The sequence below is a fragment of the Solea solea genome, chromosome 4 (assembly GCF_958295425.1).
Source record: "Solea solea chromosome 4, fSolSol10.1, whole genome shotgun sequence".
Lineage (NCBI taxonomy): Eukaryota > Metazoa > Chordata > Actinopteri > Pleuronectiformes > Soleidae > Solea > Solea solea.
The window spans coordinates 7855276-7924550 of NC_081137.1; the positions used below are offsets into that span (position 1 = coordinate 7855276).

Genomic DNA, 69275 nt, shown 5'->3' on the forward strand with positions numbered 1-69275 from the left:
AATGTAATGGGTCCATGTCATTGAAATGAGGCTTAGTAGTTTTAGCATAATCAGATACAGACAGCAAGCTAGTGTCACCACACTATCTTTATAATCCATCAGGGTAGTTTTCTAGTTCAGTACATACATTCATTTATTCATGCATATTTAAATATAAACTTTAATTTAATTTAATTCAATTGTTTTCAAGTTTATACAAACTGATATCCCAGTAACTCAAAATCAAAGTGCGGGTGTCCAGGCGGGCGACGGTCTCGTCAGTGGCTGTTAGGAGCTCTGTTTTTGACAAGGTGGTTGGTACATCACATTTGCATTGATCTTGGATTCTATCATCCGTCTCTGTTCCAGACGAGAAACAATTTCTGTTTGTAATACTAAATAAAATAATTTGGGCAATACAAGTTAAGATACTGCGAGAGCAGGAACAGGTGTAATTGGTATTACATCATTGACCCCGGCACTGCAGGGATTGATTTGGAGAACAGAGAAGGTGTAGTCCTGCTATAAATGTGTAACACGTCTTGGGAAGCGGAGGGAAAGAAATTGATATCAGAATTCATGTATGAAGTCATGAATCATGAAATATTGAATAATGTATTTACAGTTCCTGCAGTGCGACGACCTATCATCCACATCCACCTGCTGTGCTGCCATTTCTGACCTGAATTGCATCCGTTGATAATTATGTTTGACTGGATTATTACATATCTAAATTCATCCATGCACCATTACTCCTGTAGTTGACCAGGGACGCAGAAATTATTAAAAACCTGCCCTTGGTGAAACCCGGGGGGAATTTTTTATTTAGTGTTTCATTTAAAATATGATGTAGAGTCTGGTTTAAATCAAGGGTGACTGACTGACTTATTTACATTTGTTATGGCCAGCGAGCAACATAACTGCTACCAGCAAAGTCGCTGAAAAACCAAGAGCAAGAAGGGTATCCACATTGCAAGAATTAAAAACAGAGGAGTAAAAGCATTTTGCTGATGGAGATGTTCCATCTGACTCACTCAGCTCAAAGTTCCCAGTGTCATGTGAAGTTGGATGGGGAGGAGGGTTTGTGTGTAACCTTAGATTTATTGTGTCTGCTCTGGGTCCTTTCAGCACCTGTCCCAAACGGCCAACTAATCCCATTCCCAAGACATATCCCTCTCTCCCCCCACTGTGCACAGACATGACACATCTGTCTAAGCCGTGATCCAAGGCCTGCTATGTTTCTGGGACACATCACATGCCACTTGACTTGGAGGATGTGGTTACTGCACAGCTCTGCCTGACTGAGCTTGGCACTGAGCTTCTTCTTCAAATTAGTAATTAAAGCCATTAACTCGTCAAGAGTTAGTTCACTGCCATTAAATGGCAAGTGAGAAGTAGACTGGTGGCTATTCAATACATTCTTACATCCAGATTGTCCTCAGCCAGCAAAGCAGTAGACTACACCCACTTCTTATTGAAAGTCTATGAGCATGATCACCCTCCCCCCTCCCCCCACACTCTCTATCCTCATATAACCTCAGTCATAATGTTTCCTTCGTGGTAAAGACCAGAAGACAGTTTGGTGGAAAATGTCACAGAGATTATCCTGCAGGAGACAAAGTGTCCCCACACTGAGGTGGAAAGAGGAAGGAGTAGTTGTTTTGACGATGGCGTGCAGACCAGTGCACGACTTCTCAGTCTAAGCCAACAACTTCATCAACAGCCAATCACAGGACCCTTTTGCACGCTCACTTACACAAATGTCACGGATGTACAGACTGCTTCTGAAAACATGTTTTCTATTTATTACACACATTTTAGCGCATGTTATTTTTGTACGATTTTCGTTGCAATCTTCCCCCGCCGTATCAGTGGATGCAAATGTCTCCTCCATCTGTATGCTGCATTGATACACTGCTTTACCTGAACTGATCAGCCAGCTGAGAGCTCCTCGGGCCACATACTGGCAGCAGAGAAGTGAAACGCTCACTGCGGTTTCTGCACTATGACTGAAGATGAAAGAAGGCCTGTCTGCTGTGTAACCGTAATGTTAACTTTTTTTCAGTTAACTTTATGTATAAATATGTAGTGGAGGATCTGACAGTTCAAAATGACAATACTAGAACAGAACCACGTAAAGGTTTTGCAGCTTTTCAGACATCACTGACCTATACTATACATGTTTTTTTGTGTATGATCTTCAGTTGCCTTTTGCTCTTTCTTACAATCAGTGTTGTCAAAAAGCATGTGTATCAGACTCTTGTGCTATCATGTTGCCGTCAGATACTTATTTGTTTAATGGGTTGTGTTGCATTCAAACTTGTTTACAATCCTTTTTTGGTTTTTGACCACATTTGTCGGATGTTTGTGAGCAGCTCATTAAAAAACACAAAAAACAGATTGTTTTATTAATAATAAGAAATTATTAAATTGTGTTAGTGATCTGGATAGCGATCACTACTGTACATTGTACTGATACTGTGTGTTTATGTGCTCTATGTGTGGCCACATGAGTCCAATAACGTACTTGCTTGCTGAAATGAGACCACCTGCAAATATAATCTTTGTGATCGCATGCATTGAGAATGCACTGGGAGAATTCACTGTGATCTGCATGTGACTGGATAACTAGGGACACGTGTCAATGCCACGTCTGAATGGGGATAAGTGTGCAATGCATCAAAACAAAACAAATAGACAAGCAAACAGAAATAGTGTGTAGTTGTTATAAAACAGGCAGTTAAATTAAAATAAACCATTATATGAAAAAAAACCAAATAGATTAATAATAAAATTTCTGATTATGTGTCTACGATCTCAGTACAGGCTCATACAGAGCCTGTGTCAGAGAGGTGAAGGCTGCTCTCTCACTCTGCATGCTGCACAACAAAAAAGTCGAGCACATTTGGCATATTTTCCTTTTCAATTACACAGCTGTCCCAAAATTCTGTCTCAGCAGGTTCATCACACACTCCACTGCTCCTTACCTGCAGGACCTCTGTGTGTGTGTGTGTGTGTGTGTGCGCACGTGTGTTGGAAATGGTTAAGTGAAATACTGTAGAGGCAAGATGAAAAAGACATCAGAAGAGACTGTGTGTGTGTGTGTGTGTGTGTGTGTGTGTGTGTGTGTGTGTGTGTGTGTGTGTGTGTGTAAGAGAGGAAGGCTGAATGAAAGGGATGGACTATACGGTCCATCTCTGCACCTCTTTCAACCTGCTCAGTGAGCCATGTGCCCGGCCTTGTAAACTGCAGTGCTACTTGATTACTTTGTCAGTCTCCGTAAGTGGCTTTTGCTCTGTGGAGAAAATTGGGAGACATGTCCAACAGAGAGTGTCCAACAGTGTGTGTGTGGGAAGTGCAGAGAGGTGAGTGGAAACTGCATCCAAATGAAGGGAAATTGGATTCTGCTGTTATGTGAAATATTAATTGAGAATCATCATCCATATCAAGTTTGTAGACATGTCCAATGGAAATGTGTGTCATGCAGCTCTCCAGTAGAAGATCCATCCCCTCTCTGCTGTGAACCTAGTGTAGTTGAACACTTCTCTTTGTAATTCCCACTTCCCTGTGGGGAACCAGAGACTTTTAATCTCAAACCAACTTCCCAGTTTAATTCTTCTTTTGAAAAATCCTTTGAGGGTATCTTTCAAAGAGAGGGAAAGAAGGATTTGGTCGATCAAGTTCATTGTCAGATTTAGAGGAATTATGATGCTAGTGGCAAATCACTACAGGAAAAACAAAACACACTTGCTCTGATCAAATTATTTATATGGTGGGTGTTAAATTATAGTTTTTCTCTGTATGTGAGTATTTTCTTTCTGGGTGAATCCAGTCAAACAGTGCCACCCCTTGGCAAAATTGGGTACTTGATACTTTCAATCCCCCCTCTACCTAAATGCCTGTTCAGTGCATATTCTTGTAGAACAGATGCCAACTTACCCTGCAAAAATACACAACGGAGGCCAAATAAGCAAATAAGTGTAACAGCAAAAACTGATTTTTAAAATACAGATCTTGTACAGTCTTTGTTATTATGCCCATTCAACTTCTGTCTGGTTGCAGGAATGATAATAGCGTTAAAAAAGCTCTTATAACACAAAATAATCTACATATTATTATTGCTATTACACACACCATCATCTTTTCCTCAAGAACGTTCTGAAGAACATTTAATAAGAATGTGCACTATGCTATTTCTGGTCACATGTTAAAGTGAAACGTAAAAATGTATTGGTACTGCTCCTGTATTCTGTAGTTTTAATGCTCTAGTCATAGATAAGATATCTGTGGACTGTGGAGCAAAAAAGTGAGAATTTGAATATCATACATAAAGAAGCTGTGCTTGTACTCCCGTGTAGTGTGGTGGAATCCAGTGATGCTGGTGATTTTGACAGACAGGAACATGATGAGGCACTTCAGCTATGCGCCAGTGAAGCAGGGCCAAGCGTCGAGGCCAGTGGCAGGAGCTGGGCAGGCAATCAAATAAGACATATTATAATACAAGAATGAGTCATAATGTCCCTGCTCTCTCACAACTCATGACTGAGTTAGATATTGATGAAATAAGTTGCCGCTGCTCCTGGGAAAGCAAATGCAGAGGATATTGGCAGAACAGGGGCGTGAGATTAGCAGAGCATAAAAGAGCCTTTCTGAGACATGAATACAGATTGACTGTCTGACAGCTGTTAATATACAGCGTCCTCAGGCTTACATCATCAGCAATGTTTTAGTTATTCATTGTTTAGAAGGTTGAATAGTTTGCTGAATAATTCAACCACCATGGTGTATTCAGCAATTTAACATTTTACGTTGTCATGACATATCAATAACTTAATCGTGACTTGCTGAAAAAATGTCACGGCCGTACCTCCACTGCAGTCATGCAGGCTCATTGTGGTCTAATTATAGGATCAACAAAAAGGAGCCCAAGCACAAACACTGGTTAGCAGCATAGACAATTAGAGGTCAAACACAAGTGAAGACTTTAACTTATGTTTGTAGCACTGGCACCATAAACAAAGGATATTCATCCAAAATTATGAACAAAACAACTAAACCCACTACATTCATTTGATTGGACGATGGACATCACATTTCTATTATTCATCCTCTTATTTTAACCCCTTGAATATAAGTTTTACTGCATAGTGAGAACGGTCAAGCAGGTTTGTCTGTGTTTTCCATGGTGGCCGCAGCCTTATTAGCTCACATGTGCTTCCCATGTGGGGCACATGTTACTGAAACCATATGGGACCTCATAATTAACCCACTTAGTACCCATTTAGAAGCTGGAAAGGATACTAGGTGGGCATGGGCTTGAAGTGGGCAAACATGGTTTGGCCACCATGAAAACCATGGACACGCCCGCTGGGTTACCATATTGTCAGTCCAAATATAAACTTATGGGGCCCACATGGACATGCTGGCTGGGCAGGTGACAGAACAGTAAACCCTGGACTAATGGAATTCCCAGGCAACAGCTAAACATAGAAACACAGTCCTGTTCATGTCTCTATCCAGTATACAGTGACAGGTGAAGACAACTCAGCATTACTCCTGCTATTCTAAATGGAAAGAACAGGTGTGAAAGTTAAATATTTGTTTTATATTATTTTAGCATTTCAGCATTGATTCAATGACACAAACCTGCCATAAAAAGGACACTAACACACGTACACATGTTTGTCTTTAAGCTTGTCTTAATGTATTACATTCACATTTAACCTTGGCCATCACACCTGGATGTCAGACCAAGTAAGTAACCCTAACCCTTAAACCAAGTTATAACCCTTTGTACTCTCAAAGAGTGGGATCCAGCAAACATAATGTTTCTTACATTGTGGCTCAGTGTATAGATGACCTTTACTACTACAACAAGGAGTGTCTTTGCCAAACTGAGCACAGACTGTGGCGCTACTACAGTAAAGCACTTCTGACCTCTTGTGGCTGAAATGAGTATTGCATTTCAAGCAAATATTTAATCAAAACAATTACAGTATAAAAGAAATCCATAAATATATAGAATAAGATTGTGTTACTAAGTAAAACATGTTCTTGAATTTAGTTTAAGATGCATTTTCATGTTTCTAAATGTGCTATTTATTCTGTAATCAGTGTACATGAAAGCAAATAGTGAAAATGAGTCAAACAAAAAACAAGAAGGGACAATTAGAGGATAAAAAATATATCCTCTAAATTTTTGAATGTTCATATTTTTATATTTTTAAAAAAAGGGGGGGGGGGAATCCAAGGTCAGTTCTTTCAGTGTTTCAGAATAAAACCTAGTTTAATTTGAAAAATGGTGGATTTAAGTATGAGACATTTACATGATTATGAAACTTTCCTTTCATAATCTTTTCAAATCTTTTCAAATCTTTTCCTAAAAACACATTTCCCCACATTCTTCTGTAAATTGTAAAAACTACTACTAAACTTCAAAACCATATTCCACATAAATCTAGAAAAAGGTCACATGAACTAATTTAAAGAAAACATTTACAACTGTTTCTATGCCAGTATTACTGATAAACAGGGTTCCGTTTATTGTTTCGTCCAATGAGGAAAAGGAAGTGACGTCATACTAGATGGGCGTGGCCGCGTCTTTGTAACTTCCACCAATAACGTACTTGCTTGCTAAAATATGAAAATGGCGGCTCTGTGTAGTGAGTTTGGGGACCTGGTTCAAATCAAGAAACAGCTCATATCAGTGATTTCGCTTTGTAAAGAAAGAGGACTTCTGCACAGCGCGAAGTGGTGAGACTTAATGTGTCTGACTTGCCGTTAATATTGATGTCTGTGCGCTTGGTTAGCTCAGGAACATTGGTCGTCAACGACTACTTCACCAGTCTGTTAAACTGCCTATCAAGCTATCAGCCTGCTATGCTCAGGTTCTCCAGGACTGGAAACTCATATACAAACAAAACTTTACACCACATACGGGGCTGATATATGGAATTATAAAAGCATATTAATCAATAGAACATGTGATGGAGAAGGGTATCTGGTCAGGCATACACTTTATTTGGTAACAGTGGTAATATATCAGAATCAGTCAACGGTATTTATATTATATTATTTGTACATATAAACATACAAGGAATTTGACTTGGTGCATTTAAATAGAATACAATTAGAAAATAAAAACCTGTGATAAAAAAAATGTGTACAGTAACACAAATGTACATACGGTGCAGTGGGTTACAATGAATTATGTTTTTTAATATGGTTTGCGTTAATATGACAAATCATCTGCATTTGCTAACATAAATATAATGATATAATAATAACACACTGATATTATGCATTTATCAGTAAATATAATATTGCTTGTACTAACTAGCAGTACACAGTGTTTAAGGCAGTCACACAAGCAATGATTTTTCTGGTTCAACACACCCTATTCAAATGGTCAGCTCATCAAAAGCCTGAATATAAACCCATTCATTTGAATCAGGTGCGTTGCAGCAGGGCAACATCTAAAACATGCCGGACAGTGGGTCTCTGGGGACCAGGATTGGAATAGACTGTTATTCCACAGGTTTTTGACAGTTATTATCTAAATTGTAATTCTAAGAATGAATCTTGGCCTCAATTTGTCTTCTGTTATCTGTTCCAAAAACACACCACAATCATATAACCATAAGAACCACTTACATTTTTCTTTCCAAATCCACCAAAGATTTTCCACCATTTTAAAATAATGACCTGTCTAATTATTTCTTAATCTCTTAATAAACCATCCCTATATTCAATTTATACCTAAATGAGATATAAAAAATATAACTTCATGAATATTTATGCAACTTGATTCCTGACTGACCGCTTGTGTGTATTTTATTGTATCATATTTTCCTTTATTTCATATATTATTTTACAAGTTTTGCTTACATATCACTGCTCAGTTTGTTTGCAAAGTGACTGAATCTGAAAAAAAACTGCCCTTCTGTATTGTGTCATTATTATGATTTACTAAACCAGTATATAAAATCACTGATGTTACAAGTCATCTAAATAATTTGTCATTAAATGATGACTTGTGATATCAATCCAAATGAACACAAACATTGTTATATTATAGAAGGTTTGCTGTATTTAGGGAGCAGAACTAAAGCTAAAATAGCTAAAATAAATGAGATGAAATAGTTTATGTCTTACTTTACTGCCAGTTTTCTGTCTAAAGATGTAGGCTAAGGTATTGTGTTATAGTTATTGTTGTCCTTGTAGGAAAATGCTTACGCTTCCAGTTGTTGTTGTTGTTGTTTACTTTTCAGGGCTTCTGAACTGGCATTTGCCTTGGACCGTCTGCCCAAGGATGAGTTACCACCAGCTGCACCTTTTACTGAGGTATATTCACTCACTGATTTCCCCCCAACATTTTATTTGTGTGTGCACTTGTATGAGATATTACATTACCCAGTCTGTCTTTAGCAGCTTAGCTTTTGCTTCACTGAAGATGTATTTGAATCCAAGGCTGCACATTATGTAGGGTTTCATCATATCATCACAAATAGATACATATTCTGTATATGAGTTCTGTTTTTCTTCATCAAGATTGATAGATAGTATGTCAGTTTGATTGAAAGATGGATGTTTTTATTTCCAAGTTCAACTGTGTGAATGTTTGGCCATACTTAAATAATGGCTTTGAACCCACTTGTTATAAATAATGCTGTACATTGTTCTGAAGTTTTTTTTCCATCATTTGCTCTTGTTTTTTTGAAATGAAAATAGTTGTGTGGTTTTGAATTTTATGAAATGTGTTTATATCGATATAAATGTGATTCTCTATTCTCCATTGTCTGCATAAAATACAGGAAGATGCACAAGACTTGGATGCACTTACGCTGGCCAAATCCTACTTTGACCTGAAAGAGTATGACCGTGCTGCTTACTTTCTGAAAGGCTGCTGCAGCCAGAAGGCCTATTTCCTCTACATGTATTCTCGCTATTTGGTAAGATTATGTAGACAGTCGATGTGTCCATCTCCTCTTGATCGTTGTTTCCTTTTCATGACAGGATTGCTTTTACTTTTTGGTTGTAGTACATGTGAATTATTTCTTATTTCTTTGTCTTTAGTCGGGTGAGAAAAAGAAGGACGATGAGACTGTGGACAGCCTTGGTGAGGACTTGTCTGTTTAGGTGAATTACAGGTAACTACTACTGCTTCTGTTGCCCATATGTTCTGAACTGTCATGTGCTTTTATGTGGTTCTAGGTCCTCTGGAAAAGGGACAGGTGCGTAATGAAGCCTTGCGTGAACTCAGGGTTGAGCTCAGTAAGAAGCACATTGCAGGAGAGTTGGACAGCTTCACCCTTTACCTGTAAGAACATTTCCACCAAACACACTTCACACACTTTATGTAGATTATTTATTATTAGAAATAGGCTAAATCTTTTTTGTATGGTAACAGGTATGGGGTTGTTCTACGAAAGCTCGATCTGCTGAAGGAGGCTGTTGATGTATTTGTAGAGGCAATCCATGCACTTCCTCTTCACTGGGGAGCTTGGCTGGAGCTCAGTAACCTTGTCACCAATATTGAAATGGTAAGATTTAGTTTTTACACTTGTGTACTGTGCTATGGATAGACAGTATTTTTGCTTTTAAGCCTAACATTTTCATTACAGATGAAAATGTGAACAATCTGCTGATCAGTGAAAAGAAACAGGTGATGTAAAGAGGCTGAAATGATACAATTTAGGTTTGTCCTTGTCTTTCTGTCCCCAGCTGAAGTCCTTGTCCCTACCAGATTGCTGGATTAAAGACTTTTTCATGGCCCATATGTACACAGAGCTTCAGATGATCAAAGAAGCGTTGCAGAAATACCAGAACCTTATTGAGGCCGGCTTTTCTAAAAGCACCTACATTATCTCCCAGATTGCGGTGGCCTATCACAACATCAGAGGTTATTTGCATCTTTTGAATAAGCATTGTGCCTGTCAGAAAACTGTTATGGAGTAAGGTCTTACAGCATTCCTGTCTCATTTCCTTACAGATATTGACCAAGCATTGGCCATGTTCAATGAGTTGAGGGATCAGGATCCATATCGCATTGATAATATGGACACATTCTCCAACTTGCTCTATGTTAAGGTGAGTTCACTGCTCATAATGTGATGTCTGAGTGTTTTCTTCTGCCTGCTGAAAAGAATGGAGACATTCTCAGCATATGATTGTTAATACTATTGAAAGAAAATGAGTTTTTGTTGCTGATGGTAATGCATGCTTCCACAGAGCATGAAGCCAGAGCTTAGCTACTTGGCCCACAACCTGGTGGAGATTGACAAGTACAGGGTGGAAACGTGCTGTGTCATTGGTAAGAACTGAAAAGCCTCACAGATGCACATTCATATAGCAAATCGTCAGAGGAGGGGTAATTGTTTAAATCCACTTAATCCAGAAATGGTATTATTATTTAAATAATCAAGTTATTTTTTATTTATTGTTTTATTTAAATGATTAGCACAAAATAAAATAGAAAACAAACAATACTCATACTAACAAAACCAAATCCTTTACATATGTGCTTGTAAACCATGCGTTTCATCTACAGGTAATTATTACAGCTTACGCTCTCAGCATGAGAAAGCAGCTCTGTACTTTCAGAGGGCCCTCAAACTGAACCCACGCTGCCTTGGCGCCTGGACCCTCATGGGCCACGAATACATGGAAATGAAGAACACCTCAGCTGCCATCCAGGCATACAGGTCAGCCTGAACATGCAGGGCATGTCAAATCTACATTTGTGTTGTTAGTGTTCAGTCTTAGTTTGTTTATGCTCAAAGTAATGAGTGATTTAAGTACATGAGCTTTTTTTCTTCTCTCTTTTAAATCAGACACGCTATTGAAGTGAACAAGCGGGACTACCGCGCCTGGTATGGCTTAGGTCAGACATACGAGATCCTCAAGATGCCCTTTTACTGTTTGTACTATTACCGAAAGGCTCACCAGCTCAGGTATGGCTATCATGACACGGGTTATGATAAAATATGTGTAATTCAAGTTAATACTTTGTTTGCCATAACATGCCCCACTGTTGTAGGCCCAATGACTCCCGGATGTTAGTCGCACTGGGTGAAAGCTATGAAAAACTGTCACAGCAAGTGGAAGGCAAGAAGGTGTGTATGTTATAACTTTCACTGATATCTGGTTTGTGTTTTTAGCGTGTTTGATTTAGACCATGACATTTTTTACTTGCTGTTATTTTTGCCTAGTGTTACTGGAGAGCGTATTCTGTTGGAGATGTAGAGAAAATGGCCCTGCTCAAATTGGCAAAGTAAGTGTCTGTCACTGTCTCCTGAGATGGGCTGTCAAAGTCGTTTACATCATACGTTCTTAAAGGTTTGAGCGCACAGTGAATATCTGTTCTACAGCCTTATTTTCCCTGTTGTCATATGTCAACTTTGCCTAAAAGTAGGTGCTGAATACTCTGTTTCTTTGTCAGGCTCCATGAACAGCTGAATGAGTCTGATGATGCTGCACAGTGTTACATGCTTTACATCCAAGACATTTTCTCATGTGGGGTAAGCAGTTTACAGCCTGTGAATACTTGAATCCTCCTTTCTACAAATTTGTAGTTGGGTTTGGGGCAGAATGAATGTTTAATCTCTGTGAATGAACTAAATCCACTTTACAGAAACAAATCAGCAGTTAAATTGCAGAACTACAGACCTGACTGCCTTTAAAAATTATAATCCCATCGACTACTCATTACTGAGTAAAATGGTAATAATACTGTAGTGTATTACCAAGTGTGTTAATGAAAATGTTTCACAGGAACAACTGGAGCATGCTGAGGTGAGCACAGCCCTGCGGTACCTGGGTCAGTACTATTTCAAGAACAAACTCTATGACGAGGCGTCCCTCTGTGCTCAGCGCTGCTGTGACTACAATGATGTAAGTGTATCAGCTTCATTTTAGTGCCTAGTTGTAGAGTGGAAGCAGCAGTAACACAGTAACCGGTGTTGGTGGTCACTCTTTCTGTAGGCTCGTGAGGAGGGAAAAGCTTTGTTGAGGCAAATCTCACAGGTCCGAGATCAGGCCGAGACGCCATCAGCAGATCTGTTCGCTCCTTTGTCAAACACCAACACTCCAGTCAGGAGAGTGTCTCCTCTGAACCTCATCTCCTTTACACCCTGACACTCACTACTCCCTCATTCCGAGTCACTGGTGATCAAGTGGATGGAACTTCTTTCCTTTGAAATGACACTTCTTGGATGTTTCATAGAGTTTGTTAAAATGTGTTGAAAAGATTTACCTGTGGTTGTATATACAGTTTATGGCAATAAAATTGCATTTGTTTTGTAAAAAAAAAAAATTGTGTCTAGCTGCAAACATGTTAATTAACAAAGCTTATTACTCAATGTACACCAAGACAGATTTTTAAGAATAGCCATTTTTGTATTTAATGCCTGTAAAAAAACAAAAGCACAAATAAAAACAGCATAAGCAGTGCAAAGACACATTGAGTTATTTACATAGACACACACGTGTAGAACACACAAACATGCTTTCAATGTAGCCACATCATGCCTCTACATTCTTGTATATAGAAATAATTTGCATTGTGCAGCTATCCACTCACTATATTTGACAGCAGCAAATTAAAATTAGATACCGTAGTTTACAACTCTATACACTGCTTGCATAGACTTATTGCAAAACACAAAGGTACTTGAAGCAGAGGCAGATGAGACTAATTACACATGCACACACAATAACACCATACTCCAAACCATAACACTGCCCAGGACGACCTCAATGTCGTACTATTCTGCAACCACATTTTAAGCATTAACTCTTTTACTGGCATAAATATAAAAACTGTATTTGGTATGAAAACAGTTAAGTGTACTGCACATAGTAGATATATATAAAAAAAAAATAAAGTAACCAGCAAATATGATTGTGCATAATATCAAAAAGGGCACATTCCCTCTGAAGCTCTAAATAGATCAGTACTTCCCCCGAAGACTACGCGGATTGAGGACAGGGCTGGGAGGTGGAGAATGCTGACGAGACCGCAAGATCCGGGAGTAGGGGGGCGTATTATCTTCAGCAGCGCGCGCCTTGTATTTACGTGTCGGGAACAGAGAGTGTAAAAAAGGCCGTTTCTGTGGAGGCCTGTTCTCAGTATTGCTTGCTGCAGTGGCCCCACAGCCTCTCTTTTTACACAAACCCGGTGTGGTGGGGGCAGAAAAGCCACTTGGGGGAAGCTGGGGCCGGATGGCCTGTGTCTGAGCCAGGGTCTCTGCTTTGCGTCTCAGGTCAGCTTTGACCAGCATCAGGCCATTCTGCAGCTCCATCAAGATCTGGTCCTAAGGAGTCAGTGTACAGGGTTAGATAAGACCACAGAGCAGGAAGTGAAGATGAGGGATACGGTTTGGAGGTGAAGTGACAGAAAGTGAGGAAGAATCCAGCAATCACCTGGTGCAGATGTTAGAAACACTGATTTAGTTTAAAAGCTCGCTGCGCATCATTAAGTTAGTTAATGAAGAGAGTAGGGGGAGAGAAAAATAAAGTATTTACAATTGGGGATTGGAAAGATGCAGTGTTAACTTATTAATGCAGTTTGTCTAAAGTAGAACATCCATAACTGTATTATTCATGTCTATAGTAAACTTAAATATTTCTAAGGAGAGTCTGGTTTTAATTCAACTTTGTATCAGAGAAATCCAGTTCAAATGACTAATTTAAATACATAAATTAAGCTCAACTTATTTGCAATGCCATTTATTTTTTCAGCAGCTTTGGCATTTATACCAATTGCCTGCATGGAATTTGTATATTGTGACACAGTATTGTACCATATATACTGTATCTGGTATTTCTTACGTGTTTGGCAAGTGTCTCATCTGCAGTGTTTAATGCCTGCCGCAGCCGTTCCCCCCCCGTGTTGCGACAACAGGCTCGTTCACCAGACTGAAGATCCTCGCCCAGCCTCTGCAAATCCACGCGCAGCTGACGCAGATTCTGTTAGGGAAGAGTCCGAATTTCAGTTTTTATGAGAGGTGGAGACTCGCATGCAGAGGCACTGATATTGCCAGGTTAGGGCAGTAACTGACCCGCTGTCCTTCCTCAAGCTTGCGGTCAGCAGCACCAGGCATGCTGCCAGTTGCCCCCGGCACTTCCAGTTGCATCTTGAGTTTCGTCAGCTCTGTGTGTCGACAGACGCATGAAGTCATTAAATCATTACCATGACATCGACACATAAGCAGAGCGGTTTTCAGACGGTACCTTCTGTCTTGTTGAGTAACTCAGCGCGGCACTGGTCTAGTTCAGCTCGCAGTCTGCCATGGTCTGTCTGAGTTGTGAGGCGCTGAGAGCGGCGAGGCCCGTCTGCCTCTGGCACCAGCACGGGGGCCGCCTCAGTTTTTTTGTGTTTTTCAAGGGCAGCAGACAAAGCTTCAATATCCTGATCACGCTCCTTAGAGAAATTATGAAAAAAAGAAATGAGTGAAAATTCAGAGCACATACATCTTATCACAGCAACGGCATAGTAAATACTGCATCTGGGAAATTTTATTTCACGCGCAATCTTACAGATGACGTGTGAATCGTGACTGCAAACTCAAGACTGATGACAAATTCTCACCTTCAGCTCCTCGCTGTAAAATTTCTTCAAATGTTTCTGCAGGTTATTTATCTTGTCCTCGCACCTCTCTTCAATTAGAGCCCTCTCTGCCTCCAAGGTCTCACTAAAAAGCAAAAAGACACAAATGAGTCTATTCATCTGAGTTTTTGTGTCGTCTAAATGTTCAGACTTTCTGTAGAGTGGAATTTATTTGAATCTTTTCATTTTCTGCCATCAATAGCAAATGTAAACAAGAATAAGACGTTTGTAGGAACGGTTCAATTATAGATACTGCTAGTGTTCTGCTGCTAGAAGCAGATGGTTCGATTGTCCTGGATAAATGAAGTCTGAAATTGACCAAAATAAAGCTCTCGCACACACCTGAAGCCATCCTGCATCCCATTGATGACCTCCATCATCTCAGAGACCACCTGCTCCCTCACATTGGCTTCGAGTTCTTCTTTCTCTCTCCGCTGGCGCTGCACCTCTCTCTTCAGAACGTCAATGGCCTGCAGCAAAGCCTGCCACAGAGCAAAGTAAAGTTGAACACTTTCTACTCACTCATTACACAACTTGCTCCTCAGTGTTTTTGATCTTAAAGCGTTCATGTGATTATACAGTCAAAACCCTTCTTGGAGTGTTTTACACCCAAACATGTAGTTTGTGAAGTGGATGTGCAGTTACAACTATATATGTAAAGTTTCATTCATATTCATAATGTTATTGAGCTACCTCTGTTTGCAGAAATGATGTAATATTGTTTCAGCCTTCATTTGAAAACAGGTAAGATGCTGAAAGATTGGATTTCTGGAGCAGAATGTTTTCTTTTTCGTTTCCAGTCACCTCGCTGTTACCTCCTTCTGTCTTAACATCAAACTTCCCGTGTGCCATATCGCCAGGCAAAATGATATAAACCGCACTATTCTGAGAAACACAGAGAGTCATGTGGACGTTACCTCTGGATTTAACATGGTGATGTCTCCATCTTCAACATCGCTGTCGTCATCATCATCGTCTTCCAGGACTGTGCTTTCGTTACAGTCTTGTGTTGGCCCGCGCAGTAGAGACAGGATATAGGCCACTCTGGTCTTTGTAGAGGGTCCATGGACCAACTGAAATCAAACAACAGATATTTTATGTGTCTAAGATCATATCAATAAATCAGAAATCAATAGATGTATAAGAGTGTTTCTTACTTGAGTAGCTATTGCAGAGAATTTAAGGGCTTGCAGGGTCTCATCATAGATGGAGGAACATGGGTTGATGTTGACCACCATGCTGGAGGTTCCCCGACCACAGAAGAAACCCTGCAACACCCGGGTCATTTTACTGTCCCTGAAGGGTACCACTTGTGGTGGACGAGACCTGTAGTTGTAGAAGATTTTTTTTTTTTTTTTAAATGGTTAATGCAAATCTTATTTCTGAAATGAAGTATTAAAAGTAACAGTGAAGCACGCACTTGTTGATCTGGTTGTTTCTCAGAGCAGAAATACAGCGCCCCAGTGTTAATAGGGAGGTGTTGATATTGTTGGCCTCCTTCATCCTCTCACCATTACGCTGCTCTTTACAGCGTTCAGACCCAGCCAGATCGCACACGGTCAACCTTAAAAAGAAATTCATAAAAATCGTAATTGAACTTCTTGTGAGAGTCATTTAGTAAGACTCACACATAGGCTAGAAATGTACATTCCAGTAGGTGAAAATACAACGTACTCGCTGATGTTCATGGTCTGAGGAGAATAGATCTCTGGGCGGATGTGCAGGACACGAATGGAGAAGATGCTGTGGCTGGAGAGTTGATACATTTAGGATGTTAAAATTGCAGGCCAAACAAGTCTGACTAAATTAATCATTTGGTTTCAAATTATTTTCCTTACCTGCGGCTTGAGTTTTGGTTTAGGTGAGTGCTTGCGAAACTCTGGTTTTTACGGCCGGCCCTCAGAATCCTCCATGCTTCCTCAGCATTGCGGACCTGGACCCAGCTAAGGTCTGTCATGGCGTGGAAAAGAATAAATTACATTCTTGGCATAAACAAACAAACATACAAAAAAAACTTGTCTTCAGCGTTACCTTTCACATAAGGGTTGCCCTGCTTGTCATCACTGAGTCGCAGTGTGACTCTCTTTCTGGGCTGCAGGGAAGGCGATGCATCGAGAAGATCATACAGGAACTCATTGTAGATCTCATAAAAGGACACCCAAATGGAGAACTGCAGCCCCTCCTCCAGGTTGTCCCCTCCACTATGTGAAAGGCTGTCTGGTTCCAGACAAACACTGTCTGTGTCTGCAGACACAGAGAAGAACATTCACTTTAAAACTGTGGATTATGTCTATTGTCATGATCACAAAGTATGCGTGTTGCATTAACATTTGTATTGCAATTAAAAAATAGGATATTTGTTATAATAATAATAATCTTCAGAACATCTCTCCAACTGTCCTCACCATCAAGCTGGCTGGCAAAATGACTTGTTGAGGAGAGTCCTCCAAAGCCACTGTCTCCAGTAGTGGTGGCACCGGCTCGACGTGAACTAAAAATCTCATCCTGAAACACAGTAGAACATGAGCCTCTGTGCATGAAGATACAGAATACAGTATAATCTATAAATGCTTCCTTTTACACCAGATTGCTTAAATAAACAGCTTTTTTGTTCTAGGTGGTCTTTGAATGCACACGGTTCAGATCAGTCAATTCTAACTGGATTTTTCAGACTTCAAACAATCAAAGCTGAGCTAATTCCATTGAAAGGAAAGAACCTGACTGCATCTATTTTGTAAGTATGAATTATTAATGCATTGTTAAAATAGATTAAGCAATGGGCATGGTCTCAACAATAAGGTAAATCAGAGATCATTAAAAGTGTTTACCTCTTTGAGCAGAGAGTTTCTGCGGATTTCCTCCGCCCTGATCTCGGAGGGGTCAAGGTGTCTCACATCATGATACATGACAGGCTTCAGGTCCATGGCACCATAGAGACGACCCTGCAGTTTCCTGAACAAAGACACCAAAGCTCGGGGCAGAAGGCCCGCCTCTCGACCACTACCTGTAAGTAAAAACACAAACAAAGCCCTTTCATACACTAACACTGTGTTGTATACAGATGTCCCCAGATAAAAGTAATACACAAATTAAACCGTACCTTGAATGGTGTACGTCTTTCCGGAGTTGGTGACACCATAAGTGTAGAGAAGCCTGTTTTCCCCTTGAAGCACATCGTTCACCATCTTTTTCATAGTGCTCTCATAAAACTGCTGCTGAGTGGTCTCTGGTCTAAAGATCTATGAAAGAAAAAAAAGAATCTCCTGATTATCATGCTATACGTTCAACTTACATGTTCCATCAGTGTTTCCATACTGCTAATAAAAAGTATGTGTGAAATATCACTCATTCTCAAACACTACAGCTTTTTAAGTGTAAAAATTAAGTTTTTATTCAGGTCACAGTTACCTTGGAGAAAGTAAACTTGTGCATGCTCTGACTGATGCCCCTCTCTGCAGTCTTCATGTTCTGAGATTCCTTAGGAGCTTTGAGCAGCAGAGTCTCTTCATCTTGGATAGCTACACAACCCTAGAAGAAGAGTAAACATTAAGCTATTAAAGCACGTGAATGGTGACATCTGATCCTGTGTTGGAAATGTCTTACCTGCTCTTCTTCCCTCTCCCTCTCCGTATTACTAAGTGGCCGGATGCGCAAATAGACCTTCACTTTATCAGCATTTCCTTCACCACTTCCTTGTCTCACCAATCCCGGTTTCACTGCTGGTTTCTGAACACACATATTTTAACCACCTTTAATGGCTTGTTTACAACATCATTTATATCATAAACAAAAGTGTTTTGGTTTGAAAAATGTAGAATATAAACAAAAATCCATTTCAACAGGGAACATTTCAGGCATACAGCAGAGGCATTTGCACAAAGCATACTCTTACTGGTTCTGCAGTGGATGGTCGGGGGTCCAAGCCAGGGGAAATGACAGAGATCTCAGGTAGACGTGGTCTGGCCAGGCTGCCATGCTCCGTTGCCGTAGATTCAAACACAGCCATTCCCTCCTCTTCATCGAAGGGGCATCCACACGGGGAGGACAAAGACAGTGCCATGCTTATCTGTAATTATAAATAAGTATTGTTGGTCTCCTGTCTCCAACGCCTTATAATAAGTGCTGTGGCTGGGGAAAAGTAATTGTCATCATCATCGAGGATGATGTCAAAGAACATATTTTGACATTCTGTAGAAAGCACCTCACTGGGAGAGATGACTGGTAAAAACCCCCCATAAAAAAACATGGGTTTGTCGTGGTTAAGTTAAGACAACAAATTATTTGACAGAACAGTCCAGGTCAAACAACGTCATGATAGAGCAGGATGTGGATCAAATATATTTACTTACGTTTAAGTTTAATGTTTTCTTATGGCTCACTTCGGTAAACAATATTTCAACTCCACCTTCAGGGGTTGTCCAAAACTCAAAAAGTATCCAAGACGAATGTCTACAACAACATTTGAACAAAGGTTAAAACAAAAGTTAACTTACCTAGATGGCCGAAAGTGCGACCAGCGCCTGTTTTTCCACTTAATTTTCTTTCCTTCAGTTGTCGAGTAAGTCGCCGAAACTCACGTTGGTGACTGAACAGGAGATTCTGGTTGCATGAAACTACGCTACCTGTTCCTGACTAAACACCGTTGCCCTCGTCGGCTCCAAATGTACCCGTCTGAGTTTGGTTTTTGAACAATGCGCTTCCTTAGTACAGTAAGTCACCGATTGGCTAAAGGTCCCCTCTTTCCTGTCTTCTGATTGGCTACCACGAGTCTGCGTGGCGTGCTTTGGAAACTGCGCCTCCCTAAACAATGATGTCTGTCATTAGTTCCTATGACGTTTTGTAAATCGTGGCTGTTACACGCAGAGTACTAAAATATACTAAATGGACATGTACATGTAAGATTAGCGGTATAAAAAGTAAGAGTCTCTCATGTAATCTATTTTTTTAGTTTGATAGTCTACTGCTAATCATGTATACACTGGAAAACTAACAGGTGTTTTGATTCTAACTGAAGTCTACATGGGAAGGGAAGGATGATGTGGGGGATATTCATCTGTGACTTCACCAATACATTTTGCTGAATTTTACACACTGTACCCTTTTAAGTAAAATGACAGGTTTCAAAAGCTACTTAATAATGTGTAAGTATACAACTACTCACTGAGTAACACAAGTAAATACTTTCCACTTCATAGACAAGAGAAAGGGAGACATATTGAAGGTGATAGTATAGTTACCTTTAGTTTTATTGAATATAGAAGTACACACTAAAAATGGAAATCTTGAAATCTTAAAATTTGAAGCGTTTAATGGATGCATTAGAAAATAAATGAAAATACATGCCAAGATCGGGCCTCAATGTGGTAGCCAGCTGGGTGTAACCCTCCATATGTATGAGTTTCTGGTCTAAAGACTCCACTTTTAAGAGGTAATAAACCGGCTTTATTAGCTTTACTGACTTACATTTTCAAAATAGAATTGAGATGTCTGTATGATACATGAAAGTATGAAACTACATTAATGTATTCTCCCCATTGAGAATGACTTTCCTCTTTACAAAACCTTACACACGCCAGGACTGTGACATATCAACATCAAGAAGTGAAACAGAACAAAGACACAACATGACATCAGAGATACTGTCACTATTAGTTGTGCAACATATGTTTTAGTTGTTAAGACCAAAGAAGTACAGAAAATATTTCACATATTGCATATGAGCACTTAAGGTTTCCATCAGTACTGTACATCAGTTGTTGGTTGATTATTGTAGTCTTGCCCAGGTTCGTCATTTTGCTTTAAAGTAGGGATGTTCCGAATACTGACTTGATTTAGGGATTTTAGGAGCCTTTGTTTCTGCACACTGTGCTGAACACCATAACAAAAGTAGATAATCAAACCTGTTGAAACGAAAAATACAATTGCTTTTATCATGGACGCGTTACTTTTTTTCAGGGAAAATGTGTATAGCCAATTTTGTAATTACATTGTTCACATACCTACTGCCATCCACACTGCGTAGCGGATCCATGTGTCTGACCCAAGCTGAACCATGAGGTAGACATTTACAATGGTGCTGAAAATAGGAAGCAATGGCACAAAAGGAACCTGTACATATGGAAAAAAGGGAAACACGTCACCCATTGTTAAATACAACAAACATATAAATATCAAAATACCTTCATCAATCCCCGCCATGTTTCTTCATTCAATTAGTGATAGAGACGTAATATTCATTTAAAGAAAAGAAAAAAACTTTAGTTTGCCACAATAATATTCATGAAGAATACCATAAAAGCAGCTTTTGTGACATTTTGGGGTTGTCTCCAGATAATCAAGACGCTGAGGACCAGAATCAACATGATCACAGAGACACAGAGTAAACTCCACCACTCAAGGGCCTGCAAGGAGTCTACAGCCCCCACAACGAAGAGGCTCAGAACGATGGCTAAAAAGACTAAAGAGAACAATGTAAGTTCCAGTCATTATCAACAGTCAAACATCATATTTATATATTTAGGATAATTCTTAAGGATAACATTAATAAGAATCACATACTGGCAACAACTGTCACAACAGAGACAATTTTGGATGTCCGTGTGGTGGCTTGTAAAGGAGGATAGAATACTTCATTTACTTTAAAGGGGTCTGGTTCGCTGAAACCTGATTCATCAGTGAGATCTGCTTGGTATCTGCAAAATTAACAAATATAAATAATTTCAATACAGTATATATATATACACACATTATATACACATTATAATAACACAATAAGTACATAGGCCACCCAGCTAGTGTAATGGTTTTTGTGCCTTTCTATGACAAATATAAACTTAATCCCTAAATAAATACTGTGCCTGTGTGTGCACTTATGATGATCATACCTCAGTAAGAGAATACAAATGGCAACAAGTGTGTAGGCAAAAAGAGTTCCAATTGACATCATGTCTACCAGTGCCTTCAGATCAAACAATAATGCCATGATAGCTGCAAAGACAAATGTAATAATTAGGAGAATACAAAAACAACTTATGAGCATAACACATATTTAAATTAATTAGCGTAATTCATGTTGAAAACTTTTTTCACTATATCAGTTTGTGCTTTAACTTGTTGTAGCCTTTTGTCAAATATTGCTCCTCTTCTAAACAAATAAGAATATGTGAAGATGTTTAGAATCATGTACATGGGCCTTTTGTAGCAGTGAGCATGAGGAGAACACGTCAGGTCAAAACTGAATACAGTGAAAAGACATTTCATTCAATACTTTAATTTCCTTGTCTTGTCGTCAGCCTTACCTGCTACAATACCCGAGACCAGGGTTGCTATGACAGGACTTTGTCTGTCACTAATTTTACCGAGGGGTGTGAAGAGAAGTCCATCCCTGGCCATGGCAAAGACAACACGGGGCATCGGGAACATTGATCCGAGTAGGCTGTCAGAAAAACACTCCAGTAATTCAATTAACAATACATTAGATGCTTATGCTAATTCTAAATTGAATGATCTTCCTTTCATTCATTTTGTTTCTGCCACTTCTTTTGCCAATAAACCTAAAACACATATGATCTAATAATAGACTGAATTATATTTATATGTATTCACTGCGGCTTTACTGTAACCAGTCTTTTATCATCCTATAATATGACGTTAGACTAAGAAAAAACCTTTTTGAGCTGTTGGTAATGACACACTATGTTTCATACCTGGTTGACAGTGCACAGAGGGATCCCACAGCCACTGCATACTTTGCAGGGCCCCAACCAATGTATGTAAAGGCTACAGGCAGTGGGCTGTGAGCACTGAGCAAATAGTAAGGCATCATAAGAGTCAGGGCAGCAGACACACCAAAATAGGCCAAAAAACAGATGAGGAGCGATGCAACAATGCCAAGTGGGATCGACTTCTGAGGGTTTTGAACTTCTTCTCCTAAAAGAAAAGCACATGTCAATTTAGTCTCAGTTTTCCCCCGTTTCATATTGAGCTGGGACCCTGCATATACTTCCATGAGAACAGAATGTGTGAATTTAAAGGACAGGCTACAGTTTTTTCATGCACACAATATATTCTTTTTAGCATTTCTGTTATTTTTCACTCTGGCACAGTCTTTATCTTACCTGTTGTAGCAATGCAGTCAAATCCAACAAAGGCATAAAAGCAAGTGGCTGCTCCTGCTAAAGTTCCCTCAAAGCCGAAAGGGAAAAATCCCCCGCTGCCATATCTGGTGGTTTCATTCAGTGATGTATGGTTTCTGCACAGAACATATATATATATAACAACATTTTCAAACCCACATTTATTTTCATATAAACCCAAATAAATTCATATTAACTGTAACAGCCTGGAAAATAAAGCAAAAATCTATTATGTCACATTTGTTTAATCAATGATACATACAAGTATGCGTTCAAGAGAGAATCTTCACTGATGTACCAGTTGTCGATGTTCCCCTTAATGAAGCCAGACAGGATAACAAACAGCAACACCAGGATGTTAACCGCTGTAAAGATCTTATTTACAATGGCTGACTCTTTCACACCAAATGCCAAAATCCCTGTGGAAAAAGTGAAAAAAAAAAAAATACAAAGGTCAATAATGAATGAAGTCAACCCTCATTCAACTAAAATACTTAACATGCATTAAATATATAGGTATGTGATTAACAAACAATCGAACAGACATCTCTCGCATTTCTTTTCCACTGCCCTCATTACTGCGGCAACCATGGTGGAAAATGACAGACTTGAATGTTCTCTGTTAGTTTGTGCAGTGTCCTCTTTGTTGTTTGTATAAGACGTTGAAGGGAATTGCCACGTGATAAATGATGACACTTGCCTGCCAAGAGCATTATAAGGCCAGCTGCAAAGAAGTCTGGGTAGGAAGCTAGTCCAGGTAAATCCATCGCAGCCTGTTTACCCAGGGAGTTGGCAATTACATTTCCAATTAAGTCATCAAAAGTTCCACTCCACGCTCTGGCTACACTCGATGTCCCTTTTAAAAACGGGAACACAGAGACACAAAATGCGTACATTAATGTGGACATTCATTAGTTATTTTCTTTCCATCACTTTTGTTTTATTTATAGTGGAATGAAGAGTCATTATAACAGGAAAAAGAGGGGGACATTATATTTACCTATGACGTAGGACAGCAACAGGTTCCAGCCAGTGATGAAAGCCCATATCTCTCCCACAGTCACATAGCTGTAGAGATAAGCAGAGCCCGTCTTGGGAACACGAGCTCCAAATTCCGCATAACACAATCCTGCAAAGACGGACGCCAGTGCCGCTATCAGGAAAGCGATTATGATACTTGGCCCGGCCACAGTTCTTGCCACTTCTCCTGACAGTACATATACACCAGCGCCGAGTGTGCTGCCAACCCCCAGAGCCACAAGGTCAAGGGTGGTCAGGCACCGGCGGAAGTTGGACACTTCACCTTCAGGCTCCAGAGGCTTTCTTCGTGAGAGACTCTGCAGGAACAGCAGAATCTTTGCACCAGACATCCTGTTAATCAAGACATTTTGCCGTCACTGATAGGAAGCGGACCAAATATGTGATAATGTACTGTATATCACAACATTCAATAGCAACATAACATAACACATAACATCACTTTCAATGTTTTAACTTCAGTTTGGAACTTTCAGTCCATGAAAAAGTTTAAAACCACACAGTGTCTATGTATCTGTAATTTATTGTGGTACTATTTGATCTACTGATTTTTAATTTTTGCCAAATAAAAAAAAACAGTCACAACAACCCACCAACATTGTCTAGTCTAGTTTTGAAATAAAAGTACACTTGCAAATACATTTTCAAATCAAATGCAAATGCAAATTCAAAAACACAAGACACAAATAAAGTCATTTGAAAGTTTTATGTCGTCCAGCACTGTTTTCAACTTTTTCAACTCAAGTTGAAACCTAGATGACATACACAGTAAAATATCCTTTTCATACCATGACATACTATACAGATCATTTTCACAGATTAAAAAAGATGTTTTCTTACCTTTTGAGCTAAATGCTGCGGTGTATGCGACTGTGATTTGAGCCGAAGACCCTGGATCTGAGGATAAATCCATTCACTGCAAAACTCTTCACAGCTCGACATTTTTGACTGATTATGTTACATTTCTAACATACATGCTATGTCTGGAAAAAAAAAAAGCAGGATTTGTATGATTTATTGCGGACCTCACTGGCATGTCAACCAATGTCATTCATCTCACAAAGCATTTAACTAGATAGTCAATGTATGCCTATTAATTAATTAAACGTCTGAACTCTGGTGGATATCTGTATGAATTTGGTAATATAAAAAAATAATAATAAAGTATTAATAAAGTATTATTTGCAAATTTATATTATAAGAATATTATATTGTAAGAAAATGCAAGAGGCTGACATGTGAAATAATGATAATAATAATAATAATAATAATAATAATTTTTCTTTAATTGCACATGTTGCTGGCCAAGTTGCTTTGACTTCATGAAAACTGTATGTTGAGTTGCAAAACAAACATTGTTTATGAACCTAATCACGTTTTAAATTCTGAATATGAATTATTACAACCAAACTATAGATTAAGGGTCCTGCACTTTACAGGGATCAATAAACAAAGAGGGGGGACATTATATTTCAACATGTTGTATACTATATAACTGTAAATGTTGACACTGGAGACATCTGCTCAGCAACAAATTGAAGACCTGTTCATCAGAGCATAAGGAGACGGACAGTACATTGTTTGAAGAACATAATGGTACAATCCATTGCTTCTAGGGGTTTGTGGTGTCATGCCACTGCTCAAATGCAAAGACAGCTGCGTGGAAAACTGATCAGTGATGTAGGTGTAGCAGCGGATGCTGGCTCGTGTGCACACGCACGGCTGAGTAATACACCACTGCTCCTTCCGTTGTCCACATGTGCCATGTAAGTGAACACACAGTCATAGACCAGTAATATTAACTGAGAAAGTGGAGGTTTTAACTAACATGGTAATTAACAATAATGGAGATTGAACAACAAGTAGTTTACATTTTTAGTACAAATACTTTTTTACTGTACTTCAGAACAAAATTCATGTATCTCTACTTTACTCTGTTATTTATATTTCTAGCAACTTTTACTCCACAATGTTTTCACCCTACCACTGAGCTATATCATTACTCTATCCTAACTCCTCCCTTTTTTTTTCCAATACTTTTATTTTTACTTCTAAAACTTGTACATTTTATATCAGAAAAATACTTTTGATACTTAAGTACAGTAAATGTGATATACTTTAAGACTTTTACTTAAGTAATGTTATAAAAAGTGACTTCAACTTCTACCAAAGTCATTTTGTGGTAAGATACTTGTACTTTTAGGTACTTTATACAAGACTGTCTGTTTCAAGGAAGTTTTACAGAGGGCAGAATCAGGTTCATAAAAGACTGAACAATCTTCAATCCCCAAATGGGCTGTGAATTCAACACAAGCTGTGAAAGTTAAATGAGGAACTAGTTAATTTTAGGGCTGAGATTTGAAATGTAGTTAGGGCCAGGTTCAGGTTAGGTATTAACTAGTTATGGTTAAGGTTAGGGATAATGGGTTGTCCAAATAAATGGAAGTAAGTGCAGTTTTTTTTTTACTTCAACTGATTTTTAAGGAGCGAATCCTAAAAAGTTTAAGTGTTAATGACTGTGGATAATAAAGATAATCTCAACAACAGCTCTGCATTATCTCATACTCCACATAGATTGTGTCAGTGGATGTGACCTGATTGTAATCCTGTAATTTTAAAGTTGGGTAGGGTTGTGGTAACTTTGGTTTAGGAGTGAATTGTGAGTGGACTTCATTAACTGAAGGAAGTGGACTACCCCTCTCTCTGTTAATGATTCATTCACAGAAAGAGACTCAGGAGCTTAAACCGTTGCCCAGTAAATTCATTCAGCACCCAGGATATTTTGGGGAAAGGCTTTACAAATATCTGTACATACCTGCTGTTGGACTGCGTCAATTGTTTTTGATACACATGCAAGTACCAAGTGGTAAGTTTGATCCTGTGTCACTGTTGTCTGTGTTTGAATAGTTTTATTTTTGTATTATTATCTATTTAGTATTATTATTTATTTTCTTTAATCAGCTTTTCATAAAACAATGAAAACAATTCAATTAAAGTAGATTTTATATGGCTTTGAACTCTACTTGTTTTGGTAATGGTTAATGGGGGCGAGCAGTGGCTCTCAAGGCATTAGGAACTTCATTATCGGAGCTCTGCCGCAGCATTTTTCCAACAGTATTAGCCAGATGCTGTGAGGCTGCTATGGTGACTGTTCACTGGCCACAGCGTGAGACTGAGCATTTGCAGGAAAGAGGGTTATTAGAGTGTGACTTCACTCTCGGCTCATGAAAATCCTGTGTCTATTTTGGTTCAGGTGGACATTTCAAGCGACATGACCACGCTGTTACTGAGGTGCTAAAACATTCAAATTCATCTAATTTTAGAAACATTATAATGGAAGTCAACTCTCAAAAGACTTACATAATTGCATAGCCCATAGAGTGACAGCCTTAGGTCATGTTGGCCTCAAACATGTTGATACATGGGAATGAGTTCAGAGATTGCAATGAATAAGATGCTAGTGTGTCTACAGTGCATGAACTGTATTTATATATATATATATAAGAAAATTAAAAGCATTTTAATGTACATGTTGGAAACTCACTGTATGTATTTTTTTGGAAATGAATTGTGATGATGAGATGGAGGCCATTTTGATAACTTTTAAACAAAGGCATACTTTCTTTGCTTGTTTTTCCAACAGGAAATAATATTGTCAGCATAAACATGAATGGCACAAAGGTACACAGGTGGATTTGTAGGACAAGATTATACTGAGAATACCTTCCCTCTGGGCGATTGTGGAGAAATAATCCTATTGTTCCACAAGAACAACCAATAAAGATGAAACTAGTTCTGTATTATCTGATACTCTTGGGGTCCAGTTATGTGATTTCTTCATATGGGCCCCATCAAAGAGCACAGATGACTGGTGATATTTTACTCGGAGGTCTTTTCCCAATGCACTTTGGTGTCTCATCCAAAGACCAAGACCTTGCAGCTCGGCCAGAATCCACACAGTGTACCAGGTAATACCTGTAGTTGTGATTGGTATAGGTATTGGCGAAATAGCTTTTTTTCAACTCTTCTAAATGTAATGTTGCTCTTGCAGGTTTAATTTCCGTGGTTTCCGTTGGCTCCAGGCCATGATTTTTGCAATTGATGAGATTAACAACAGCAGCACTGTCCTGCCCAACATCACTCTGGGCTACAGGATTTTTGACACATGCAACACTGTGTCAAAGGCACTCGAGGCAACCCTTAGCTTTGTGGCCCAAAACAAGATTGACTCCCTGAATTTAGATGAATTCTGTAACTGCACTGATCACATCCCATCAACCATTGCAGTAGTAGGAGCAGCTGGATCTGCAGTCTCTACAGCGGTTGCAAATCTCCTGGGTCTTTTTTACATTCCTCAGGTGAGTTCTTCAATCTTTAACTTCATTGGTTGACACATCAGTTTTATGTGGGCAAAGCTGTAGATAAGATATTGGGGTGAAATAATCTTATGCCGCTTTTCCACTATGGACTCGGCACAACTAGACTCGGCACAGCACGGCACTGCTTGACTCTACATGGTTTGGTTGGTTTTCCATTACACTACAGTAGCTCTTCAACATGGTCATCATGTTGCTGCGTGAAACTGCCGTGACTTCATTTTATAGGCGACACACACAAACTAGGGACTTGTAAAGCAGGTGTTTTTGATATACTGAACCATTAGAATCAGTAACTTCAAAAGATTTCTTCAGCACTTCCTGCATGACTGGAGCGCAGACTCCATCTGACGCAGTCACTGAACTGAAATAGAGCGGCGGGGGTTGTGATGCGGCTTGCCGCTCGCGGTCGCAGGCTATCAGCAGTGCTGTCGCTAAATACACCAGGCTCCTCTTTTTAATATTGACATTTTAGACATTTCAATGCCAACTGTTGGAGATTAACTCAAATTTTCAGGATTTTTTTGATATACAATTCGGCATTGTTCTCTTTGATTCTTGTGTCGGACATCTTGTCAGTGTACGGCAGTCTGTTGGCATCACATTTTAAGTATCGCTCAGCTCACTTGGTACCTTGCCAGAGCAGGTGCTAAAAAAGTATCAGGTACTATCACTAATGGAATGGAAAACATGCCGTGCGGTGGCAAGGCTAGTCGAGTAGTGCTGGGACCATGTAGTGGAAAAGCGGCATTAGAAGCGATTGTACACTTATACAAAAATAATTATTGGTAGTACATTCAATTCGTATCGTATTTTAATAAAAAACATAATGGACCTTTAAATCAAAGCAAACTAATTTAAACCACAAAATCCTCCTTACAAAATAACAATCTAACTGAAATATTCCCTGTTGCAGATCAGCTATGCATCTTCTAGCCGTTTACTGAGCAACAAGAATCAGTACAAGTCCTTCATGAGGACCATTCCTTCAGATGAGTACCAGGCCACAGCTATGGCAGATATCATTGAATACTTTGAATGGAACTGGGTCATTGCTGTGGCCTCAGATGATGACTATGGACGCCCAGGGATTGAAAAGTTTGAGAAGGAAATGGAAGAGCGAGACATCTGCATTCACCTAAATGAACTTATCTCACAGTACACTGAGTATCATGAAATCCAAGCTCTAGTTGACAGGATTGAGAACTCCACAGCTAAAGTAATTGTTGTGTTTGCCAGCGGACCAGATATTGAGCCTTTAATCAAAGAGATGGTGAGGAGAAACATCACCGATCGCACCTGGTTGGCCAGTGAAGCATGGGCAAGCTCCTCCCTTGTTGCTAAGCCAGAGTATCTTGATGTTGTAGCCGGAACTATTGGCTTTGCACTGAAGGCAGGGCACATTCTTGGCTTTAGAGAGTTCTTACAACAGGTCCAACCGAAGAAAAACAGTCATAATGAATTTGTCAGGGAGTTTTGGGAAGAAACCTTCAACTGTTATCTGGAGGACAGCCCAAGACTGCAAGAAAGTGGCACTAGTTTCAGGCCTCTGTGCACAGGGGAGGAAGACATCACAAGTGTTGAGACTCCATACCTGGACTATACACACCTTCGTATCTCCTATAATGTGTATGTTGCAGTGTATTCCATTGCACAGGCCCTGCAGGACATACTCACCTGCACACCTGGACATGGCCTTTTTGCCAACAATTCCTGTGCAGATATAAAGAAAATGGAAGCATGGCAGGTAATGCATTGCATTTTCCCATAACCATGGCAGTGAAATAACAATTTCTTTACATGTGAATCATCCAAATGTGTGTATCTGCATTACAGGTCCTGAAGCAGCTCAGACATCTGAACTACACAAACAGTATGGGGATAAATATCAACTTTGATGAGAATGCAGACTTGGCAGCAAACTACACTATCATAAACTGGCATAGATCGGCTGAAGATGGCTCTGTGTTGTTTGAGGAGGTTGGATTCTACAATATGCATGCTAAGAGAGGAGCTAAATTGTTCATTGACAAAACAAAGATTCTGTGGAATGGGTACAGCCCAGAGGTCAGTGCAGCAGCTTTGTGGCTTTTCTTTCCTCATTGGTGCATTCCTGTCTTTCCTGTCCCTGAGTCTGATGTTCTTCTCCTGGCATGAGTCCATGAATTGTCATATTTGTGTGCAACAGCCTTAAATAGGTTTTAAGGTCATCCTTTCCTTGAGCTGTCATGACCCCTGGATTTTCCATGTCACTTGTTGTTGAACATTTATTCACCTTACGTTTTTTGTTCTGTTTCTGGTTTCCTGTGTTCTTTGCTTCCTACCTATGTGATCCTTTACTGTGATAATGTTGCATTGTACAGGTGCCATTTTCTAACTGCAGTGAGGACTGTGAACCTGGCACGAGAAAGGGGATCATCGATAGCATGCCCACATGCTGCTTTGAATGCACCGAGTGCTCAGATGGAGAGTACAGTAATCACAAAGGTAGTAGGAATTGAAACAACAAACTGTCTCCATCAAAGTTACACCTTGCTACAACTATAGTTTTAACACACTTATTTCTTATTTCTACAGATGCCAGTGTTTGCACCAAGTGTCCAAATGATTCCTGGTCCAATGGGAACCACACATTCTGCTTTCTGAAAGAAATTGAGTTTCTCTCCTGGACTGAACCTTTTGGAATAGCTTTGGCCATATGTGCAGTACTGGGTGTTGCCTTGACAGGCTTTGTAATGGCAGTCTTTGTCAGATTTCGCAACACACCAATAGTGAAGGCCACAAATCGAGAACTTTCCTATGTCCTCCTGTTTTCACTTATCTGTTGCTTCTCCAGCTCGCTCATCTTCATCGGCGAGCCACAGGATTGGACGTGTCGTTTGCGCCAACCTGCCTTTGGGATAAGTTTTGTTCTCTGTATCTCTTGCATCCTTGTGAAAACTAACAGAGTACTTTTGGTATTTGAAGCCAAGATCCCTACAAGTCTTCATCGTAAATGGTGGGGGTTAAACCTGCAGTTTCTGTTAGTGTTTCTTTGCACATTTGTCCAAGTCATGATATGTGTGGTCTGGCTTTACAATGCCCCACCCTCTAGTTACAGGAATTATGACATTGATGAAATCATTTTTATCACTTGCAATGAGGGCTCTGTAATGGCTCTTGGGTTTCTTATTGGTTACACATGCATCCTGGCAGCTATATGTTTTTTCTTTGCCTTTAAATCACGGAAACTTCCAGAAAACTTCACAGAAGCTAAGTTCATTACTTTTAGTATGCTTATATTCTTTATTGTTTGGATCTCTTTTATTCCTGCTTACTTTAGTACCTACGGCAAGTTTGTTTCAGCAGTGGAGGTCATTGCTATACTGGCATCCAGTTTTGGGATGTTGGCCTGTATCTTCTTCAACAAGGTCTATATCATCCTTTTCAAACCATCCCGTAACACCACAGAGGAGGTGAGATGCAGCACTGCAGCCCATGCTTTCAAAGTGGCTGCAAAGGCTACACTTAAACATAGCACAGCTTCAAGAAAAAAGTCCAGCAGCATTGATGGGTCTTCTGCCTCGACCCCATCCTCATCCAGCAGCCTGAAGACTAACGGCAATGACTCCACTTCAAGAAAACATCAGCCAAGGGTGAGCTTTGGCAGTGGAACGGTTACTTTGTCTTTGAGTTTTGAAGAGTCCAGAAGGAGTTCTTTAATGTAATAGCATACTATGTCTGGATGTGTCATATTTTAACATCATCAGTCCATTAATAATGTGTTTTGTGTGCATGTGTTTTTCTTTTTCCTTTTTTTTTTACATGTAAGCCTTTTCAAACTAACTTTTTCTGACATTTTGAAATATTGTGTTTTACTTGAAAACATCACTCCACTTCTGTACTTTACCTGAATGTGTTACTCAATTATGTGTATGAAGCCTGCTAAAACAATAAAACATTTTGTAAAATTCAATTAATTATCATAATAATCACATCTCAAGTTTTGTTGTTTTTTGGATATAGGGTAGTCAATATTTTTGAAAATGAACGGGATTCAGTTTTTAGAGCATTTTGGTGTAAGGCTTTCACAGAAAACTCTGCTTGCTTTTCACAGGCCTTTGCCAACAGCAAACAGGTCTATCTCACAAGTAAATGTCATTCTCACTATAAGCCTACACCACACTCACCCATTATGTATTTACAATAGAGGTAAAGGAATAGTTTGGAGAGTCTCTGCCTAACTGTCAACTGTGAACACAAAGTTGTAAATATTTTTTAGACTCCTGCTCTATTGAACAATTACATACTATTCACGACATGAAAGGGGACATGGTACAAAATAATATTTTACAGGCCTTTATTTATCATCTGAAATTAAATTAAAATTTCCAACATAATCATTTCTATGAATGTTTCCATTTTATGGAAAATGGTATACCAGATGTTATAGGTCAAGTGTTTGGCTTGGCAAAGTTTATATTTATGGCTCTAAACCCCAACAACCAGAGGAATTTTTACCAGAGGCTTTTTTCCACGTGTTTCCATCCAAAAGATAATATCTCAGTATATGATGTAAATAAAAAAAAGTAGGTAAAAAGGCATTAGATGACTGCTGCACCTCCACATTGCATAACAAGAGGATGATATGCTGAAGCCTCCAGGATCACTGGCTGACCTGAGGTTAGACTGGAGCAGCTGGACAACACACTGGAAGACCTTTATCCTCAGAGCCCATGGAAGTCAGCAGAGAGACCAGCATGTTGTCCATGTCTGATGAATGAAGTATGCAATGAGACAACATTTTGGATGAAGTGTCCAAGAAACATTGTGTGGTGGTGATGAAAATAATACATACTGTATAACACAGAATGCGTGTAACACTGACACGGACAAAATAATTTTCTTTCCCTAAAGAGTCATGTTAGTGGTGACAAGAGTATTTAGTTCTATTATTTTGAAAACCACCTACCAGAAGTACGTGCAATCATACGTGTAATGCATCCTTGTGAACCATCGTGGTTCAACCAGGTGAACTGATAAAGCCACGTAAAAGAACGGTGGTTGCTATTTTGCATGGATTTAGCAGTTCAGATTGTCACGGCTTAAACACTCCTGACTGCTCAGAATTCCCGAAACGCGAACTTGTGAAACACTTCTCCTGAAATGTGTTTCTGTTTCTTCGTGTGAACGCTTTTAGTTTGAAATGCATCGAGCGGAAGTATGTGAGTGCCAACTGTTTTATAAGTGACGATTGTAAATTGGGTTAATGTTTGCTCATAGCAAAGGTAAAGAAACCACACTCCAGAATAAAGAAAAAGACACTATAACGGCCCTGCCTACTGTTGACTAACGTTTAGTACTGAAAACTGTGTCTGACTCTGACTCAATAGACTGGGAAAGCTTATATTGAACTCTTCTGTAGCAGTTATAACAACTCATCTCCTCACCTCCATTTGCTTGCCAGCAACCCGCTACAATAACTACACGAGGAAATCTACAAACTAACGGTGAGTTCGCGGTACAGTGATATGTTGTGCAGAGAAATAAGACGAAAAAATAAGAGTTATCGGCGGAAAGTACCGTTCTGTTAAAGGGAGGCATTTTCTGAACAGCTGCTAGTACCACGGCGGTGCTCAGAGCTAGCCTACGCTAGCACGCCCTCGTCCACACACAGGATGGTGGAGACGTAGAAAACAGTATAGCAAACCGTAAAGCCACAAACATTATGACCATTTTTTTTTACGTTACTGTTAAATAACTTTTACTGCTTGATTTGACAGCCAAGCCATGACTGCTCATACTGCTAGTTCGTATATGCTACGTGTTTGATAGCTGAAGTACGTGTAGCTGCTGTTACAATACCATTGCCTGACATGGGACGATGTGTACATTCCTTTTATCAATTGTTTTGTGTGTGTTTTATCATTGTGTGCAATATTATTACATGACGCACTATTGGTACTTTTGACAGTCAGTATATTTTTAGCGGGATGCTTTTTGGGGGGCTGTGATATACAGAAAATCAGTTGACAGCTGCTGGTTTCAACTTTCCCATGTATTCCTATTTCCAGGCGCTTTGCAGGCTGATTATTGATTTGTTGAAAATTTGACAAATCAATCTATAGTGACGCATGAATGTTGATATTGAACCTGTTTAACTTAAACCAACCTCTCGTAAGAGCAGCTGTCTCATATGAGTTAAAATCGAGCGTCTGTAGCTCAACAAGCCCGGATATACAGACGTCTATACAGTGCAGGTCGTTTGTTAGGTGGCATATAAAAACACAGGTGTATAGTTACTGAGTATAAGATAACCTTACACCTGGAAGGAAGCCTTCCATGATTTTGTAAGAGAATACAGAAAAGATAAACACCTTTGTCCACTTTCTTCTGTTGTTTGCTGGGTAAGGTAACCTCTCACCTGTTGTTTGATACGCCTTTTAACCCTTTACATCTATAACCTGTCCTGTCAGTGTGTAGTGTTGCCCAATAAGACGTGGAAGGCTATGGTGTTAACACCTTTCTCTCTCAATCCATTAACAGATCTCAGATGACTGCGTCTCTTCAGATTGGACTATGAAGATTCAGCGATGGAATCATGGCAATAAATGTTCAGTACTGCAGATATAATATCAATGACTGACTTTCCAAACCAGCTGAATGGACACTTTCATTGTCTCTCTTTAAACTAGTCAGTCAGCTATGGCCTTCTTTTTTCACATGAACAGGATTTTACACAAGTATTTTCTACCACTCTTTCTCTTGCTCTCACTGCTGGTATGGTTTACAGCTTTTTCAGGTGGAAAGTTGAAATCTTTTCACATTAATTTAGCTCCAACACAAACTCTTTACAAAGGGGACAGTCTAACGGATGAACTCGACATCTTGGTAAAAGCGTCAAATCGCATTGACACTCCAAAGCCAAAAGGGGAATGCCCGCAGGAGTCACCATTGCTTCGTAAGTATATGCCATCATGCAGGTTACATGAAACGTAATAATCGTGTACTTTGTTATTTTGATCTGCTTATGAGGGTTTAATTTGTTCTGTTTGTTTAAGTTATCCTATCACACTCACTTCATGACAGCATAGTCAGTAGTGCAAGAGTAGATCATGAATGTATGCTATTTATGTGAATCATTTAGCACCATAAAAGCAGAGGTTAGCTTTGCAAAACTGATGCTGCTAATGTATAATGAAAGAGGTGCAAAAAGTTATTTGATTAACTCATTTAAAATGGTTTCTTTTGGCTATTAATGTTTCTGCTAAGGTGCAAAAGAAGTAGTTCCAAAAAGTAAAAATGTCTTAAATTGTCTGTTTCAAATTGTATTTGATTGTTTTGCATTGCTCGTGACTGTTGACAGTTACAGATCAAATATGTGATCAGAGAGTGCTTCACCACATGTATTTACACTTGCTATTAACATGCGCCTCCAGTGTCCACATCAAGATTGACCCTCCCACACGACACCTCCCCCTCTGTGCGCTACATTTCAACAACAACGTCAGCAGCAGAAATGTTCGCCTCACGTGAAGCCACGCTATTGTATGGACTCCTCTTTGCTTTTCGAAGCAGAGGGAGAAGTCTTTGACAAGCGGTAATCTGACAAAAGCAGATGAGGCTATTCAGTTTTGTCAGACACTATCTGATTGCGGTCCGATCACAGAGAACCATTTGTGGTGTAAAGGGCAGAGCCGACTAGCACCTGAGACTTAAATTTGATAACTCTCTTTCTGTAGGCGGTGCTGTGAAGCTGTCCTTTGAACCCTCCCTGACACTGAAGGATGTGGAGGAAGAGAACAAAGAAGTGACTGAAGGACAGTATGAGCCTTTAGACTGTACATCGCGGCAGAGCGTGGCGATCCTCATTCCTCATCGCAACCGAGAGAGACACCTCCTCTACATCCTGCACCACCTGCACCCCTTCCTGCAGAGGCAGCAATTACATTACAGCATTTATATTATCCAACAGGTATTGTTTTACACCAAACCGAGAGTTAATATCACACAATAATATATTCTGAAATAATGTCAGACCACTGCAGTTAGGTTTTCTGAATCTGTGGGTGTGTGTGTGTCACTTGCGTGAGTGATCATGTGAGAGAAAGGTATTTGGGCTCTAATCTTTTCTCTATTCATTTGTTTAATAATAGGACAAGGTATAGACGATGTTCTTTAGGAAAGGTAAACTTAAATGACTTCTGTTGTGATCTGGCGTTATAAAATTAAATACAGGGCGCCCCCTAATTTAACGGTATGGGAAACACTACTTTAACTGGACAATGGCGGACTGATTCTATTATTTTTTGTTTTTGTTTCAGGCTGGTGATGAAACTTTTAACCGTGCCAAGTTATTGAATGTTGGGTATTTGGAGGCACTGAAGGACTATGACTGGGATTGCTTTATCTTCCATGATGTGGACCTTGTTCCTGAAAATGATCACAATTTATACGTCTGTGACGAGCAGCCCAAACACTTGGTGGTTGGTCGAAATGCCACAGGATATAAGTGAGTATATGACCCAAAAAAAGTCAGTCATTGGTTGTTGAAGACTACGTATAAGGTTTCATTTTCACATTAAGAACTGTTTTTCTTTTTATTCATTGTTCAACTCAAAGGCTTCGCTACAAAGGCTACTTTGGGGGAGTCACAGCTTTGACCAAAGACCAGTTTTATCAAGTGAATGGATTCTCTAACGCTTACTGGGGTTGGGGAGGGGAGGATGATGACCTTCGCATCAGGTGAGACAGAAATAAGTGAAAACAGTGTTGTGATGGTGCATTTTCTGTGTTGTTACATATTCATTCCCTGATATATTTGGATCTGTTGTCTAATGTAGGGTTGAGCTGCAGAAAATGAAGATAGTGAGGCCGCCATCTGATGTTGCTCGATATACCATGGTGTTTCATAATCGGGACAGTGGCAATGAAATTAACAAGTACAGGTCAGTAAATGGAGTGTTGTGGGTAATGTGTCCTGCATTTTTCAGCATATTGCAGATCAAACAGGACTGGGTGACATGGTCGGGGGACATAATTTTGATAAACAAGTTTAAAATCAGCATAGATGGTTACATGAATAAAATGTCAGGTACTTAAATTAAATTCTGCAGACATTAGTCTTAATATACTGTTAATACCTATAGCGAGCGCAGTAATGGTAACATCCCAGTTGTATTGTTTATATAAACAACATGTGTATATATATATATATATATATACATATATATGCATATATGCATATATATATATATATATACATATATGCATATATATATATATATATATATATATATATATATGCGTATATGTATGTACATACATACATATGTATGTATATGTGTGTGTGTGTGTGTGTGTGTGTGTGTGTGTATGTATATATAAAAAGTGAAAAGGGTTTATGCTCTTTCTTTGCTGTCTATTTATTCTATTTTGTTTCTCCGGGCCTTGAGTTCCAAATTTCTGTCTTCATGTCTTGCATGTTGGAATGAAAATAAAGCACCTTGAATCCTTGAATGCTGTAAATTCAGTCTCTTAAATCCACCTATTTTTCTTCCTCAGGATGGAGTTGCTGAGAAAAACACAGCACGTATGGAGAAAAGACGGAATTAACAGTTGCTCATATAAAACTTTGTCAATACAAAGACTGCCTCTCTATGTGAACGTTACTGTGGACATTGGTAAGCCATAGATCTGAGATTTCCAAATAATTCATATATAAGGAATAAATATTAGATTTTAAACTGAATGCCAGGCCTATGTGGGCAGAAAATTCACTACATTCAAGCTCACAAAATGCTCGTAGATGTAACTGGTTTGCATATTTAAATAGTGAGAGCCACAGTCATTTGCACATCATTTCACATTATTTCAAATGAAGCTGCTTCCATTCCGTCACATTACTGCTGTGTTTTCATTATGGTACGGTTCAGTTTGGTACACTACGGTTTGCAACGGTAAAGCCCTGCGTTTCGACTGAGAACAGTAACGTTATTTGTTAGGCGTGGTGTGGGCTTACCGGTGCAGTGATGACACTGAACGCGACACAACAGACAACAATGGACATCCAGCTGCTCTTTTTTTCCTGCTTGGTTTGTTGCTGTTTACTCAACAAGATGTCAAGCTTTATGTGAGAGTTAACTGTGGGTGTTGAAGACAGTCTTGCTCCACCCTGATCAAACTGGAGCATTTTAATCTGGTACCCCAAAGGGAAGGGTGCTATTGGTACTATTCCTAATAGACACACAATTAAATACATACCATACTGTTCCAAACCAAACCGCTTGGTGAAAACACTGCTAAAGCGTCCTGAAGAACTTTTTTTTTCCCATCATGGAATGATCAACTTGGGTAACGTTAAAAAAAATATACATACAGAATCCTGGTTTTAATGATATATTGCCAGATGAAAGTTTTATTAATTTATGCCTATGCCTTATTATTTGCCTGCATGATATATTGCAGCTTTAAAAGGTCTTGTAAGGGGCTATTGCAGGGTCTTTGCACACACAACTGCTTAAAAGAGATTGATATGGTCGCAACATGGATTTGTTGTACTTTGTTTACAACTGTCTGTGGCAGTTTAGAGTTGCAAACCCTCTGAATGTAAGGTTTGACTTAAAGCTGCATGGATGTTTCAAGGCACTTAGATGGTTTATTACTGTCTCTGTTGAGATGTTTTATTGAAATTAGCATGTCCATGACAAAACCTAATATATGGTTTGATGAAAAGTGAACACTGGGCCAATTCACAAGAATGAGGTGCATTAAAGCTGCAATTTTTCACCCCTAGATGGCAGAACCCAGTCGTAGAGCAATAGCCTATTACAGTACACACAAACAACAACCCAATGAAAGCAATGAAAATTCAAGTTAATATAAAACAAATGATGATTATTATTATTATTTTTTTTAAATGAGGTGTCACAGTGTAGGTTGCAATTTAAAGGGCATATGATTATGGCAGGCCATGTTTATTTAATGTTGTTACGCTTTCTGCTATAAAACAAAATTCCAGAACTGCTACCAATGAAAGCACTCCATCATCTGGTGAAACTACATGTGTATTATTTATAAATATTTTGTTATTTTACATGCCTGGCTAACCAGGACCTGTTGGATCAGTTGGAGGCAGGCAGTGCTTCCTTTCCCACATGAAAATACATTTCTATCTATAACATCTAGGTCAATAGGTCAAACTTATTTCTGATGCATCTGATTTTAAACCACTGGCTGACTTAAAAATATTGTTGGCTGCTTCACAGAATTTGGGAACCTTGATCATCTTTTGGATAAACGAAATGTTTTTGTCTAAAAGTAGTTTTGTGCGTCATAATAAGACGATTTCATATATTGCATGTCTTATTTTAGATGATGATCCTTACATGCTTGATTTCTAGGCAAACATTAATGGGTGGTGGGATTTTATATATCACCTAAACATTTGAAATTATAATTATAAAGTTTTATCATGTGAAGAAATGTCTGTACACACTTGCTTTAATCGTTGCGCTCTGTGTGCTTGATACCTAAGATGAGATTTAATGCATTTCCAAGGAGTGTAGCTTGTTGAATGTTACACCTACACTTTTTAAATGCTGATTCTTTCATAACCGAGCAATACTTCTATTATGAACAAACATGTTTACAGTTTACCAGAGCCACCTTTTATACTCTCAGCTACAGCTTTGCTGTAACTTGTTACATTTTCTGTTAGTGAGTGCTTTGTTATTCACTTTATTTACTCGTTTGCTGTCCATAAATCTGCTGGATGAAGTAGTCGTTATGAATTATGAATGTCTTCATTTTCACAGACCAGAAAACATGTTTATCGTGTTGTTTGTGGTCTGACGGTCTCCAAATTTCACAGTCATTTTTCCACTGTTTCACTCACTCATGAATGTTATGTTTTCTACTTTTCATGTGAATTACATTGAAAGTGCACAAGTTACACTACAACGTCTTTTGTTCAACAGTTGCTGCCCAGAAAACGTGATAGTGTAGCATCAAATATTTCACTGCCTTTTTTTTTTTTTCATTTGAATTTGTAATTTACTATATATGACTGTGTCATATGTAGTATATGACTACTACATTGAAAGGGGTGCCATATACTTTTGGATTATCTAATTATTAATTAGAGGGTTGATCATGAATATTTCTACGTTGATTTTGAATGACATGTTTGTTTTGAAGGGTGAATGAAAAAAGATTTTACACTTACGCTGCTATGTCTTTTTGTGCCATTATTTTGTGTGTGAGTGGAAACCGTTACCATGTTTGCCCCGACATTGTTTGATTTTATTTGGTCAGAAATGCTCCTGAATATCACTTAGTCACTTTTGCACTGACTCGAATAAAAACACGCAATGTCGGAGCACAACAAAAATGAAAGTATATTCATATATGACATGTTTCAGAGTATCTGTAATGCACATATTATATTTGTGTGACTGATTATAGGAAAATGAGGAGAGTAAAAAAACATACTCTACAATATGCTTTTTGCACATCAATTTTAATTCAATGTGTGAACTTTAAACGTTCATATCCACAGTTTGCACTTACCTTGGTGAAAAACAAGTTTTGTATTCCCCTTTGAGCCAACTGTTCTCATAAGGAATATTTTATAGTTTGCTCCATTGCATCATCATTTCCACTCTCTCACAATCAGCGGCAGCCAAATTACACTACAGATTAAGACATTGCATCACTCTGATAACATGTAGTAAATGTAAGGACAAGAAGAACTCCTTGTTATTCCGATACAATGAAATGTCTTCTCAGCTCCAAACCAGCGTCAATAAGACAGGGGGGATGGACAGTATGATGTCATGTCCTCTTCCTATCTTGCAGAAAGAATGCTTTGTCTTATCGAGGCCAAGCCTGGTCAACTCGCTCACATGTGACATTTCACAAAAACCCATGTAGCTCTAAAATACAACTCTGCGACTCCAATGTTAGAAGAATGTCAGTGAGGTTTTTGATACAGCAGGTAATGTATTTTTCCTGCTTGCAAATACATTCATATTTGGAAGAGCAGGATTTCACCAGTGGGGTATTTACGACAGCAGATAATGTCCCAGTGCTTTGTCAAGTACATCCAAGCATGTAAGTTACATTTACACACACGCAAACGTATAACTGTTGCACCATTTTGGATTAACAGTCAAACCTGATGAGGTAAAAATGTTTTGGTTGCAGTTTTTGGTGACACAGTGTACAGAACAGTGTCGAACATCTGGGTTTGTTTCCAGTGGTAGCTCCTTTTCATCTACAGCTTAAAGACTCTGGGTGAAAAGAAAGACTTCAGGTAAACTTCTTTCTTTCTTTACTGATCACTTTATTCACATCTTGATTCATAAGCATAACATTTCTTTCTCTGTTTTTATTTTGATGTGATTACTTGTCTGAAAGTGTGACCATCCCTGGAGTGGAGTTATCACTTTTTGCTGCTTGTTTTTTTCAGGTCTACTGATAACTTCTGCATGTTGTCGGCTCGTTGTTGTGGTTTTCCCATTTGTATCTTTACCATATTGGTTGACTCGCATTGTTCTTACACACATATACTGTATTTCTAAAGCACTGTTTCAACCCAGCAGTTCAGTTTGGTACATTACAGAACTGCTTGCATTTCAATTGTCAAAACTTATAAAAATACCCAAATAACTGACTTTGGCCCCGTCTGTTGGGATACTAAGCACAGTGGTGGGTGGAGCTCGGCAAACTGCAGTCCCTATGATTAGTCGATAGAGAATAATAACTTCTGGGCAACAATGGGGGAAAACACAAACTACATCACTTTTAAAAATGCTGCCCATAAAGACAGGGATTCAGGATAATTTTGTTTTTAATCTACCCGACCTGCCCAACATTTAACAGCAGATAGAGACAGGGACCACCTGCTCACACTATACTTAAGAGTACCTCCATTCAGTGAGACCAAATCTGAGCTTCAGGACACAATTATGACTCCAGATTGTGTTGCTAACAAGTATTTTTTGTGAGTCAGTAATTTTGTTTAGCATTGTTTGCGTTATAGAAGTAGAATCTGCTTTTCAGGTTCTAGAAACTTAAAAACAAAAATTGTTGGCACACCATATTTGCAGAAGACATGTATATGCGTTTGATCATTTCTGCTGTTTGATGGCTACTTTTTTTTGTACTGCAGTAAGTGCTGGTTTGACTTGTAAGCTCGAAGTTAGTGATTACTTTGAAATATATGACCTCAGGGAAAGTGCAGCAGTAAAATTTCACGCCACAATTTATGGAATTTTGGTTTTAGGATTATACCACCACTACCCACGGGTGGGGGGGGGGGGGGTTATATGATCCTTCTCAGGTAGTGCACTCCATGCATGTGTAAGAAAACAGCTCAGATACTTGGGACACTAAATTAAATGATTTAATTAACAATATAAGTTTATTTATTGCAATTTAATATGCGTCAGCTACAACTTTGTGGGGTTTTTTAACAAAGAAAAAAATGACAAGCATAGCACTGAGTAACAAGAACCATGTGTCATCCATCTCCTCACCCCGACTCCCCCCCCGATTTCCCCCCATTTCCCATCTGTGCCCTTCAGGCCCTCACTTCAGTCACCTCCCACTTCCCTCTTCCTTCAGAACCCGTCTGTTTTTGTTTTCGGTCCTGGGCTCTTTGCACAGGAAATTGTATACATTGGGAGCATTCAGGAAGGCAGAGAGCTGCTTTCCCGTTAGTTCTGAGTTTGGGCACATGAAAAAAAAAGGAATACAAGAGGTCAGTAATTCCTAAATCAGGAGACACAGAAGTCAGCTGTTCTCCTCCCCTCGCTTCACTTCCCTCCCCTTTAGACAGTCTCAACATTTAAAAAATCCCTGCCACACCACTGCCACAAATCCACCTCTAAACATAGAATATTTGAATAATCTTAAAGGGAAATCAAGATGAAAAAATGGGAACTTTCTTGATACATGTATGTCTTCTCAACCACAGAAAAGCCAGTGAAAAGGGGAGACTGTGTGGAATGAAGTGAAGGAGGAGGAGATAAAAAAAAAAAGGAGCAGAGAGGGAGAGAGGGAGACTGGCTGGGGGTGTAAAAACAACAGGAAACCCACTGATTCTAATGCTGTTTCTGCAAATCCTTTAGAGATAAAGCAGCGGAGTGCCACGTCCCGGCTGAGCAACAGTCACACCACGTCTTTTCTCTCACCATCCCTTGAAATCATGACAATCTGAAGGACTTAAAGTTGAAAATGTGACGTCACTTCTGCTCTCAGCCTCCAACACTGTGGTTAGTCAGAATGTGAGCGGATGCAGAATTTTGGGAGCTGAGTGCTGGGATTTCTATGTCGCTGCTTTCTTGACCCAAAGCAATCTCAATCTTTTTTCTCGGGTTCATATGGATCGATCGCTGTGCTTTCAAGGGGCTTCTTGTTTTAATCACCTGGACCACTAACTGGAGCCACATGAAGAATAAAGGGACTAAGCAGAAGCTCAAAAAGAAAGGAATTGAAAATGTGTTCGGCTGTGACTTGACAGAACATCTCCAGAATTCAGGACAAGATGGTAAACTCTTTGTTTTAAGTCGTATTTCTTTGAAAGCTAAAAGTCTTTTATATACAGCTATCATCAAACACATTTTCTTTGACATTATTTGATTCACATATCATATGGCATGTTATGTAAACCAAAGACAACTGTTATTGATCATTTCTCATATTATCATAACCATTAGAAGTCTTTTTATGCACCTTTTGTTGTGAAGAAGTGTTGAGAGAACGCTCCTTTATGTAAAAAAAAAAAAATACAGAATCTTCAAATGTTACACAAGTGTGTTGTCAGTGTACATGTGTTTTATATTTAGGAAGCCACTCATTCACCCATTGGCTCTATTAAATGGTCATTTGTGTCTTTGGGTGTGGCTCTTACATTTTTGTGTCAATTTCCTACATAGGAAACTATAGGTAACTATAGTTCCTATGTAGGAAACTATAGTTCCTATGGCTACTTTTGTGTCTGACAAAAGACTGCCGCTTATGGAGGAGAGAAAATAATGGGGCAAAAAGAGCAGACACAAACCAAACATGAAATATGTGTGGAGTTTGAAATGTTACTATTGCTTTTTCCTCCCGTTTCTTCTTCTGTCCTGAAGGCAAATGCCTTTGTTCTGTCCATGATCTGTTTTTGTGACCATGATCCATAAAAAAAGGAGAGAAAAAAACACTGAAGGGTCCCACGTGTAGAGGCTTATGAATAGCTTTTTTGAGGATAACTTTGAGGACGACCTGTTAGAGTGGGCACAGTAAGGCGGGGCATTTAAGCACAGGAAGTGAGGATGTATGAGTCTTACCCCTAAGTTATTTTAGACTACCTATTAGCCCTTTATTTAAATTATTTTAATCTCTGAGCAGTACATAACAGACAAAACTTTCTTCTTAAAACAAATCTTGACACAATGTCCTGCTGTTAGGTCTCTATACCAAACTGTACATTGTTGAATTTGTTTCTTTTATAACAAGTTCATGAAATTTCTAATAACATATCTTAAATGAGCATTTGAGAGTAAATTAGAAGTCCAAAGTGATCAGGATTTTGTTATTCTGTCAATTGTTGATGACGCTGCGTTCGTGTTGCTGAGAGACCAAAATAGTTAGTTTAGTCATAGTTTTGAAGACAAAAATTTAAATATGCTTTTAACCAACATGTGATAAGTTACTATGAACTCATTTAGAGTCTTACAAAGGTTAATTTAAGTGTTTAATTGCATGTTGAACACTGCTATTGTACATTTTTAAACTTTAAAACGATATATTTGTCCAACTGTCATTTGTAGTCACTAGAAGAGTGAGTGCAGAAACCCAGAGTCTAGCTGAAGGCTCGGTGGTTGTTCATTCAACATTTGACCACAGGCATGTCACTGAAAGTCTAATTAAGTCAAATAGATCCATGTGTCAATGGAAGATTCTTGGTCAGAAAATTATTGCAGTGGGAGACTGACCATTGCCTTGAATAGTCAGACTTAAATTTGTGAAGGATTCTCCAACACGCACATAAACATACCATAAAAGAATCCTTTATTCATAGCCCACCCATGTCACTTAAATCAATGCTCTTTCAGGAAACCAAAAGCTTTACAAACATACATCAGCACCTAAAAGAATAACATGTGTTTAATCTATTTCTTTTTTTAGAATAGCTTCTCAGACAATATCTCAACCTGTGCACTGGTCTGTGGAAGGCATCCTATTTGAACTTACTGATATTATGCCTAAACATCATAAATAAAACAGTTTCTCAAACAGTTACAGAACATAATTCAAAGGTGTCAGCCTTTTCCAAGTAAACTAATGTGCAATTAAGTGTCAGTATTAGTTTTGACTGGATCATAGCATGTGATTTTAAAAAGCCACAGTCAAGTCTGTGTGTGGCAAAACAAGGCTCTGTACAGGAGGTGGTGTAGTACAGCTCAGAATGCTGTGTTGGTCAGCGGTAACTTTTCAAAAGCCATTTTCTATTAGAGGAAATGTCGTAAGTAATACCAGCTACAAGGACTGGGTGTGTCAACCTTCCTTTGAAACAAACAAACCATTTTTAACTTCCTGTCAAAGTCCACCTACAATCAGCGACCCTAAGGAATATAAAACAGCCGGAGTGGAACAAACCCATACCATGAAGTCAACTTATGTGCATTGTTACCTCTGAAACATGTTTCCTGCCCCCCTGTTTTTAAGATATTGAGATATGTGCAGTGAAATAATGTGTTCAAGACACAAGACCCATTTCTGCAACAAATAATCACTAACACATTTATTAACTCCTCTTAAGTTCCTCAGGTCCTGATGAAATGTGCAGAGTTTATTGAGAAGCATGGGGTTGTGGATGGGATCTACAGGCTGTCAGGGATCACCTCGAACATCCAGCGTCTCAGGTACTCGAACAACATGATGCAATTCTATAGAAATGTGACACATCACAATCTCAGGCTTCTGTGTATGTATTCTACGTGTATCAATGTTTTAAAGATGCTCCAGTTGTTAAAAGTCCAGTGTGTGACATTTAGGACAGTTTATTGGCCATATTTGTATAAGTGTTTTGTTTTCATCGCCTAAAATAAGCTGTTTATAGTCAAGGGCCTTGCTTTATGGAGGTAAGCTCTAGTTCCGTGACTCACTTGAGAAAGAGGAGTCCTTGGTCAGTTTGACTGTCCGTCTTTACTCACTGGACCTTTGAGTAAAATTTCATGACATGCTATGTATCTATCTGTGTATCTATCTAATTCTATTATCTGTGCACGTCACATAAATAATCCTGTCATTTTTTTTTTATGTTTGCATAATATTATTTTCTTAGGTTAGTGTTTGTCAACTGTGGTGCTCTTTCCCACAACACTGTTCAAATAGACTTAAATACAACAGCAACAGTTGTAAGCATGTGTGTGTGTGTGTGTGTGTGTGTGTGTGTGTGTGTGCAGACAGGAATTCTGCTCTGAGGCATGCCCTGACCTTACAAAGGAAGTGTACCTCCAGGACATCCACTGTGTGGGTTCCTTATGTAAGCTGTACTTCAGGGAGCTTCCCAATCCCCTGCTCACATATGAGCTATACAGCAAATTCACGGTGAGTATGACAAAAGGTCAAATATCCTGTGTTTCATATTGATTCCAAATGTATATATTATAATTAGTTGACCTCAGCTCTGTGGCTCTATAATGATCCGTAGTTTTCATCTCTCCCCTGGAGAATACAGCGCTGTGAACACAGAGATTAATGTCATGATTATAAGTTGACTAAGAGTTTATGACGTGTATTTACAGTTCTGGGCCACCCTGTTGACAGCCCATACTGATGAATAACACATAACCGTTTGTTTAAAACAGGTTTAAAACAGGAGTGTCCAAACCTTTGTAATGTACTGTAATGATAAGCAGGATCAAGGGTTCTTTAATAAAATATTCTTTTAGCTTAACACTAGTTGAATAACAACTTAGATGAAATTAGATGTTTCTGTTACAAAACTTTATTTTTTGGTAGTAGGTGTCTCCGCCTATTGGGCTGATAGCAGCAAGGCTTTGCCAGTATGAGGCAGCATTGGTGTAGCAAGAAAAAAATAAGGGACAAGTGTTATTTAAATGAACTGCCATGGTGAGAGAGTGGCTGTGCCTCTTGGAAAAAAGGCTCATGGTTAAATAGTTTTACATGCAGAAGGCACAGGAAATGGTCAGACCTGGTGCATGATTTTTATGTAACGTACATATCTACCATGACAGGACGTTTCCATACCATCGCGTTCATGCGTCCTGTGCTGCTTGTGCCTGAGAATTCTAGTTCAGTGTTTTAGGAAAAAACATTTCCTCACATGATGTGATATGAAGACAAACATAACACTGGGAAACTGTTGCCCTATTGTCAAACGTTTTTTTTGTTTTGGAAAGAATGAACCCTCTGTGGAGTTTTTAGAAACTCATTTTCTGTTCTCATTTTCACAGCCTTTTAGGATTAAATATGTCATTTTGGAGGTTCATGTTTGTGCTTCTGCCGTGAGACAAAATAGCACAAGACTGCACATTTTGATGACCTTACACATGACTAACAACTGCTGGTGTTCAGGCCTCAATCACGTTAGTTTGACTGCACGCACTCCTGCATGGCTGTTTACATTGGCTCAGCAGGGAAAGCTGGGTTGGAAGTCGAGGTGGAATCCTGCAGGAGCATCAATGCGCGATTGTGTGAAGGGGTAATCTTGGAGAAAACCAGCTGATGTTGTGTTGTGTAAGGGTATGCTGGGTATGTTTGCAGATAAATTAAAGATCATTAGTAGCTACAGTGACCACAAGTGAGAATTCACTTCATATTTGGGGTTAAGTTGCTTTTGGAGGAAACTACAACCTCAGATAGAGACAGATTTCAGTTTTTTGTTTTTTTTTCAATCATCAAACTCTTTTTATTACTGTTACTGACATTAACTGTGGAATCTTTGTGTCTGTTTGACCTGCAGGAAGTCGTCTTGGTCCAAGGGGATCATGAGAGACTTGTATATGTTCAGAAGATCATCAAAGAACTGCCGACTCCTCACTTCAGGTGGACTTTTTCACTTGAGCTTCTTTTATTCTTAGAAAGAAAACTCTCATGTTAAAGATAAAGCTGTAGAAGATGAATGAATGAATGAATACGTGTGATAATATGTGGCTTTGTCTGTGTCCTCAGGACTTTGGAGTTCCTCACTAAGCACTTGGCCCACCTCGCTACTTTAAGCACTCAGACAAACATGCATACACGTAACCTGGCTCTGGTGTGGGCGCCAAATCTGTTAAGGTGAGTTTAGTAATGGAAGAATAAAATACAAAAACAGCCAATGACTTTGATTTGGGCCTTTTATGTTCTTTTGGAACTGAAATGTTCCTACTAAAGCTCACATGAGTTTCATAGCTGTTTTTGGAAAGTGTGCAAAAATAAGATTGCAACTGTTATTTATTATACACTCTTATTTCCTTAGATCCAAAAACATTGAGGTTTCGTCTGGTAATGGAGACATGGCGTTCCAGGAGGTGCGGATACAACAGTCAGTGGTTGAGTTTATTCTAAACCATACAGATCAACTCTTCAGCAGTGGTTCGGCACAACTCAAACCCAAAGAAGGTATGACACTTGAAAAAATACACACAACCCATAATTGGGAGACTTAAAAGACGTTCTGATTTACCCCTGGATAAATGCATAATTAGTATTACTTTAACCACATTGTTTTTGACCTCCAAAGGCCCAAGTTTGATGTGTGGGGAGAAGTATGCCACGCTCCCAATCAGCGGTCAGTGTGGGCCAATGAAACTGATGAGCCTGGAAGAAGCCCAGGCTCGTTCCTTAAGTCCAAACCATCCTGTGCACAAGGAACGTCAGAGAGAGAACAGTCTTCCTGACACCAGCACCGCCACGCTCTACCACACCGTCATAGACATATCAGACAGCAAGTATGACAGATTTCCATTCAGTCTATTGAGGTTACTTTACAATCAAAATGGGCTCAATAATCTCTCTTTGTCTCACAGGAGAAAGTTTTCTGGGAAATCAAAGAAATGGAAGTCCATCTTCAACCTGGGAAGATCTGTGGACTCAAAGGGAAAACTGAGCCGCAATGGCAGCGTGTTCATACGAGCACAGGGGATAACAGGTGAGGTAACAATCTTCGAAGGTTTTCATTGGAACACATTTAAAAGATTTTAGGATTTTTTTTTTTGTCTTCTGAAGCTTGAAGTGATTCTGTCCAATTCCCTGAAAGTAGAATGACATTATTAGAAAGTCTTTTTCTTTCCTCCACAGAAAAAGCGGCTCTACGTCCATCCAGGAGCATGGAGTCCTTGTGTTCTTTACCAACAGGTGAGGCTAAAACCTTAAACTGATATACACTGCCCACATACATACGTGTAGGAGCGGTGTTATGATGAAGTACTGGGGTTTTTGGGGATATTCCAAGGTGACAAAGCCAGGATTCCGTTGCCTGTGGCTGTGGTTCAGAGAGAATCAGACATAAATGTCATTGTCTCCATTGAGAATCTATGGGATGTTCTGGAGAAGACGCATGAGTCCAACTCCATCCTAAAAACAATGGAGAAAATAATGTATCTGTGAAATAGAAATGTTGTGATATTCTAAACCGAAGCAGTGCCACACAGAACACATGTCGTGGTCAAAGATTAACATAAATAAAGCGCGTGGCGTTTTTTTTGGCTGGGCAGTGTATGTTTTATTCATAACACGTGTTATTTTTACCACACAGATGATGAAAGAGCAGGAAACAACAGTACAGCTGGAGGCAGCATTTTTCTTCCGGATGTAAAGTCCAGAACACTGGGATCAGACTATGACCTGGACGAGCATGACCAAAACTGGGAGTTTAAAGGGAAAAAATCTGCCGGGGCAACAGGTGGATGGAGCTCCAGCATGAACCAAAAGGCCTCACCGAGTGCTTCTGCGTCTACTCAAAAAACACTGCCAGAGCAGCTGAAGGTGTTCAAAGGTGACGACCTCAGTGGCTACAAACCCACGTCTCCAAAAAACAGGAGAATGCTGTACTCGGGCTCTTCCCAAAACAGCTCATCTCGACCTTCCTTCCCAGGGAGCTTCTTCCCACTGGAGTCCTCGCCACGGCATCAGCGGCGAGCCGTCAACATATCTGAGCCTTTTGCTGTGTCTGTGCCCCTGCGTGTGTCCGCTGTTATCAGCTCCAACAGCACACCGTGCAGGGGGCATGCCAAGGACAAAGCAGCGACTTTAAAACCGTGCAAAGGAGCGTCAGAGCAAAGCATCAACAGTGGAAAGAGCAACACTTTCCCCCAACTGGAACCAAAGAAGCAGGAAAAAACAGATAAGAAAAACACAGAGGAGCTGAGCTGTAGAGTTCCTCCAGAGGGTGACGACATCTCCCTTTATTTTATTTTCAAATGACTTGTTCATATCAAATGTTTACGACAAATGTTTGTGACAATATTTTTCCCCTCAGGTACAAGCAAGCAGACAAAAGGGCAAGTGGGGATGACTATTTCTGCACTAGAAGCACTGTCTTCTGCAAATGTGAGAGAAAGCAAGGGGGCAGCGCCATCTCCTGGGAGAGAATTGCACAAACTGGTAAATCATTTGCTAGTAGTTAGTGGTGCCACTGGAGCAAAAATAGGTTTGTCAGAGTAAAAAGGTAAAGAATTGCTTAAAACGCAGAAAGACCACGTTGTTACTTGTGATTTATCATCATCGCTTCTAAATTAAATAATGTCCAAGACACATTAAGTCAAAATATAGAGATTCACAGGTGAAAATAGTGTGGCTATATACAGAATGTTAGAGTTTTCAATGTCTGAATCCCAATTTGTCAAGTTTGATCATTTAAAAGTGAATATTATTCATCAGAGATTATTGTATTTTTATCTTAAATCGAACTGCGAAATAATTCTGCTTTTATTAAATCCATTTTCTTCTAACATTTCATTTTACAGGACAAAACCCGTTCTACTGAGAAAGAGCTGTGGTCTGAGCTGAAGATCACCGAGCCTGAAATCGACCTGCTGGATGAGAAACCCGTTTTCAGCTCCAGGAGCTCCAGTGAGGGCACAAAGTTAACGATGGATGTTAAGTCCAAACGGAGCCGCAGCTCTCCGTCTCTGACGTTGCTATGCCGGGAGCAGACCTCAAATACCTCTCTGAGTGACCATGTATTTGCCACTGGATCAAAGTCTGCAAAGAAACAGCCCTCGGAGTCAGACATCGTATTTTCTCTCCACAAAAACGTTGACGTATTTGTTGGTGGAGACTTAGAAAATGCCTGCTCTGCTTACAGAGGAGAGGAGGAAGCGAGGAAACGGCTTCCTGAAGCGGCACCCTCAGACACAGATGAACCAGTGTACACTAAAGAGAGACAAATCATTTTACAGGAAACGTGTTTGGACAGGGAAATGGCTCCTTTGTCTGAAAATGATGCTGAAGCAGGCTTCACAAGAACAGATGATGCAGGTCAGTCACAGAAATGTGAGATTCCTCATGAGGACAAAAAACTCTTCTTTGATGGAGCAAAGAGGAGCGTGATCCCTGAGTTGGAGCTTGCCCAGAGGCTTTCAGTGTGTTTGGAGGAGAGACCGAACACCTTGGAGTTGCCACACCTTGATGATGATGAAGGATGTGGAGAAAACTTGGAGGAGCTGGACTTGGTGGAGCCCTGGGATGATCTTAGCTCCACCCAGCAGTGGGTTACCAGTCCCCTTCATTCACCTGACATTGAGGAGCTGTTTAACCAGCTGTCGCCCTTCAGCCCTCGCGAGGAAGCTTCAAGCTCAGAGGAGGCAAAGATTTCACCTCCTTCATGTGATAATAACAAACAACCTGCCATTAAGAGCAATGAACGCTTGTCCGGCAGCGTTCCACAAACGTCCAGCTGCAAACCAGAAACTAAATGGATGTATTTGCCATTGGTGCCTACACGAGTCAATGTGAACAGCAATAACACTACACAACCTCACACAGGGAAATGCAGTGCAACCAAACAGAAGAATACAGCGTCATCTCATCGGTTTCACAGACAGATGTCTTATGAGGCAGCTACTCCGGAGAAAAGAGAGGAAAATAGTTCTTCCAAACACAGACCATATTCACTTAATTTAGATCTGGGCCACAGGTGCATCAGAGACATTTCTAATCAGCAAAGTCGTTGCTCATCCGAGTTTTCATCCAGTCAGAAATCACTGATAACGTCGTCGGTGTCTGCGAACAACGGGCTGCCCTCAGACTTGGAGATGTTTCTGAGCGATCGGCAGGCGCCTCTACGCCGAAATTCAGCCCCAGTCAGCGTGTCGTCGGTGCGGACGCCATTCATGATTAAAACATGTCAGGCCAAAGCTGTGCCTGTCATCCCTCCCAAGGTGCAGTACAGTCAAATACCTCACTCCAGGCAAGACAACGACTTTGAGGCATTGAAGGAACAAGAAAAGGAACATCCCAAAGTGAGCGCAGAGAAAAGCAGCTCTGCACCTCCTCAGATGATGTCCGACCTAAAGGAGGAGTTGGAGAACAAGGAGCCTGTGCCCAAACACCAAAAACATGCAAGTGCTGAGAAATCTGCGGAGGCCGTGAAGACCACGTCTACTCCAGAGCTGCCGGTCATAGCGAGGAGACATGCTCCCAGTGTGGAGGTGTTTGTGGATTGTCCCAGACCGAACAGAGGGAACCTTTTACAAAGACCGTCCTTCAGGAACAGGCAGAGACCTCAGAGTCTCATCCTGCTCAGCCCTCCTTTTCCCATCATGGACTACCCGCCAGCAGGAGACGACGGCAAGCTCCTCTCATCTATGAAAGGCTTGAATGACTCTTCGGCAGTGAACGTCTTTTCTAAAGAGATGGCAGATAATTTAAGGATGGCGGAGGGGATCACGCTTCAAAACAAAATGACTATTCCTAAAAGTGGACAGAGGCTGGAAACTTCGACCAGCTGCTTCTACCAGCCACAGAGGCGGTCCATGATATTTGACAGCAGGAGCCACAGGCAGATTGAGTGATTATGAGACTGGCTGTGTGTGTGTAGATACAGTATATAAGGATTATAGTGACATGAAGGTGTTGTGATAACATCACAGGGTCCCTGGGGCTTGAAGTCATGAAGGTTTTGTTTTATGTAAGGAAGCGTCTCATGGACTAATGGCTTCTTTTTTTTTCTTTTGTTTTCTTAATCCGCTCGATTAGCAGATTAATTGTTTGGTCTGTAAAATATTAGTAAAGAGAATTGATCGACAAATAGTTTCGGCACTACTGAAAATCCTACATGCACATGTTTTTAAAGGTGGCAGACGTGTTTCGTTCTTTTGTTAAGTCACTGCTTATCAGTGACGTGGAGATCAAATCAAATACACAGCTGCAGATCAATACACATGTGGACGTATGGAGTTATTGAATATACATGAGACAGAATAGAAATCAATATTGCACTTTTTAAATCACATAAAAAGGTTGAAGAAGGAATTAGTGAATGAAATTCTTATAAGAATAACACACACACAGCACAAAAGAAATAAGAATTGATAAATAAAAACTAAATAAAGAACTAATAAGTTAAAAAACAGTAATTAGTGGGAATGGCGGAGTGTTGAAATATAGGAAATCTCTGCCATTAAAACCTCAAAATACTAAAAAGCAATATAGATGTTGGGATGAATGAGAGCTAGAGATGGTTGATTTTTACATTTTGATAACTAAGCTTCCGTTTGCCACAGAATAAAAACAACTAGTAGTCCAGTGGTTTCCTGTATACAGATCAGGCCCTTTGTAAGAGTCACAGAATATATTATAGAGGGTGTGATAAGATTATTAAAAATGGGAAGAAATGATGTTTAACTACACTAGATAGTATTTATATTTTGAGTGTTTCCCTCTACTCACAATAACTTTTCCTCCACTGATTTCAACCAACCTCTTTTCAGCATCTTCAGCAACAACTTCTTCCATTTGTGTCATATTCATGAAGATGTGTTGTTTTGTCTTCCACCTTTTTTTGTATTGTTTGTTTCATGTTGGATTGTAAAAGGTTTACTAATAATTGTTTAACAGTTTTACAATTATTGCTTTACAGATTTAGATGAAGATAAGAGAAGATTTTTCTTTTTTACAGTTGTCCACTTGCTAAAGTCGACTTGATGCTGATCGATGTGTTATACTGTATGTGTTGGTTCTGTGATAAGCTGATGACTATGTCTATTTTTAAACTAATATTTAAAAAGGAAATTTCTTTTTTTTCTGATGAAACTATATCAGATGTTTAATTAATAGTATTTACCCAGAGAAAGACTTCAATTGTCTTTATCTTCTGTGATTACTTTGTGTTTCATAGCAGTTTTTTTTTTTATTTGTTGTTGTGTTTTTTTGACAATGAGGATGATCAACCATTATTGTAGTTAAAGAGGAAAGAAAAGAGTCAGAGTTGGAGGTCTGACAATAAACTGGAGGCTGACTTTGTGCACACTGACTGTATTCACTGTGTTTGGACGTTGATGGTGCTGCAAGTCGGATAGTTGTATCTCCAGGTGTTTCATGTTTTCTTTACTGTTTGTGTTGTTTTTAGACTGAGCACTCATGCATGCAAGATAGTTTGGATGTTAAAGTTGTAGAGGTTAGATGACTGGTCACACTTTTAGTCATTTTTATTATTTTCATGGAGATATCCTTTTTTTTAATATTTGTCTTGTGCCTTTTGCAAATGTGTTGATAGTGACCGATGTATATTACTAGAGAGAACACAAAGAAAGTGATAATATTATGACAAGAGTTTGGTCTTTATTGCCTGATAATAGCAAAATGTACATACAGTAAGTAAAAAAAAAAAGTTATGGGAATAAAAATGTATAAACATCATTGTTTCTGTCGACATGTCACCTTTAATTAAGATGTATGTGGAATACAACTTGCTACAGTTGTTGAATGAGAGTGTCTTGTGGTTTAAATTTACACTAATTAGACAATTTTCTCTTTACACTTACACAGTTCACTGAGTGGAGCAACATACAAGAGGCTGTGGTTCTGCTGTGTGTGAATGAGGACCATTTAAGGGGCCCCCTCACAGGGAAGGGGCCCTTTGCAGATCACATTTGTGCATGTGTTGTATTTGGGAGCAGAATGCCTATACTTTAATTACACTCGCATGAGGTATTTTATTTTATATAATTATTATAACGCAGCATTAAAATGCATTCAGTCAATGTTTTGTTGTTGTTGTTTTTTTTTTTTAATTATTCAAATTTCTACGGAGCCTTGTTGTGCATGTTCCATGCTGACCAACTCTAACTATATGGTCTTTGCCACCAGATGACGCTCCTGTTCCACACTGAGAACTGAACAAGTCGGCGAACTGCGGGATAAACAGAGAGCGAGCGACCTGCTGAAAACAGGTATGCCTTTACATCCACTATCCAATAATACTCTACATGCACCGTGAGAGGGGACATTCGCGTACATCTGTGCATGGTAAAACCCTGTTTGTGTGCACGGGTGCGTACTGTATGTCTGCATTAAATAGTTTCACTGCAGGGGAATGAAAAACATGTTTAGGTAGTGTTATAATTCATAAAGCATGTGCATTTATTTTCTTTTTGTCATAAATAGTCCACAGGTATAGAATGGAAAAAATAACACTAATATATGTTGATCTAATTTTCTGTACTATATCAATATGTTTTTTTTTTTTTTTTTTTACCTGGACTTTAAAGTGAGCTGCTACATACCTTATCTCACTATTCCCCAGGTATCAAAGGCTTCTTGTCGCACATGAGCTCTAACCGCACGTGACAATGTAATGTTAACCAAACATCACATGTTATATTTTTGACCAAATTCCCAAATGAAGTGCAGTAGTCATTGCGGAGCAGCCTCGGCTATTCCAAAGGGCACTTGTCCATGTCTGCGCAGTTCATTATTTCTTGACCTTTGACACTGCTTGTGCATGGGCTAGAATCAAAAAGGCGTATTCTCAGTCAACACGCTGAAAAAGGCAAGCAGAGCGCGGTGCGCGCGTTGAATATTCAATTAGAGGAGGGGATTGGCTGAGGAGAAGTGGAGCTGCGTGCCAGTCCTTCATCTTACATTACTGATTAGCTGTTAAACAGATTATATGCAGCTGAATGGGTTCAAATGTTGCAGCCCGAAAAGCAGCAGGCGCAGTTCAAGGCATTGGCGAGCGGTTTCCTTCTCTGCCACTTGAGCAGGCTGAACACACTTTGTCACCACTAACGGCTCCATAATTATACATGCTGCTGATCCATGTTCTCCACTTTAACCACAGGGGAAAAAAAGAATGTAGACGGCAATAGAAACTGTTGTTCCAAAAATAATAATACAAAATACACATGGATATCATATTAACGTACTTACCTTGTTTTAATCCAAAATGTAAACTTTTTAATGTTGAAATCACGCTTAGATTCCTATGTTTATTTCTGTGTTTGTGTCTTTATCAATACGCAGTTTCATTCTAATCACAACTACACGTAAAATAGCACCACACAACTAAAATCATAAAGTGTGTGAAAGTCCATCCAACTATTGGATGCATATTAAAAAAGGTTCTTGGCAAAGTATAGTCTATTTTTTAATAACAATAACCCTGTTCTCTGCTTGTGCAGGCGAGGCTGGAGTCGTGGAGCAGCAGCGACTTGTCCTTATAAATACGAGAAAACAAACACGTTATAAATGTGCAAAAGTGTTTAAAAGTTAATAAAGTCCTTTGTTTAACTTTGCAGTTTAACATGTTGGGTTTACTGCACTTAGTTGTTTAGCAGGATAAGTTTAAAGTAGTTGAATGTGCAGTGCCACAGCAAGCCACGCGGGTCCAAAAGAGCTCTCATTGAGAAGCCACGTGTCCGTTTCCAAAGCCTCTCCAACTTAACCACCTCCTTTGTACGACTAACCCACATCGGCAGCGTCCCTCCACATAAAGGGATTTGCAATTTCAAGATATTTCAGCTTAAATGTTTTTGACAGTTCCCTCGCTTTTACTTCGGCTTGGTTATTTTAACTGTGCCAAATGGGTCACCTTGGGTTGCTGTCTGCGCGCAAAGGGCTTTTGCGCGCATTCAGCCTGAATTTTTTCCAACTTTCCTTGACGGGGAAACCAGCTGCTGGTCGTGAAAAGACGGCTTATTAATTGTCCTTTGTCATGCAGAATTGCTTGATTTCTAAAGAAACGTACAAAGGCTCTTTTTCAGGATTCAAGTATTTTGTTTCGTGCGTATTTTCAAACCATCGAATCAGCTGCAGCGCCGCGCCGTCTACCAGACTCTCAGGTACTGACTGCCTGCTCCCTTTGTCCCCTTTTAATGCTGTTGTAAATCGTGCAGACTGATTTGTTACAAGCTGTTCTTTTAATCTGATAGATAAGAGACATGTCAAAGAAAAGCCGTAAATAAAAAATTAGCCTGAATAAAGACAAGGGCGAGTCTGCTAGATGGGCGCCTGTTGACTCAAGCGGCTCTCCAGCGTCAGGGAAGCCCTCTCTTCAGCTCCGTCAAGGTTACGTCCACAATTCCCCTTTCTTCTTTTTAAAAAGACACCGTAGTCCTTTTTGCTTCAATGAATTGATCAGCACAAAATTAAGAATAAATAAATTGAGCATTTGGAGCACCGGGCGTATAAGCTCCCCCAGGGCGCATACCCCCGGGCTATTGAATGGATAAAGGGCGCTTTGCAGAGGACGTTGTGAGCAAAATGGGGCTCTATGGTGCAATTAACAAAATAGTCTAATCCCATATCTTAACAAATGCAAATATTAGAGTTTTGTTAAAATAGTTAAGTGAACAATTAAATGTAAGTTTACGAGTGAAACTCCACGTCCAGAAAAGGCACACTGATGCAGATAATGTGCTGTACGCAATTTAAGAACAGCTTTTTCTCCCTTTAAAAAAAGTCCACATATACGCTTCTAAGAAGGGAAATGTCATTTAAAGCCTATTCAACATGATACATATAATTTTGAGAAGCGGTGCTTCATACAAAGAGCAACTGTAGCGGTGCGTAAAACAGGCGAACACAACTAGGACTAAATGCCAAACTCATGGCTCGGTCTCTTTTTGAGATGCTTTATTAATCATATATATATATATATTTTTGAACTACACACACGAACATAACACATTACCTAAATCTTAGATAAACATTAACCTTAACTGTGTACAGAGGATGTTTTTCTGTTAGACTAAATGTATGTATGCTATGTTTTTGACTTGGCATATCAGCTTCATTTTGTGTTTTGAATTATTTAGCGTAAAAAAACCTATCAAAGAGTTAATAAATATTTATGTGTGTATTGTGAAATCTGACTTGCGGTCTTTTATTAGGTCTAAACCCCACCTGCAGCCCATAAAACCAACAATAAACTTGACACCACTGGTGCGTCAACGCCGTGAACAATAAAGGTCATGGACACCAGGCTGCGTCTTTTCCTCATTTATTTTCATGTCAGATCGATATTAAGATATGCAAATTGCCGATTGACCATAATACACCCGTGGTGATTATTAACCCAGTTGCACGAGACTGATCATTTCAGCCGGGATGGAATCTGAAAAGAGCTTAAGAACCAGGCAGTGATATCTGAACTCAGGGTCTCCCCCAGGGAAGGCACATAAGAGGAGCCCATAACAATGTCTTCATCAGCCCCGAGTGATTAAGATTATGGAGCATTTGATTTACTCCTTCGGTTCATCTATAGCCTAATGTGCTCCCTTGACGCACAGGCACATTTAGTTTGTAGAGTGCTGAAAATACACTTGTTTTCCCCCCGATTTGTTTTCTGGCTCCATCATTCTCTCGTTCAACAATGTGTCGCCACGCACAACAACGTTCCCTTCGTGCGCTGAAATAAGGGAATATATGTGTAATGTGTGTGTGTAATATGTATTAGTATTTTGACCAAAGATTATGACGCATTATTTCACTGTTTTCTCTCAAAAACAAAACTTTGTTTTTGTTTTAATCAGTGGTGAAGTTACTATGACGGTGACTTTACGCGCGCCATTGTGCGCAATCAGTGAGCAGGAAAAAAAGAAATGTAACCCACACGACACGTTTGTCTGGCGCTCAGAAATATTTTTTTATTTAAGTATCAACATTTTTAAATAAATAAATATTTTTCAATTACACTGAAGATATAATTCCAGAGTGGTCTCAGCAATGGGACAGTGAGGGAATTGTCTGCCTTTCTCCAGTTTTCCATATTTAAGTAACAGTTCCATCCACATAGAATGACTCTATAAGCAGTATTCACTGTGTATACAAAATACTGTCCTTCCCCAAAATACAAATAAACAACGTTGGTATTGTTCTCCGTCATTTGGGTTTTACAAATATGCCTATCATACTCATGATACTGGCAACAACAAATTGACCGTTTTCAGAAAAAAACTACATACAAAACGTACAACATGTATACATCTATACAATGACTCAGGGTGACAATTCCCCTGATTAAATATTCTCTGTCTATGTACAGGCATCTGAACACAAGAGGAACAGTCTCTCTTTTTTTTTTGGCTGCTTTCAAAATCAGGAGGACCAAAGTCTTTCAGGGGGAGACGGACAGATCTGCATCCTCCTTCTCTGAAGAGGACGGGGATACGGGAATGTCGTCCTCCTCTTCCTCCGAGCATCTCGCCGTCGACAGGGACGAGCATTTGCAGTTATGTGATCCAGTCCGCTGGCCGCTGCTCTTGCCCTCCTTTTTGTGCTTCACCCTGCGGTTCTGGAACCAGATTTTCACCTGTTTCTCGGACAAGTTCAGGTACGTGGCGATCTCGATGCGCCTCAGTCTGGAGAGGTACATGTTAGAGGTGAACTCGCGTTCCAGCTCCAAAAGTTGTGTGCTCGTGAAGGCGGTGCGCATGCGCTTGCTGCTCTGAAGTTTGCTGTTGCTGTTTTCTGTGAAAGTAAAGAAAGAGACATTGTCAGACATTGCGTGTCAATAAAAACACATGTCGTGTGGCTTAAAGCACTAACTCTCACTTCAAAATGTTTCTCTGCTTACCGATGGAGATGCAGTGGAACTGCCGTGGGTCTGGCACTGAGTACGCAGCTTGGTAAATCCCCGGTGCGTGGCTGAGGTTGACGCTGTTGGATGAGGTGTGCTGCCTGGACAGCGCTGAGTGACAGTACTGTGAGCTGAAGGGAGGAAACGAAGCCTTGAGGAGCGGCAGTGCCGGTGGAGACGGGTGAAGCTGGGACGCGGCCATGCACAGCGGGCAGAAGCACAGAAGCCCGGCTTTCCTGGAGTGGCAGGAGCCGGACAGCGCGTGCGGATGGTGCGCGGAGTGCACGGCGTACGGAAATAAAGGTGGGTGGTTCTCGCTTCCTTTGTCGTTGGCCTCCCTTAAAATCAAGGAATCCACAAGAAAGGATCTGGGCATGTTTGCAAAACGTGTTGCTCAAGCGTGATGTAAAAAAGTTGAAGCCGGCGCGTCGTGTCGACTGTGAGGCTGCTGTTCTCCTCTGGACGGTGGACAGCGAAGTGGTGCTGAAGGCGCAGCGCCGCGCCTTAAATACCCGCCGTGGACTCGGTTCGGCCATGTGACGGCTACGCTGCAAGCGCCCAAGAGCACTCAATAGGGTTTTGTGCCTTTCTCTCGGCATTCCCACTGCACGCTTCCCTATTATTTCACTTGTTAACTAAATGAACTGCATAATGTAGTCTATTCTTGTCGGCCCCACCCACGCCGCAAGAGGCGGCACTGCCCATTCTCCCTTTTATCATCACTCTCATTTTATCATAGAGCGCAGCTTAGATTTGCGAGAGAAAACGTTTCTCTCACATTCAGAGAGAGACACTTCATCTATTCACGTTTTGTTTTGGACACCGAGGAGCCAGGTCTGACTGTGCAACACCTAATACGTCTGCATAACCGAGCCAAGAGGGAGAAGATGCTCGTGGAGACGTTCAGAGAAGTGCAACACTTTAAAAACTTTAAAAAAAAAAACTTTTTAAAACTTTTTACACTTGAATTAGTAAAATAGAAACTTCATTCGCATTGTTTCTCTTTTAATAAAAGCTCTGCTCCGGCTTATTATAGCTTCATGTTCTAAATAAACACGAGCAATCATTGTAGATTCTTATTAGTGCAGTTGTGGAACTGATGTGGATAAATGAAGCTGTAACAGTGACCGCATACATACAACAAGAATTGACCATAAGGCATTGACATCAACAGTTATCGGTCATCGTTGCAACACTTCTTGTCGTGTTGTTGTCGTCCAGTGTTTGCGCGTTCCACGCACCGTGGACACCTGTGTGTGACAACTTCACTGTGGAGCGCGAACACAAGCGCAACAGCTGAATGTAAAGTTTACGCGTTTCCATTTTAAGGTTAATGTGTCATTTTCTGGGGACAAGTCATCGCCTGGAGGCAGCAGCGCTGTTAAAGAGCAGTGATTAATTCCTTTGCTCGGGCCCCTGCAGAGTCCGGGGGGGAAAGAATATGTAAAAATAACCAGGTTTTCACTCTGCGGCCCTTATTGAATGTCATTGTGGAGGGTTTTCAATGAGAGAGAAAGAGAGTCGAATTAAAGTGTGTGACAGCGGCGGATAGACGCAACAAAGGCGACTCTGTCATAGAGGAGCCCAGTGCGCGGCGCGTGAAGCCCCCGCCTCGCGCTCTGATTGAATTAAGTAATAGGAAAACATTTTCTTTCACTTTAAGGCTTTTTGAACAAGGTCTTCAAAGCGACGGGAGCCGTTAGTAAATAGTGGAATGTGATTTCTCTTCCACCCCGAGTTTTCTTTCATTTCGTCTCTATAAAGCAGATAAACACAAAAGTCTTTAAAATGAAGGATAAATATGACATAAATGGAGCCGTGGCCTCTCGCAGTGACACTGACGTTAAATCAAAAAACCCCTCACAATGTCACTGCACAACCTGCGTGGATTCATATTTCACGTGGATTCGTTTAATCACAGACAGAATCATCTGTCATCGCCATCTAACACAAAGTGTTACTTTCAGCTCCAAAACGTGTCCATATACCACGGTGTGACGCTATCACTGTTCTCCATATAAAAGAGGCTTCACACCACATAACCTCCTGGAATTAGACTCCAGCTATTAAAGCATATACGCGCAAATTAGGAGCAGTAAAACCCTTTTAACGAGATCGAGTCATTCAAATAAAAACACTGCTCTCTCTACCAGAGCCTTTGAATGTCCTGCCCGGACTCGGACATCACATCGTCGGTCTGTCCACAGTTGCTGAAACCTGTAATCACAAAGAGTTAAAGGAAAGTTAAAGCCATTTCCAATTAGGGCCAAATACGCTCTTGAATAGTGTCAAATATAATCCACTTTTAAATGTTCATTTTAAGTGTACTTCATTCTTAATTTTTTTTACAATAAACTCACCCCCAATTAGGATCTAAGTTGCAAACACATTTGAAGCTTTTATATCGTGAAGAGTTTGTCAAGATGATCTGAATAAATGTGTGATTTTTTTTTTTTTTATCTGCACAGGCGCAAATAAAAATCTGGCGCTGTACTGTTTTACAGCGGCAGATCGCCCGTGTGCTGCGCCAGCTTGATGTACTGCTCGACATAAAGATGTTATCAAAGGCCCTAATTTTCAAATTATGTACAGCAGTCACCCCGTGGATAGGAATAGAGGTTTCGTGGGTCGTCACGCAGGGAGGCTCATCCTAATTTGCAATCTCAACTGGAGACTGACAAATAGTTTTGACCTCCCTCTGGAGGCGCGGGCCAGAAGTGCAAAGAATCCCATTCCCCATAATGATAAAAAATCATCAAGGGAAATAGTCTCCTCACATTATAACAACTCTACCACCCTTCTCCCCCACTTTAGTTTCCAATATTGCTCTTTTTTCCCACTTTAGTTTTCAGCTTAAAAAACAAAAATGCACATGGCCACTTATGTGCTTCATCACATGCATATGTGTTTTTCCCTGGGACTAATCATCGAGCTCAGCTTCAGTAACTAACATACAGCTGTGAGTTGGCAAAGCGTCTTTGCATTAATGTTTGATATGGTGGGGAAACACTGACCCTGAAATAGTAAATTATTTATAAGATATTAAGTTTGAACAATTGCCATCACTCACATTCATCCCCGATGATCACACTGACCAGTGCCTGCTGTGCTGCTGGAGAAGCACATTTTCAGGAGCTTTTACGCAATTATACCCAAAGATCTCGTGCCTGATGACATAAAGAGAGCAGTCTGTTTATGGAGATGTAGTCAATATCTCCTTTTCTTTTTGGGATGAATTATTCATAGTTTAAGACACTTTCCCCCCTCACTTAATATGTACACACACTTAAACACCCACACATCTCTAATACAAATGATGGTTTTAGCTGACAGTGTAACAGGATTTAAGGTCCCACTGGGGTTTGGCCCAGCCGCGGATGGGCGCTGTGACTGTCGACGTGACACAGAGGGCCGGCTGCCCCTCCTAATCTCCCCCCGAGGCAACATCACAGACCACAGATCCTGCTGCACCTCTATGGACACACAAAGGCCTGATTATCATTCATATGCTCACCACAAACACCAGTCCAATAGATAACAGATGACACATAAGTACCAGCTGAATGGTGCAATATGTTTAGGCTGCAGGAGTCTATAGGGACTAATGAATCCTTAAGAGAGGCTGACAAAGAGATGCAGTTAGTTGAGGCACAATAACATGACAGATATAAGGCTCAACAGGTGAATTTGGACTCCAGTGAATCTAAGGAGCAATGTGCTAAATGATTTCCTTTGTTACAGTCGTAAATGTGGCGAATTAAAGCATCGAAATCTGAGCCCTCTTGTGTGTCGTCATGGTGAAAAGTGACGGATATCATCCAGAGATGGGGAGATGAAGAGATGTTTACTGTAAGTGATGGTTTATGTAAAAGTGGCTGCTTAAGTCAACACAGCCTCACAAATTAAAACTCATCACATGGCGAGATCCAAAAAAATAACTGCACAAGAAAATGATTTTTGTGTTCTATTGTGTTTGGTTAATGCAGTTTCACTGAGTCAAAGGTGAGAATGTAAAGAAACTCCATCTTTATTCAACTTGACTCTCAATGGCGTATTACAGAAGTGATTTATGTTGACTTTGCTTTCTTTGAAAGGCCAAACCGTCGCGACCATATACTGTAGCGACTGCATATCACTCTTTGTATGAACCCAATTCACTGCAGAGACCAGACACTCTCATGTTGGCACTGCTAACAATTTCATCTATTATTCCTAATGTGGGTTCAGAGTTCAGATACATGGAAGTCATTTTGAAAACGCCAGGACAAGAAATTGTATTTGAAAGAATTTACGGTTGGATTTTGTCGTTTTCCCACACGGCTTTTTTCACAAACAATAGATTTGTGTTAAATGATTTGCAGTATATTTAACTGAATACAAATAAAGCGTATGCTTGATCTTTGAAAGCTTAACAAATCCTCTGCATGTGAAGCCTGTTGAAATGTTTCAATTAAAAAAGTCTGCCATACAATTTATACATCTTTTCGCATTTTCAATGGCAGCACAGGACTTTATCTTTATTGTCAAAGTCTGTCGTTATAATGTTGCCTCCATAATGTCGTTAACAATATAACTTCAGGTGCAAGAAGAGAAGATCTCTAATGAATAAAATAATATATATAGAAATAATGCACTCCTCAGCTAATGAAAGTGGTGAATATAGATGGGTAGACAACTGTTAAATCTGTTGTGGATTGAGTGACCATTACAGAATGTCGTCATAACATCAAGAATGTTTTGTGAATTATTATTATTAAAAAAAATAAAATACATAACTAGATAAAAAATAAAATGTTTTATCTCAGACAACACAGCTCAAGTGTAACAGTCAACCTTTCAAATGAAGCACTCTCTAATTCACATTTTCATAACGAATAATCTATGACTGCAAATTCTGAATTGTATGCATTTATGCTGCACTGCATAATATGACGCATGCAGAGACAGACAATAATACACCTATTAATCCAATATCAGGCATAACAACAGCTGGTTTTAGGGTTAAATTAAGGTCTAATCTAGTATCTAATATAATATAAGATTAAGATTAAGTTTTATTTTATGTTCAATCCTGTTTACATCTCAAGCCCATACTGTATATATTCTGGTAATTTGTTGTCTATAATGCACATTCCAATTTTAACTTTTTATAGTCTTATTCTTATTATTAAATTAAATACAAAATTGTACTTTATCATATGTGGAAATGCATGTTTTATTACTTATTACCTATATTTTTTCTGCCTTTGCTGTTGTGACAATGTAAAGGTCTATCTTATCTAATCTCTTATCTTATAAGGGTAAAGGGCTATGCATTATGTCGATGAGTGTCCTCTCTAAAATAGCTCTACAAGTGTGTGTGTGTGTGTGTGTGTGTGTGTGTGTGTTTGTACAGGAATGTCAAGCAGGTAAAATTGTTTTCACAAAAAAAAAAAGCAAATCACAGCACAGACTTTTCTGAAGTCTGTGCTGTGACCAAAAATTCACGATGAACAAGAAAATAATAACACGCAGAGAGCTGATATAACTGGAATTATTTTATTTCTGATGACCAATTTGCTTGTGTTTCTCTTGATTCCTTTATTTTCATTTTTGCCTCTGTCCGCTGTGTAAAGCTGCTCTGATGTGGTCGAGTCCAGGTCAAGTGCTGCAGCTATTGTCTGTCTCCACACTGACCGTCTCAGTGACTGAACACTCGGACAACGCTGTATATAACCAATGAATCGCAATAATCAGACACTAAAAAAAATAATATAAAGGTCCAAAATAACTGTAATTTGTTTGGAGATGGTTGTTTTTCTTTTTCAATATATATATACAGTATGTGTGTGTGTGTGTGTGTGTGTCACCTAAGGTGCAATTTGAGGCAAGCGGATCTGTAAACAATTTATCCACATATGAAAAACATTTACATTGTAAAATACAAATGTCACATTCAAAGATTAGATGAAGGATGCGTTCAAGTGTATCTAAGAGTCTTGTCTGTCCTTAATGGCTCTCATAATGTGTTTTACATGAACAATATTAACACAGCTCTAATTTAAAGAAAAAACATCACACTGCAATTGGTGTTCATTCATTTTCTTTGATTATTGGTAATTTAGTATAAAATCTGAATTCACACTGGAGCAGAAAAGTCACGGCGCGGGCCCACGGCCTGTGTTTGACAAGAATAAATGAGAAAATAATGCAAACCTGATAGTCTGGCCTCTCTAATGAGCCCATTTACATCTAAATGTGGTGCTGTGATGGGAACTAAAACGGCCGAGTATGTCTTCCCCTGAGAAGGTAGGACTCCAGAATAAGAAAAATGAACGGCCTTCATTCTCACCGAGAAAACATTTAGGATTTGTGGCATTTTTGATGTAAAAAGGTTGAACCCGTGCTCACTGTTCCCTCATGAGAGAAAATCATTTTCCTCAGAATATTGTTGGAAAAACTCCGGAGCCATTAGAGGTCTAAATATCTTTGGATGATTTCAAATTCCCTTTTGATGTAAATCCATTGGTTCTGCTATAGATATGTCTCAAACTTCGCCTTTGACTCCATTCATATAAAAGCTTTGAAATGCTCTTCAAAAGGGTTTGTTACCCTGCGGAGGTCAGTAGGCTATTACGTATGGCTGACTCACATTTTTCCAAATCAGCAGACTTTTGGCCGAGAAATAACAGGTCAAACCAATGAATTTAATGAACTCTCCCAAACACAATGAAAGCCTCTTGCCATTTGAACCCCAATAAAGGGATATGGGCAGGTCAGCAAGCCCTTTCAAGGGGTTTGTACACAAATGTGACAGAATGCAGTCGCTTCAGTGTCTGCGCTGACAAGTTGTTCAAAGTAGTGGGGATGTCAGTGATATTGCCTCCGTCCACACTGCCCCCTTTGTTCCCCCATTTTGTCGTGAAACAGTCCCGCAAGTACAAAAGCCGAAGAATGCGAGGCGTCTTTTGCGATGTTCTGTTTGCTCCAGTTCTCTCTGCTGCTGAGCGACACGCAGGAGAGTTTATTGTGGAGAAAACAAAGCAGAAGTTTTCGGCGGAGAACAACCTCTGATGGCGAGTCGCTTCTCCTCCCTCCTTTTCAACGTTTCACTTTTCCTGCTCCTCCCCTCATTCACTCTCTCAGATTTTTCATTTTTTTCTCCAGGCTCTGATGTTTCCAGTGTCTCTTCAATGGTTGATTTGAAAAGGAGGGAAGGACAACAGCTGAGTTGTCTATCGTTTTGGGGTTTGCACACGGATCTGCATCAAGGAACTGCAGCTGCCCCCCCTTGTTTGGGACACAGTGCAGAGAAAACATTTTTAAGCATATGGCATTTGTGTGTTAACTTAATTGAGCCAATTGGAGGCCCATGGGAAACCACAGAGGGGGGTAAGGGTTAGGGTGGAGGGAGGTCAGAGAGTTAGAGCAGCATGGTGGGGGGAGAGAGACCCTCTAGAAACAACTTCTGGAACTATTAGTGACTTCATGGTTACCTCATTCTCAGCGTGTTTGTCCAAACAACAGGATGAGGAGGAGTCTCGGGAGTTAAGACATAAAGAAAGCACAGACTGTGATTCCTCAAAGTTTATGGTTTTCTCATTAATGACCTCCTGTGGTTCGGCCCATTTCCTCCCCATTCATCTCACATTAGCCCCTTCTCTGAAGTCACCATTGTTTTGGAATTGTTTTAAAGTGTTTGACTGACAGGGCAAGTTTCACAGGGTTTTGATTTTATATCTTTTTTTTATTTATTTTAATGTAAAGAAAGTAATTAAGAAAATGGAATGTGAATGTTTGACATGTTGTATTATTATTATTATTTTAAATGTTTCGGGCTACATTTAGTGTTTCCTGGGTGAGAGCAACACTCTCAGAGCAATGAATGAGACATATAGAGACATTTGCATGAGTAAGACCAGACCCTCTGTATGATTTTCATAACCCAATATCCCCTTTTCTTCTCAATTTTCTATTGCCGGCATTGTCATTTGGAGTCATCTTTTGTTTGTCACTCCCCCCCTCCTATACTAATGACCTCTGCAGGGGCTTTTTTTAACTCAATCTTGCACTCTGCTTTTGAAGAAACTGGGAATATATGGCTCAGCCTCAACTTTCCCTCAAGAGTTATGACGTTAGTGATGTGAAAAGAGGTTTAAGGCTAATTCGATGTCTATCTATGACCATATCTGTGAGGGTCGGCGCGATGACGGGTCACTGCCCATCTCACAGGGTTCCCCAGTTTTCTGCAGATGCGCTCTATTGAGGAGGCGACACGCGGCGGGACGCTGCTGGGAGGTAGTTACTATTTCCCCATTACCATAGAAACTAGCACACTGGCTTTCAGCTGGTCCAGGCCAGGGCTTCTCTGACATCAACTTTCACACTACTCTCAGTCCTGACAAAACCCCGAATGGCTCTCAGCCCTCTGAATAATACCCATTTGTACCCGGTTCACTTACAAAATGAGCTGCCAACAAAATGCGATGACAGCCTGTCTGCACACATGACACCAAAAAGTAAGGGGGCCTCCTTTTTACACGGGATGGGAAAAAAAAAAAAAGACTTGGGCACAGATATGTGAGTGATGCAGTCAAATAAAAACTGTCTAATGTGTGTGTTGTTTGACACTTTTTCATAAGGATGGAACCTTATGTTCTGCACTTGATACTTTCTTTTTTACTTTTCATGATTTTCTGGGGTTTCTGTTGGACTCTGTGTTGTGCAGGGATGCAGACTCGACTTCATTTCATCAAAGCCGTTCAAATTTCGGGGAGAGTCCAACCTTCTTATGCATCACTACAGGAAATGGAGGACGTTGCATCGGGTCTGATTTTATGTCATGTTATAATCTGTCTGTTCGTTTTGCATAAAAAACAATTAATCCATGAATTATCTTACATGCAATCTACTATATGAATGAAAAAAACAATTTAAAACTAGAAATATCAAAATCAATGTTTATCCTATTTAATGGAGAAAACTTGAATTGCTTTAATTCATCATGTTCTCACTCTCCTCATTTCTGCAGCTGCTTGAGTGTCAGTGCTGCACAGTTAAATTTGGTTTATGGATGTCTGATATGACATGGTATTGGTAATAATTGGGCATTGTGGAAGGTAGAAGGTCAGAGTTCACATTTGATCCCCTCACCCCTG

General features: G+C 39.7%; 7 protein-coding genes across 11 annotated transcripts; 4 read left to right on the forward strand and 3 right to left on the reverse strand.

The window, feature by feature from the left end:
- Nucleotides 1-6596: 6596 nt before the first annotated feature.
- cdc23 (CDC23 (cell division cycle 23, yeast, homolog)) lies at nt 6597-12429 on the forward strand. The gene is made up of 16 exons (XM_058626634.1): nt 6597-6732; nt 8250-8322; nt 8793-8930; nt 9055-9097; nt 9193-9298; nt 9389-9521; nt 9703-9880; nt 9971-10068; nt 10210-10291; nt 10529-10682; nt 10812-10931; nt 11018-11093; nt 11190-11251; nt 11420-11498; nt 11752-11871; nt 11962-12429. Exons 1-16 carry the CDS (start codon nt 6620-6622, stop codon nt 12112-12114), a joined length of 1728 nt encoding a protein of 575 aa, XP_058482617.1. The 5' UTR covers nt 6597-6619; the 3' UTR covers nt 12115-12429.
- kif20a (kinesin family member 20A) lies at nt 12353-19261 on the reverse strand. 3 transcript variants are annotated; one of them, XM_058626631.1, is made up of 19 exons: nt 19081-19261; nt 18480-18653; nt 18191-18313; nt 17996-18115; nt 17688-17826; nt 17416-17591; nt 16993-17092; nt 16619-16831; nt 16426-16537; nt 16262-16336; nt 16008-16151; nt 15745-15913; nt 15505-15660; nt 14930-15069; nt 14570-14672; nt 14212-14401; nt 14040-14131; nt 13810-13947; nt 12353-13292 (listed from the first exon to the last, which is right to left on the reverse strand). In XM_058626631.1, the coding sequence occupies exons 2-19, from the start codon at nt 18645-18647 to the stop codon at nt 12930-12932; spliced, it is 2721 nt and encodes a 906-aa protein (XP_058482614.1). In that variant the 5' UTR covers nt 18648-18653; nt 19081-19261; the 3' UTR covers nt 12353-12929. The 3 variants fall into 3 exon arrangements, with proteins under 3 accessions (XP_058482614.1, XP_058482612.1, XP_058482613.1); XM_058626629.1 differs by having other exon boundaries at nt 18474-18653; XM_058626630.1 differs by lacking the exon at nt 19081-19261 and adding an exon at nt 18937-19001 and having other exon boundaries at nt 18474-18653.
- Nucleotides 19262-19802: 541 nt separating this feature from the next.
- zgc:175280 (cationic amino acid transporter 2 family protein) lies at nt 19803-24654 on the reverse strand. The gene is made up of 12 exons (XM_058626632.1): nt 24601-24654; nt 23723-24093; nt 23423-23578; nt 22985-23141; nt 22705-22838; nt 22294-22516; nt 21886-22022; nt 21472-21574; nt 21146-21279; nt 20878-21044; nt 20587-20695; nt 19803-20487 (listed from the first exon to the last, which is right to left on the reverse strand). The coding sequence occupies exons 2-12, from the start codon at nt 24090-24092 to the stop codon at nt 20324-20326; spliced, it is 1854 nt and encodes a 617-aa protein (XP_058482615.1). The 5' UTR covers nt 24093; nt 24601-24654; the 3' UTR covers nt 19803-20323.
- A 1648-nt stretch (nt 24655-26302) lies between these two features.
- casr (calcium-sensing receptor) lies at nt 26303-32056 on the forward strand. 2 transcript variants are annotated; one of them, XM_058626627.1, is made up of 7 exons: nt 26303-26626; nt 27404-27728; nt 27812-28118; nt 29053-29883; nt 29973-30203; nt 30500-30623; nt 30714-32056. In XM_058626627.1, the coding sequence occupies exons 2-7, from the start codon at nt 27544-27546 to the stop codon at nt 31841-31843; spliced, it is 2808 nt and encodes a 935-aa protein (XP_058482610.1). In that variant the 5' UTR covers nt 26303-26626; nt 27404-27543; the 3' UTR covers nt 31844-32056. The 2 variants fall into 2 exon arrangements, with proteins under 2 accessions (XP_058482610.1, XP_058482611.1); XM_058626628.1 differs by lacking the exon at nt 26303-26626 and having other exon boundaries at nt 27285-27728.
- Nucleotides 32057-33256: 1200 nt separating this feature from the next.
- b4galt4 (UDP-Gal:betaGlcNAc beta 1,4- galactosyltransferase, polypeptide 4) lies at nt 33257-40340 on the forward strand. 2 transcript variants are annotated; one of them, XM_058626636.1, is made up of 8 exons: nt 33360-33403; nt 33509-33625; nt 34662-35076; nt 35858-36090; nt 36440-36627; nt 36738-36860; nt 36959-37063; nt 37680-40340. In XM_058626636.1, the coding sequence occupies exons 3-8, from the start codon at nt 34821-34823 to the stop codon at nt 37807-37809; spliced, it is 1035 nt and encodes a 344-aa protein (XP_058482619.1). In that variant the 5' UTR covers nt 33360-33403; nt 33509-33625; nt 34662-34820; the 3' UTR covers nt 37810-40340. The 2 variants fall into 2 exon arrangements, with proteins under 2 accessions (XP_058482618.1, XP_058482619.1); XM_058626635.1 differs by having other exon boundaries at nt 33257-33625.
- Nucleotides 40341-43081: 2741 nt separating this feature from the next.
- arhgap31 (Rho GTPase activating protein 31) lies at nt 43082-54977 on the forward strand. The gene is made up of 12 exons (XM_058628026.1): nt 43082-43668; nt 45928-46030; nt 46574-46718; nt 48097-48179; nt 48306-48413; nt 48595-48737; nt 48859-49066; nt 49145-49266; nt 49416-49472; nt 49873-50505; nt 50596-50720; nt 51083-54977. The coding sequence occupies exons 1-12, from the start codon at nt 43569-43571 to the stop codon at nt 53129-53131; spliced, it is 3876 nt and encodes a 1291-aa protein (XP_058484009.1). The 5' UTR covers nt 43082-43568; the 3' UTR covers nt 53132-54977.
- Nucleotides 54978-59199: 4222 nt separating this feature from the next.
- On the reverse strand, nt 59200-60721 carry gsx1 (GS homeobox 1). Its single transcript, XM_058627723.1, has 2 exons — nt 60136-60721; nt 59200-60029 (listed from the first exon to the last, which is right to left on the reverse strand). Exons 1-2 carry the CDS (start codon nt 60512-60514, stop codon nt 59677-59679), a joined length of 732 nt encoding a protein of 243 aa, XP_058483706.1. The 5' UTR covers nt 60515-60721; the 3' UTR covers nt 59200-59676.
- Between the last annotated feature and the right edge of the window lie 8554 nt (nt 60722-69275).

Bases quoted from the DNA above. Each gene is read 5' to 3' on its own strand.
- cdc23 (XM_058626634.1), top strand. From the start codon at position 6,620: ATGAAAATGGCGGCTCTGTGTAGTGAGTTTGGGGACCTGGTTCAAATC. The intron at 9,522-9,702 runs GTAAGATTTAGT...TTCTGTCCCCAG, and splicing joins TTGTCACCAATATTGAAATG to CTGAAGTCCTTGTCCCTACC. The intron at 10,932-11,017 runs GTATGGCTATCA...CCACTGTTGTAG, and splicing joins CGAAAGGCTCACCAGCTCAG to GCCCAATGACTCCCGGATGT.
- kif20a (XM_058626629.1), bottom strand. From the start codon at position 18,647: ATGGCACTGTCTTTGTCCTCCCCGTGTGGATGCCCCTTCGATGAAGAG. The intron at 18,314-18,473 runs GTATGCTTTGTG...ATGTGTGTTCAG, and splicing joins CCACTGCAGAACCAGTAAGA to AAACCAGCAGTGAAACCGGG. The intron at 16,337-16,425 runs GTAAGGAAAATA...TCAACTCTCCAG, and splicing joins AACCAAAACTCAAGCCGCAG to CCACAGCATCTTCTCCATTC.
- zgc:175280 (XM_058626632.1), bottom strand. From the start codon at position 24,092: ATGTCTGGTGCAAAGATTCTGCTGTTCCTGCAGAGTCTCTCACGAAGA. The intron at 21,575-21,885 runs GTAAGGCTGACG...TTGTCTTTGCAG, and splicing joins GGTCTCGGGTATTGTAGCAG to CTATCATGGCATTATTGTTT. The intron at 21,045-21,145 runs GTATGTGATTCT...TGTTCTCTTTAG, and splicing joins TGTTGTGACAGTTGTTGCCA to TCTTTTTAGCCATCGTTCTG.
- casr (XM_058626627.1), top strand. From the start codon at position 27,544: ATGAAACTAGTTCTGTATTATCTGATACTCTTGGGGTCCAGTTATGTG. The intron at 30,204-30,499 runs GTCAGTGCAGCA...TGCATTGTACAG, and splicing joins GGAATGGGTACAGCCCAGAG to GTGCCATTTTCTAACTGCAG. The intron at 30,624-30,713 runs GTAGTAGGAATT...TTATTTCTACAG, and splicing joins AGAGTACAGTAATCACAAAG to ATGCCAGTGTTTGCACCAAG.
- b4galt4 (XM_058626635.1), top strand. From the start codon at position 34,821: ATGGCCTTCTTTTTTCACATGAACAGGATTTTACACAAGTATTTTCTA. The intron at 35,077-35,857 runs GTAAGTATATGC...CTCTTTCTGTAG, and splicing joins GCAGGAGTCACCATTGCTTC to GCGGTGCTGTGAAGCTGTCC. The intron at 36,091-36,439 runs GTATTGTTTTAC...TTTTTGTTTCAG, and splicing joins GCATTTATATTATCCAACAG to GCTGGTGATGAAACTTTTAA.
- arhgap31 (XM_058628026.1), top strand. From the start codon at position 43,569: ATGAAGAATAAAGGGACTAAGCAGAAGCTCAAAAAGAAAGGAATTGAA. The intron at 48,738-48,858 runs GTATGACACTTG...TGACCTCCAAAG, and splicing joins ACAACTCAAACCCAAAGAAG to GCCCAAGTTTGATGTGTGGG. The intron at 50,721-51,082 runs GTAAATCATTTG...TTCATTTTACAG, and splicing joins GGAGAGAATTGCACAAACTG to GACAAAACCCGTTCTACTGA.
- gsx1 (XM_058627723.1), bottom strand. From the start codon at position 60,514: ATGCCCAGATCCTTTCTTGTGGATTCCTTGATTTTAAGGGAGGCCAAC. The intron at 60,030-60,135 runs GTAAGCAGAGAA...TTACTTTCACAG, and splicing joins GTTCCACTGCATCTCCATCG to AAAACAGCAACAGCAAACTT.